Source organism: Lontra canadensis, unplaced genomic scaffold (genome assembly GCF_010015895.1).
Source record: "Lontra canadensis isolate GAN:19392208 unplaced genomic scaffold, GSC_riverotter_1.0 scaffold2, whole genome shotgun sequence".
Taxonomy (NCBI): Eukaryota; Metazoa; Chordata; class Mammalia; order Carnivora; family Mustelidae; genus Lontra; species Lontra canadensis.
Window position 1 is genome coordinate 4,896,193 of NW_022630996.1, and position 63,681 is coordinate 4,959,873.

Below are 63,681 nucleotides of genomic sequence, written 5' to 3' on the forward strand. Positions count from 1 at the left end.
TAGTTTGGAGTGGCTCATTTTCTATGAATGTGAATAGTAATATAGGGGTCATGGTTTTATTGAAAATGCCCATAAAATATTCTCTCTCTCCTTTTATGATGGATGATGAGTAAAGCAGGTAGCATGATGCCTGGCACAGGCTAGGGCATGGCTAAATGACTGCCATCTCTCCAATCTCTGGTATCCTCATCTTACAGGTTCTTCTTTGGTACCTATGTCAGTGGCCTCCAGTGTCCCCTGAAACATCATGACTTTTTCTGAGTTTCTCTACCTCTTACTCCTCCCAGGTGGTGGCTACCACGGTGATGCTGGAGAGGAAGCTGCCTCGGTTCCTGTGGCCTCGCTCTGGGATCTGCGGGTACCAGTATGGGCTGGGAGACCGCTGGTTCCTGCGGTGAGTGACAGTGTATATATGTAAAGTGCCAACAAGTGTGAGGCCGTGGGAATAGGGTGACCAGTTCCACATTTATCACACATCTTTTCATTACTGAGATCCCCAATTGGACCAAAAGGAGATGTCATCACTCTATAAAGTGAGACTGCATTAGCCTGTTTAGGGGAAGTGGGTGGAGCTGATGAGGAGGGTGACAAGACCACTAATAGCTGATGCCAGGTTGTGAGTACATCAGGGCAGTAACGTGTGTGTGGCTGTGTATGTGTCCATGCTCAGATGTGGGCATGGGCTACCCAACTCGTTCTATTTTGTTCCTACCTGACCCCCATTTCTAGTATATTATCGCCTTGAAGCTAACCTTCTCCATATTCGACCTTCAGCTCCTGACCATGGTTCTTCCCACGCTCTCCTTTTTCTCTGTCATGTTCCCTACTAAACACACACACACACACACACACACACACACACACACACGTCCCACTACTTTCCAAATCCTGACTGCTTACCTCTTTGGTCTCTATCCCACTTTACCCTCCATTCTACTGTACTTCCATTCATTTGATCCTGGGACTCTGGTCCTTTCCTTCCCCATCCTCTTGGTCCTGTTTCCTCTGTGCATTCTTTCTACCTCTCTTTCTCTTCACAGTCCTTTTCTCTTCACCTCAACTGAGTCCCTTCCCTTTGCCCTCCTCAGAGTTGAGAACCACCACGATCAAAATCCTTTGCGAGTACTTCGCTACGTGGAAGCTTTCAAGGGCTCAGACAAGGAGGATGGACAAGAGCAGCTTACTGAGAAACAGCCCTCTGTTTCGGCGACTGAAAGTGGGACCCTAGCCAGAGCCTCTCTGGCACCACCCACCCCTTCCCTGTCCCGGACCACATCTCACAGCAGCAGCCACCGGGGCTGGGAGATCCTTCGTCGCAACACCCTGGGACATGTGAATCTTGGGCTGGACCTTGGTGAGGGGGATGGAGAGGACAATATCTATCATTTATGATGAGGATCCCTATTACTGTTGGCCTGACAAACGGGTGGGCCTAGTTGGGGACAGTGCCTAATTTTCATGCCTGTTAATGGTGGGGAGAAGGTGAACAGAATAATTCTTAAAGTCCATATCTCACCCTTCACATCAGCATTTCTGGAGATAGGCAATGGGCATCTGTTGCCCCACATACCTCCTGGGTTCTTAGAAGTTCCATATCTTGAGAAAAAAGGTATCTCTTCAAGCAAAGTTGGATTTGGCCATCAAAAATATGAGGTAGGGATGCTAGACTAACATGTGGATCATCTTTCTTTCTGCCTCACGCAGGGCCTAGAACATAGTAAGCTGTGAAGCCTGCCTGATTCCACAAGCTTACCATAGGAAGAGCCAGGCTTGGCACTGAGGTTGTGGCCCCTCCCTTTTTCTTATATCCTTGTAGGACTTTCTCCTTACCTAGCAACCAAACCCCAACTAGAAAATTGTAAGGCGAAATGTCCTTTATTCTTGTCTTATTTTTAATAATGTTATTGTGGGAAGATACACATAACATAAAATTTACTATTTTAACCACTTTCAGGGATACAATTCAGTGGCACTAAGTCCACTTACACTGTTGTATCACCATTGCAGGATGATTTCATCATCCCAAACTGGAATTCTTATATTCCTTAAACATGAACTCCCCACCATCCCCTCTGCACAGCCCCTGATAATCAATATTCTACTTTGTGTCTATGAATTTGCCTACTCTAGGTACCTCATGGAAGTGGAATCACACATTATTAGTCCTACTGTGCCTGGTTTATTTCACTTAGCGTAATATTTTCAAGATTGATCCCTGTTGTAGCAGGCATCAGAATTTTGTTCCTTTTAAAGGCCAAATAATATTTCATTGTATGGATAGACCACATTTTATTTATTCATTCATCCACTGGTGGACATTCAGGTTGTTTCCATCTTCTGGCTATTGTGAGTAATACTGCTACGCACATTGGTGTATAATTCTCTTCAAGTCCTTGCTTGCAGTTCCTTTGGGTATATTGCTAGATATGGAATTGCTGGATCTTATGGTAATTATAATTTAATTTTTTGAGGAATTGCCACACTGTTTGTTGTTTTTCTTTTTTCTTCTTTCCCTCCTCCTCCTCCCCCCAAACCGTTCTTCTTCTTCTCCTTCTCCTCCTTCTCTGTCCCTTCCCCCTCCTCCTCCTCCCCTTTCCTTCCCCCCTCCTCCTCCTCCTCTTCCCCTCTCCTCCTCCTCCCCTTCCTCTTCCTTTCTTCCTCCTTCTTCTGTCCTCCTCCTCCTCCTCCTCCTCCTTCTTCTTTTTGTAGCCATCCTAGTGGCTATGAACTGGTATCTCATTGTGGTTATGATTTGTATTTCCCCAATGACTAAAGACAATGAACATCTTTTCATAAGCTTTTTGGCCCTTTCTATATTTATTTTTCGAGAAATATCTATTCAAGTCCTTCATCTATGTTTGAATTGTGTTGGTTTTTTGTTGTTTTTGATTGTCTTACCCTTGCTTTTTGAGGCTCCCAGTCCAAAGTGTTTGTATCTTCTTTGTGTGCAGGTGTATGTTTAAGTAAGTGTGGTAAATTATGCCTTTCTGTGCTTGAACAGCTCAATCATTTCTTTTATGGGACCGTACTCAGTCTGTCCCTCAGGTGGCTCATTAGAAGCTAATCACCCTTGTGCATGGAGGTAGCAGGCTCCTGGCTACGTTTCCTGTATCAGCCATCCTCCACCCCCACCTCCCTCTGCCCCTGTGCTGAGTTGTGGGGTGGGAACAACAATGCAGGATGGGCCATCCCTCTCCAGGGAGGAAACTGGGAGATAGTGGTCAGGGGATCCAGTACCAGGCTCATGAGAGCCTCCCACTTGTCTCTAGTCCTTTGCACCTCACCCAAGCCCTATCACCACCTTCACCCAAAAGCCATAATATCTTTTAGGAGGATTGTGGTCTGGAATAGCAAAGAGGTGAGTGGGATTTGTAAAACCACTGAAAGGTTCATCGAGATACTCATACAAAGCACAGATGAGTGTGGGACAGTGAGGGATCACATGAATGTACAGGCACAGAGTCCTACACACCGGGCCACAGGTGGCAGGGTTTCTAAAAGTGCTCAGTTGTTGTGATTCCTCTTAGTTTCCTTACAATGGAAGCTAAACTCCCATCTGAGTTCCAGATTCAGTTTTCTTTCTGTCTCTTCAGACTGCTGTGACTATCACTGTCCTATTTTGTGTATCTTCTCATTTGTGTATCTCACCCCCTCCCTCTCCACTAGCTCTGGAGGTCAGCAAATAACCATGCCTCTATTCTTTCCCATCTTCAAAGAAATGGCAAACACCCTCCCTCAACCTTTCTCCCTCCTTCCAGCTATTGCCCTATCTTTTCTATATCAGATTCAAACTTCTTTGGGCCAAACTTCTTAGAGAAGGCTCCATTGTCTACTGACTTCACACTGAGTTCTCAACCCATTGTGATTTGACCTTGCCTCTTCATGCTACCGAGATCTCTCCTGTTATCTACCTCTGGGTAAGCTCACTGAACAGTCTCAATCTTGCTTGAACTCTTGGTAGCCTTCAGACTATAGTCGACCACTTACCACCTCTCAGCACATTAGTACCACACACTCCTACCACGCTGGCTGCTTCTGTTCTACAAATCCCTTAAATATTTTTGGTTCACAAGTCTCTCTGTTTTTCTCACCACCTGGGCAGTCTCACCTGCTTCTGTAGATTGTATTAACACGCACATGTTCATGACTCCCCACTACCTATCTTGGTTCAGATCTGTCTCCTAAGCTCCAGGCATGAACAGCTTGGATGCCTATCTATTAGACAGCTGAGCCTGGATAATTTACAAACACCTCAAACTCAACATGTCCCAAATTGAACAGCTTTTTTTCCTCACCAAACCTGCTCCTCCACCGGAGTTCCCTACCAAATAATGGGCAAAGTTGCCTAAGCCAGAACCTGGGCGCCATCTTAAACATATTTCTGTCAACTCTCAAAGCCAGTAAATCTTGAATCTTGTAGATTCTGTTCCCTAAAACATCTGCTTTGAAAAGAATTAATTTTGATTAGATCATACATGACATAGCACAGAATTCAACAAGCACACAAGGTATACAAGGGAAAAAAAAAAAACTTTCCACCTTCTGGTGTTCTCTCCAGGGACATTCATTAATAAAAGTTTAATAATCCTTCCAAAAATACTCTGTATATATCCAAGCATATGTATGTATATATTCCCCTTAAAAAAGCTTATAATGGTACAACTTGTTAGAAAAAGTTTTTGTTTTCTTCACTTTATACATTTTGAAGACCCTTCCATACTGATATAAAATCTTCCATTTGTCTCTGCCTCTGAACCCACTGCATTCCAGGAGTAGGTTCCTAACTGCTCTCTTTGCCTGCAGTCTTGGTCTTCAATCCATCATCCATGCTGTGGCCAGAAGGGTCTTTGTAACACACAAGTCCTGCCTCCAAGTGTGGTCTTCTAGAAGCCCTCCTCAAGCTGACCCCAGGCAACCCTCCAGCCTTCTTACACCTCTCTTCTTTCAAGCTCTATTTCACCAAGCTGGATTTCTCTTAGTTCCTGGGTAGTGCTGGGTTCTTCTTCTTCTTGGCCCTCACAATTTCTGGAACTTTCTACCTCCCTGCATCCTTTCTCTCTTCCATCTTGGTGACTTTCCGTCATTTTATTTGTCTCAGTCTTATGCTCTCACATTGGTGATTGTGTGAATGTGTGGGGGTGCTGACCTATAGGCTAGGTCCAAGTCCACCTGCACTACATTCCCAGGCTACCTGCATTTTCTTTTTCATCACACATCCCGCACTTTATCGTACTTACTTGTTTCAATGTCTGTCTTCTTAGACTGTAAGCTCCACAAAGACAGAGATAGTGCCTATCTTATTCATCACTGTGTTCCCAGTGTCTGGCATAATTCCTGGTACAATGTAATGTGCAATAAATATTCATTAACTAGATCTATGAATGATTGACCGGTTTTTATTCTAAGCTCTCTCACTGGCCATACTTGAGTTTTTTTCCACCTGTCAAAGGTGGTACAAAAAAAAAAAAACAAACCTGCCTTTGAATGCAGCAGCAGTCATCAAAGATAAGCACATAGTATGGGTAGAAAGACTTCTGAAAGGATAAAAACCAAAGCAAATGTTAGTTATTATTGGGAATTTTTTTCAGGTTAAATATACTTCTCTGTGTGTGTGTGAGAGAGAGAAAGAGAGAGAGAGAGAAGAGAGAGGGAAGGAGGAGGCGGCGGCTGAGGAAGAGGAGGATGTGTGGAATATCATAAGGAAGAGGGAAAGGAGGGAAGAACCCCAACAGCAAAGCTCTGAAACAGATCTTCCTGAAACTCTGGTATGCGGTACCCTCTGAAAGAAGCATTCAGGGCAATATACAAGATTCTGCACCTGACCACCGCCGCCCCCCCGCCCCGCCCCGCCCCGGAGCCCAGGTGAGGAAGGAGAAGCAGCACGCACAGATGTTGTCGCTGCAGCACACAGTGGTTGCAGCATGTGAACCGTGTGCTAATGGGTTAAAATAGTTGGCAGATGTTTTGTGCTCCCAGGCAGATGCCAGGCTTGTTCACGAGGCTCCATAGGCAGGGACAGGAAACGGGGCAAAAGAAATGCCGATGTTCCTGCCTCAAGAATTTTTTGGGTACCCCAAAGCATACCATTCTCCCTTCCTGTCTCCACCCTCCCCGGTTACTTCAAAATACAGAATGCAGAAAATCATTGCTCCTGGGTACCAGCGGCACAGGAGGCACAGGAGGTTTTGCTTCCACAGGCATCACTGTACTTGAAAAATCTGTCCTCCCCTAGCTCTCGACGAAGTATTTTCCTGGCACGTTTCTGGGTTCTGGCGAGAATGGTAGGGTAGCCCTTGAGGAATGCCCTGCCTGCGGCCTTGGGAAGCAAGAACAGAGGTCAGTGTCCCTCCCTCGCACTGAGCACTGCACTGGAGAAACGCGAGATAAAGTCTGGGGCGCTGAGACGGAGAAAGGGGGGAGGACGGAAGGGAGAGATGAGGGAAGTAAGTGGGGCTCTGGAAGTCCACTCCCCACCCCCACCCCACTTCCCAGCTTATGCGCAAGGCAAGGCAGAGACAGGCAGAGAAATGGAGCAGGAGGAAAGGGAACCTGTGGCATCCACCAGGCCCTTATGCACCCATGATCACTCAATGGACAGCTGAGAAAGTGCCTTGGCGGGGTGTCAATAATCATTTACTTCTCCCGGCCAAACCCATTCTTAAAGGCTAGTGAAGGATAAATGAGAAATGTGCAAGGAAAGAAACACCTTGACAGGTGTCACACCAACAGGAGAAGCTGGCAACCTGACCCCCTGTCTAGGCTGGGGCGGGGGGGGGGGTGCAGCCAAGCAGGAGCCACCTGGGGTAGGACTGGACACACCTGCCTTTGTTTGTGCCACTTCTTTGTTAACCCTGGCACTGAGGAGGCGGCAGTTATGGCCACGGGGCCTGAAGGATCGAGGCTTGTGCAAGGCCAGGCTGCAGCTGGAGGGACCAAGCGTGGGTCCCCGCTCGCCCAGGCAGGGCAGGGCTCCCATCACAGGGGATCTGCGCATGCGCGCATGCGGGGCGAGATGGTTCTCAAAGGGCCGCTCTCCCTCCAGCAGTGCTTTGGCGCATTCTCTTCCTGCTGCTGGACGTGCTTCCCTAACTGCTTCCTGACCAGGCTGTGGAGCCCTTTAGGGATGACAGGTGCAGGTAAAACCCAGTCTCGGCTCCCCCACTCTGCTGTAGTGTTAGCTGATGACTTCTGCCTTGTCCACCTGCCAGGGTTGTGGCAGTAATAGCAGCACACACATGACAGCACGTGGGCCACTAAGATCTTACTGATGTTACCAGTCGTCATGGCAGTATCGCTGCCTTCCTCTAGTCCACTTCTCCAGTGCTCTCACTCCCTCTGCTGTTCCTCAGCCCTAACGGAGCACCTCCTTCCGATTCAGAGACAAGAAAGTAAGGGAGAGAGAGAGAAATCAGTGACTGCGGCTCTTCCAGGTGACCCCTGCCCCAGTCCTTAGAGACTGTCTCCACCCTGGGTCAGAGAGCATCTCTCCTAGATGCATGAGGGCTAGTCTCTCCTCCCAAGAACTCCCAGACTCCAGCACCTGCTCACCCCACAGAAACCAGGTCCAGAGAGGACAGTGGCAAATTGTTCTTCCTTGGCCCAGGCACGAGGAAGTGTCTGCCTCTTTACCTTCTCTCTCCTTCCTCGTGTGAACTTGGTGGACAAGAAGACATCTACCAGGCTCCGTGGTCTCTGTCCCAGCAGCCTCTGGGTCTTAGGTCAGGGGTCATCATCTCCCCTGGGGTCCTGGACAGCTGGGGTGGCGGGGGTTGTTGCTCAGGATGGAAGGTGGGCTCGAGGGAGTGGCTGTAGCCCCAGGTGCTTCGGCTCACACACCACACCCTCCCCTTCATCCCAGCGGCTCCTCTTTCCCCAGCTAATGGGTCCTCCAAGGGTGGAAGTCGTTTTCTCTGTGTGTGGGCTGGGGATTGACAAACAACCCCCTCCTTCCAGGACACACACACAAACACACACACACACACACACACACACACACACGAAGGGTCCAATTCCACCTCCCCTTGTTCCCCTGCCACCTTCTGGACACTGGACTTCTTGCACACTGACCCACCTTTGCCTCTGCGGCCTAGGAAAGAAAATGTACCCACTAAATTCCTTGCAGTTTTTTCTGCACAGATCATTCTTCATAAACACAATTCAACCTATACTCTACACCAGGTGTTCTGATGGGGAGAAAGAAGACATGATGGGCTTTAACTTCTTCCTATGAGGCCTTGCCGATGGGGCAGACAAGCAGGTAAGGGGACAATGTTAATGCAGTCCTATCCTTCACACAGGGCGTGAAGAAGGGAGCTAGAGCACCGAGGAGCCGGGACCAGCCCTGGCAGAGTGAGGAAGGGTGCAGAGGGAAGACAAAAGACAACGTGATTTTGAGTTAAGCGTCAAGGGATGAGCTGGAGTCTGAGCCAGATGACGTGAGGCCTCTTGCTGAAATGGGGCAGGGTTGACATGGTTCCAAGGGCTGGTTTAAAGGATATGGCACAGACCCTATTTCATCCCTACTCAGTTCAGCGGTGAGCAAGGGAGTTCGATGGAACTGTCTCTGGGAGGGACAAGGGGTGAGGTCTATGGGAAGGACGGTACAGAAACCCAGTGTGCAGGGGGGCAACAGCCTAAAGTTGGGGCTGCGCTGGTCCCATGGGGGGAGTGGGAGTTGCCCATGGGAGGAGGGTAAGCTGGTTACTGAAAGGGCTCAGGACACAAAAACAGCAACAGAAGAGAGGGATGGAGGACAGGAACAGAGGCTCTTACTGTGCATTTGATGTGGGCCAGGAGCCTCACGCAGGTTTACCTCCTCACAAGGAGCCTGCTGTCCGCCAGCTGCTGTCAGCCTCTTACAGACAGGCCGCTAGGGCCCAGAGAGGGGCAGCTCCTTGCCTAAGGTCACATGAGTATGACTGTGCTCATTTTGTGGATAGAAGACTGAAGCTCGGAGGGGTGGCCTAATTTGCCCAAGCTCCACTAGTAATTAGCAGAGTCTGACTTTGAACCCAAATGTATTTGGTCTCAAGGCCTGTGCTCCTTCCCCAAAAGATTCATGGCCCCTAAAACAAGAGAGTCTAAAGTTTCTACTGGAGAGTTACTTCCTGGATGTTTCAATTTCAAATACTCCCACCCAAGCAAAGATGTTAAAGCAAATGACTTGCATTCATGCGACACTGTGGGGCACGTAGAGTCTTCCGTGCCCTTTATCTTCTCTAACCAGGAGAGCAATGCTGTATAGTAAATAGGGCACGATTTCTATCCTCATTTTACAGATAAGGAAGCTGATTCTTAGAGAGATTTTAGGACTGAGGTCATGGATTTCACCAACGCAGAGCGGAACAATAATCCAGGCTTCTGGGCCCCTGGAAGGACCTGACCCCACCATGGCTTCCTTGCTCACCTGTGTGGACAGATAGACAAATCCAACCCAGGTGGAAGGGGAGCCACACTCTACACCCGGCCTGCAGCGAGGGCTGACTCCAAGGGTTGAACAAAGAGGCACCCAGGTGTGAAGCCAGCTCGTGACACCTGCAAACCTATGTCAGTAAGCATTTTAATACATGCATCAGCTCCCCTCAACAACCTCGAATCACACGCTAACACTTTCCACATAGACTCCGACAAGCAGCCCCATGCTCTGACGTCTGCTGTACTCTGGTCTGTGTGTCAGGATTTTAGGCCCAGCCCTGACTGCGTCATGGGTCCTGGACTTTCCTGTAGACTGGGGACACATCAAAGTCAGCTCTTGGAGTTGGGAACCTCAGCAAGGCCAGGAGAAGGGGGAGGGATGAGGGAGGGGACCCGGAGGCCTGTGAACTGTCCCCAGGGCACAGCATGTGAATGGCAGCGCTGACTTCCCAGGGCCTGTGAGCAAGCACATGCCTCTCAGGAGTGTCCACCAAGGGCTCCCAAGCACGTACTAGTACCAGCCACACCGCCGTGGGCACAGGGTCCCACACACTGCAGGCACCAGGTCGGGGGGAAGCCCATGCCTTGTGGGCACAGGTGGTGGGGGAGGGGCACCACAGCGAAAATCTTTGTATTTCCTAATTTCCTAGCGTCTCTTGTTGTAATGCCTGACCAATGACCTCAGGTCCTTGGTGCCTAGCTAGGTAGGTCCAGAATTGCCCAACAGCTTTCTGGAGAATGCTCTGTTTGGCTTCACCCCCTTCCTTGTACCTGCTGGTCCCCTAGCCCCTGCCTTTCCACCTAGCTCTCAGCCTCCCACCACACCCTGCTCAGGTATCTGCCCCAGAACCTGCCTTGCCACGTGGGGAGGCCTCCCCTTCTCCTCGCTGCAGTCCGTCCAAACCCAGCGTTGGGACGAGGGGCACCAGCTCATGCCCAGGTCTGCCTCCCAGTGTCCTGCGCCTGAACCCCAGCCCATTTCTGCCTCCTCTGTTTGCTCCTTCCCAGCTGCTCCTTGAGTCCTCTCCCGGAGCTCTCAGAAGAAAGCAGACTGCTTGCTCCCACCTTCCCCTCCCCGTGTGCACGTGCCTATATGTATACATTGAACAATAGCCCCGACTGAGAACAAGCTGGCATTTTGCTTGTTTTTTATGACGAAGGTGCTGGGGTGTCTGCGTGAGTGCTTGAGCTAAATAAATAGAATTTGAAAGAGTTCTTATCATGGCCTGTTGCCCTTTCACTGAGTTTGTTGGGGTGGGGACAGAGGAAGAATAAGAAGTGCAGGTGGGGACAAATCTGGGGGCAGACTGCTGATAAAGGGCAGCCACCGAGGGTTGCTGTGGGGAAGGCTATGGCTTCCAGCTTGAGCTCATGCTTTTGGTTTGGGTTTTAAATAACAATGATCCATCTAATTTTTTGACATGATTATCTGTTTTTTGAGTGTTGAGTTTGAGTTCTTTTTTTTTTTAAATTATTTCTTTTCAGCATAACAGAATTCATTGTTTTTTGCACCACACCCAGTGCTCCATGCAATATGTGCCCTCCTTAATACCCACCACCTGGCTCCCCCAACCACCCACCCCCCGCCCCTTCAAAACCCTCAGATTGTTTTTCAGAGTCCACAGTCTCTCATGGTTCACCTCCCCTTCCAATTTCCCTCAACTCCCTTCTCCTCTCCATCTTCCTATGTCCTTCATGTTATTTGTTATGCTCCACAAATAAGTGAAACCATATGATAATTGACTCCCTCTGCTTGACTTATTTCGCTCAGCATAATCGCTTCCAGTCCCATCCATGTTGCTACAAAAGTTGGGTATTCATCCTTTCTGATGGAGGCATAATACTCCATAGTGTATATGGACCACATCTTCCTTATCCATTCGTCCATTGAAGGGCATTTGATTCTTTCCACAGTTTGGCGACCGTGGCCATTGCTGTTATAAACATTGGGGTACAGAGGGCCCTTCTTTTCACTACATCTGTATCTTTGGGGTTGAGGAGTTCTTTATAGATCTTGGATATCAGCCCTTTGTCTGTAGTGTCATTTGCGAATATCTTCTCCCATTCCGTGGGTTGCCTCTTTGTTTTGTTGACTGTTTCCTTGGCTGTGCAGAAGCTTTTGATCTTGATAAAGTCCCAGAAGTTCATTATTCGCTTTTGTTCCCTTTGCCTTTGGAGACCTGTCTTGAAAGAAGTTGCTGTGGCCGACGTTGAAGAGGTTACTGCCTATGTTCTCCTCTAGGATTCTGATAGATTCCTGCCTCATGTTGAGGTCTTTTGTTCATTTTGAATTTATCTTTGTGTGTGGTGTAAGAGAGTGGTCAAATTTCATCCTTCTATATATAACAGCCCAATTTTCCCAGCACCATTTATTGAAGAGACTGTCTTTTTCCCACTGGATATTTTTTCCTGCTTTGTCGAAGATTATTTGACCATAGAGTTGTGGGTGATACCTGGACTCTCTACTCTGTTCCACTGGTCTATGTGTCTGTTTTTGTGCCAGTACCATGCTGTCTTGGTGATCACAGCTTTGTAGTAAAGCTTGAAATCAGGTAACGTGATGCCCCCAGTTTTGTTTTTCTTTTTCAACATTTCCTTAGCAATTCGGGGTTTATTCTGGTTCCATACAAATTTTAGGATTATTTGTTCCAGCTCTTTGAAAAATGCCGGTGGAATTTTGATCGGGATGGCATTGAAAGTATAGATTGCTCTAGGCAGTATAGACATTTTAACAATGTGTATTCTTCCGATCCATGAACATGCTTTTCCATCTTTTTGTGTCTTCTTCAATTTCTTTTATGAGTGTTCTGTAGTTCCTCGAAGACAGATCCTTTACCTCTTTTGTTAGGTTTATTCCCAGGTATCTTATGGTTCTTGGTGCTATAGTAAGTGGAATCGATTCTCTAATTTCCCTTTCTATATTTTCATTGTTAGTGTATAAGAAAGCAACTGATTTCTGTACATTGACTTTGTACCCTGTCACATTATTGAATTTCTGTATGAGTTCTAGTAATTTAGGGGTGGAGTCTTTTGGGTTTTCCATATAAAATATCATGTAATCTGTGAAGAGAGAGAGTTTGAATTCTTCTTTGACAATTTGAATATCTTTTATTTCTTTTTGTTGTCTGATTGCTGTTGCTAGGACTTCCAGTACTATGTTGAACAATGGTGGTGAGAGTGGGCATCCTTGTCTAGTTCCTGATCTCAAAGGGAAGGCTGCAAGCTTTTCCCCATTGAGAATAATATTCACTGTGGTCCAATTTGGGATAATGGCTAGACCCTTTCTTCTGAGCCCCAAACCAGTGCTCTTTACTCTAGGCCTAGAGGACCCACAGCTCCCTCTGCACACACCCTGAGCCCAGCGTGAGGAACACTGCCCATAGTGCAGCGTAGTGGAGTGGAGACCCAGCCCCCTCCTGCCTTGGTGGATGATTGCAGCCTCATCTCTGGCTGTCAGCCCTCTAGGAATTGTCCTGGTCGGAGAGCTTTCACTTCTCCCCACTTAGAACTTTGGGGGTCACGGGATCCTGCCATTTATAAGGCTAGAGGGTGATCAGAAGCCTTGTGGCCCCAAGTCCTGCCTGCCAACCTTCTCTCTCTCTCCTCTGCTTGGCAGAGCATCTGCCTCAGTGATGCAGAGACAAGGACAGACACATTTCACCTGAAGGGTAGGAGGTTGCTCTGAGCTCCATCCTATCTGCTCCTAGAAGCTGAGGAGGGCTGTCGGGGGGAGTGGAGTGTGGAAGGGAACAGGAAAACTTGAGAACTGAAGAGTCCTTATTTTTGCAGATTGGGAAACTCAAAGGTAAGTGACTTGGCCAGGGTCCCATAGTAATTTCTGGTCCAACAGGGCTGGAATGCAGCCATCCTGGTTACACATCTTGCTCTCTTTCACCTCTTCCAGAAACCAGCCTCATGGCACATTGGACACATTTGGAAAGGTCTTTGGGGGCTGAACACCCTTTAGCCTCTCTCGTGGTTGGCTGGAGAGGAACCTCTAGGTTCCAGGTAAGGTGGGATGAAAGAGGTTGGGGCAGGTACCTGAGCAGAGGGGTCCAGGTTTGGGAGGGAGAGACCTCGGGGTCTGGGGAAGAAGGAGCAGGAGCCTGGGGCAGAGCTTGGAGGGGCTCCCTCTAAATCTTCCACCTTCCAGATGGGGGGTATAGGAGACAAGATGCTCTGAGGAGGTGAAGGAGCAGCTGCCAGCCCAGGGAGACCTCTCAAGGCTGACTCAAAAAGTCTTCCATTTGGTGGGGATGGGAGGAGACGGGAGAATGGCTGACAGTGGAGGGACATGGGCATGGGTCAAGAAGGATGCCCCCCTACATCCCACATCTATGCTCTTCAGGCAGATTCTGCAAAGGGGTCAGGGTCCAGGAAAACCAATACCTGTGAATTTGAAAATCTACAGACTAGTAACACAGACTCATAGGCACACACACACAGCACAGCTGCTCTAAAATCCTGCTATGACACATTAGTCCATTGGACATAAATATTCCATGCATAAACACAAGTCGAATACCGTGTATGTGCCTATCCAAGGAGGTGGGACCAGCCGCAAGGTGCCGTTTGCCGCAGCCTCTGCCCTTCCTCCCAGGCCCCATTTCTACTGTCAGCTCAGTGGCCCAATCGTGTTCCTCTGGGCCTTGACCAGATGTCTTCAAGCAAACAGAGAGAAGCTGGAGCTCCTGCACAGCGTCCCCCATGGTGTGCTCACGTACGCCGGCACAGACTGGAGGGTGCAGGAAATGAGGGCAAAGGGATAGAGCCACAGTTAGCAACAAGGACAGGAAAGGGGGCTGGGGATTAAGGTTACATTTTGGGTGAAAGTATGTGACCATTCTGCACAATGTAGACCTCCTGACCTCTGAAAGCTGAAAAAACTCAGGTGACTCCTCTTTGTTTGGAATCACAGGATGTTTGAGCTGAAAAGGACCTTGGAGGCTTTCCAAGCACAAACTGCCCCCCAGGTAGCCCCCGATCTGGCGCTGGAGATAGCCCAGCGCACCTGGCTCCCTGTCAGGTGGCTCGGCAGTCCACCCTTCACAGCGTCCCTGGGCAGTGCCCAATGCATGCTTGTGTGTGTGTGTGTGTGTGTGTGTGTACGCACATGCGCACCCATGTTCACCTGCTGACCCACCACCCAGTCCCCTGCAGGCTTTATGAGCTGGCATACAGGGCTGGTGAACCCAGTGACTGGAACAAACTCCAAGCTGAGTGAGCAGTGGTTTTGACCTCGCTGCCCTGTGCTGGCTCCATCCTCCCAGCCTCTCACCTGTTTTTCCTTTGTAGGCAGCCCTGCGCACACCGCACACCACACACCACACCAGCAGAGCAAAGGAAACGCCCTCCCGAAGGGCGTGGGGAGCAGGGATGGGGTGACGCAGTCAGCTGGACAAGGAAACAAAGAGCAGAGATCAAAATAAGGGAAAGAAACTGAGGGTTCCAGAGAGATCGCTCAGAGTCATGGACGCAGATACACACATTACAGACCACGACACACACACATACCACACACACGTGCACATGCACACCTCACAGAGCACATCATACGCCATAACCACACACACACCCCATATCATATACACATACTACACACGCACATACCCTGTACCACACACACATGCATTCACACGCATGCACAAACCCCACACATGCTAGCACAGTCTAAGACCAAGGGAGCAGATACAGTTGCAAAGAGAACCAATGAGAGAGGGAAAACAGAGGGAAATATAGACATAGAACAAAGAGGGACAAAACCAGAAAAAAGGAAATGTACACACTTTTTTGCCCTAAATCAGCGGTTCTCAGTGGAGGGTGATTTTGTCTCCCAGGGAACATCTGGCAATGTCTGAAGACATTTTTGGTCATCACAACTGGAGAAAGGGGACGCTACTGTCCCCCAGTGAGTGGCAGCTAACTATCCTGTAATACATGGCATGGACCCACACACAAGGAAGGTTTACTTGTTTCAAAACCACAGTAGGGCCCAGGCTGGAAAACCATGCCTGAAATGCAGAAGTCAGCCGCACACAGGATCTGTGGCCCCCACGGGGCTGTCCTCCTGTCCTGCATGAACTGATGCCCACATCATCTCGCCGGCCACCTCTAGCCCCACCAGCATGACCCTCACCGGGGGCCAGTCAGACCCTGGTTGACCACTGCCCCTCTGCTGACTCCTGAGGACCTAAGCAGCCGTGCCCAGACTCCCCTGAGTTCCAGTCTTCCTCTTGCCCCCTCAGCCCCTGTGCCTGTAGCCTCCTGTGTTTGCATACTCATCACGGATTGCAACAGAGACCTCCCACCTGAGGAGGGGCTGCGCAGCATGGACTGCGATTGAGCTGGGGAGCCATTCAAGGCTCCTCAAGACAGGAGGAGCACTGGGGCATCCTCCTGTCTCCTCAGAGCCAGCCAACCCTGAGAGGAACAGGGAATGTGGCTTTCAGATGTGAGAGGACCCGTGTGGGCAGCATTACCCAACCCGAGGCCCGCCTTCCCCATTGTCCAAGCATGCGATGTTGGGTCCAAGAACGGAGAGGACACTGTGGGCAGAAGCTTGAATCCAACCATTTGCCCTGACCCCTCCCAACCCTCCATGCCCGTTGAATCTGTTCTCAATTTCCCATATGTCATGGTGCCCCATGCAAAGGTAGCATCAGCTGGAGGAAGTGGTGGAAGGAAAAGAAAGTTGGGAATAACTGTCCTCCGGCAGCCTCCCTCCTCCACAGGACAAATACCGCACTGCTTTATTCCCTTTCCCACCTGGGACTGAACTGGGGTCTTTGCCTGGAGCCCAGCAGTAAAGAGAAGGTAGGCGGGTCAGCAGGTAGACACACACTGGTTTAATGGGCACAAAGGTCCTGGTTTGGGTCCCAGCGCCTTCCCCCCACCCCCGAACCCGCTGACCCTTCGGTGGGTGGGGAAGGCAGCTAATGGAACTACAGTGTTTGCTCAGGGCTCTATGGCCTGGCCTCGGGCCCAATGGCAGGGATGGGAGTGTGGCTTTCCCTCTAGGTTCCAGGGAGTCTAGAAGGCACCTGGAAGTACCTGGAAGGGTACTTCTCTACCCTGCCCACAGAGATATCCCACCCTGCACCTCAACCTCCCCCTTCCCCTACTCATACACACTCATGCACACATGCACATTACACACACACACACACACACACACACACACACACACAAACTCCTCACTGTGTCCTCCAGCTCTCTGAATCAGAGACAGGTAGTAAAAAACAGACTTTGCAGCAAGGGAGTGACCCACAAATACCTGTGACTCTAAACGCCCAGACACCCAGGCCCCAGGCCATCGGGCCCCTGCTGTGCCATGGGACTGAGTATCAGCCAAAGCTTTGGTCCCATTACGGCAGGAAGGTTGAAGTAACTGGCCGGGATAGCTTGCTGTTGTCAGAGTTCTGTGCAGTGGGAGCAGGATGGGCATCCTTCTTCCCCATGACTATGCAAGCCCCAGCCCCTCCCTGGACCTCCATCCACCCACTGGGATGTGGGAGTGGGTCCGAATCTGGCCACTGCCACGAATTGGCTATGAGACTTGGGTGATTTGCTTTACCACTTTAGGCTTTGTTGTTGTTCTTCTTTTTAATCTGTAGAATGTGGACAATAATACCTTCCCTGCAAGTGTGATGTGAGTTTACATGGAACATTCCACAGGGCCCACCAGCCAATAAGGGGTGAATAGAGGCTACCTCCCCCAGAGCTTGCCGGAGAGCCTACCTGCAATATTGGGGGCATATTTATACTAAAAAAAAAAAAAATTCTTCATTGTTTATCTGAAATTCAAATGAATTGGACATCCTGTATTTTATTTGGTAACCCAATACATATATGCCGTGATGGGGAAGGGTTCTAGAACTCCAGGGTAGGGGGTCTGTGAAGTCCAGGGGGCCAAGTCCTGCCCACAGCTCCACTTTATGCCTTGGCCCCGGAGCGAAGAATGGATGATGCATCTTTGAACGGCTATCAAAACAAAATGAAACAAAGCATGCGTGTCAGAGACTGTATGCCTCTCTGTGGTTTGCCAAGCTTAATATATTCACATGTACTATCTGGCCCTTTACGGAAAAAGTTTGTCGGCCCACACTGGGTTTTCAGTGTTTATATATCTCTTCTGGGCCCGGCTAGACATTAAACTGAGAGTGAAGGAAACCTAAATCTCCAGGAGAGAAAGGCCCAGAAAAGGCCTGGAGTAGAGGTGGGCTCTCCCCACTCCCCAGGGGGCCCCTCAATCCCCAAGGCCCAGCCAACACTTCCCCTCCTGGCCCACATTCAATCTCTCAGTCTAGTCTGACCTGTCCAGGTCTTTCTATAAAAGGTCATCAGGTGTCCCAAAGTCCAAAGGAGGCCTCTCCAATCTTTGAAGACCTCCCCTTTCTGGACTGGCCTGGGGGCAGGGAGAGAGACCCAGGAGGGGAAGGGGTTTAAGTCCATCTTTCAGCTGGAAGGCCGGTCTGCCGGCCTGTCTCTTTAAATCTCAGGTAATTTGGGAGGAAGGAGGGAGTGTCTGCACAGCTCGGGCTCACTCCCGGGAGGAGCTCCTGAGGAGGAGCCAGCCCCAGGGGAGGGAGTCTCAGTTTTGCCAAGTGTAGGAACCTCAGAGCCCTCTGCAGTCTGGCTCAGGCCTCAGGGAGACTCTGCAGGGACCCCAGGAGGCAGGAGACTGGGAGACGGGACCTCTCCAGGGAGAGGGCAGGCCGGCCCTTGGGGGAGCTGATGTGGCCCCAAGGCTGAGTCCTGTTGGGGTCTGGCCTTGGCCTCAGCCCCCCAAGGAGCCGGCCCTACACTCTATGGGGTTGCCGCTGCCCAAGGAGAAGGGGCTCATTCTCTGCCTGTGGAGAAAATTCTGTAGATGGTTCCAGAGACAGGAGTCGTGGGCTCAGAGCCGAGATGAGCAGAACCTGCAGCAGCAGAAGAGGTAAGCTTCAGTCTGCTTCCTCTGCACCCCCAGACATGCCCCTTACCCCTTCCCAGCTCCTCTTCTTTCCTCCTTCCCCTTTCCCCCTACCCTTCCTTCCCCCCAACCCCACACTCTCTCAGTCTTTGTTTGACACCGCTATTTGAACACACTGTGCTTCCAGGTCAGGCTCCTTGGGATTATTTTGTCTCAAAGGTCTTGGCCTCTGGGGCTAGAGCTCCCTAGGATGCCCGGTAGGAGGGGAGGGGTCTGGCCCTGACACAGGGGCCCACTATCTTTAAGCTCCTATTCAATTATGTAAGCTTCTTGTACTTCCCTAAAGGCCAGCTACCTTGCTGGGCCTTGGAAAGATTATGGCATCATGGACCCACCACCCCTGAGGAGCTGGTGGGTCAGGACAGTGCCCCAATTCTCTACTCCCTGCTCCTAGAGCAGTCTCTCCTACAGAAATATGCAATGCATACATGTACCCATAGAGGAGTGAATGACTAGGGCAGGAAGGAACTGCAGACATTAGTAACCACAGGAGATAAAGTGTGACTGTGGTTGTCACTGCTCTGCATTATCACGGTCATCAGCCAGGCACTGAGGGGTCACGGAGCTGAACAAAGCAGGGACCCAGCCCTGGGGTTCATGACTCTCTACTGGGGGAAGGGTATGGGTCCAGTACCAGAGTGCTCGCCCACTCTCTCATTTGGGCTAAGCAACATGAGAGGCTCTAAAGTTTGAACCCCAAGAATATTGCACCTGTTGCTTCCATCCCCTGAAACATCCCTAAACTCTGATGTCTGCTCCCTCACCCCCTGGGAGGGAGAGGAGAGGAAAAAGCTTGAGGCTGTCTCCACAGGAGATGGCCTTTCCAAAGACTCCCCGGGCCTCCCCACCCGAGAGCTGGCATGCTAGCAGGAAGTGCTCCTGTCCTGGTGTTCCCCAGGGGTCCCTAACAAGGCAGATAATACATCCAATTCATAGAAGAAAGCCCAAGGATTTTGAAGGATTTTGTATCTGAGGGTCTTTCTCCATCTCTGAGAGCGGAGGCCTGCCTGAGCCTGACTGGGAGTGGCTGTGTTTCTTCTGCCTTTGCCCCAGGATTCTGGGCTGGGGGCGTGCTCCTTTCCAAGCTCTGGCTTTCCCGACTCTCACACCAGCCACCCACTTCTCTCCCCCCAGGCCTGGGAGAGTGGGGGCTGAGTGCATGTTTGGCTGATGACATCTTTCAGCACAGAAGGGCACTGTTGTTGGAGAAGAGGCCATCCCTGGTTCCTTCTACTCCTCCCTTCCCACTCAGGACCCTGGGGCTGGGGGAGCTAGATACAGAGCACAGAAAGGCCTGGGGCTTGGTAGGGGCGGCAGAGCTGCCCAGTGTGCCAGCAAGGCAAGACCAAGTGAAGGACCACAGCCTGGCTGCTTCCACTGGTCTTTTCTGCCCCTATCCCTTCCCCAGACCATAGAGTGGGCCTCCTCCAGGAGCCTTGGTCCATGAAGGCCTGATGTTGCCACTTTCCCGATCTCTCTGTCTGGTTCCACAGTTTCTTGGCCTTTTCCTTCCCCCCCAGAGCCTGGAGTATTGACTCCCTGCCTGGTGGGCACTCCCAGGAAGGACACGGAAATGGCCAGAAAAGGAAGTATCCTAGGCTGTGCAGTGAGTGGCCTTAGGGAAGATTTGCAAGCAACTAGATAAATAGAGGCCGTCTAGGTGAGGACAGTACTGACGGGCAAGGAGGCGGGCTGATGGTAAAAGCAGCAAACAAAGTAAGGAGTACCTACCTCACCTTCTATAACCCAAACATATGGGAAGCAGGGCCTGTTCTCCCCTGGGGGACAAGGCAGGCCCAGAGTGAGCAAGTGATGAAGTCAGAATTTGTGCCAACAGCTCAGGGGACCTCTGGTTGGGGTATCTGGGGCTGGGGTTGGACCACAGTCCAGTGAGAAGGGAAGGCTTTATGGTCTCTCCAGGATGGTCAGGAGCCCAGCATCCCTCTCTCTCTCTAGCAGATGTGTCTTGAGTTTTCGTCTCACTACCACCTCTACTTAAATCCACATTGTCGGACCCAAGCTGAAATTACCTTTCTCCCTTTTCTTCTTCCTCTCTCCCTGGACCTTGAATTTCTTATTTCCTGAGATATAATGTATTAACTACTTTTTGATCATAAAGCACTCTGCTAGATTTGCAGAAAATGAACATGACAACGCTGCTCTTGGGCAAAATGCACCAGTATGCATCTACTTGGGTGACAGGTGCACTTGGGGGGTGTCCTAACCAAGAAGGGCTTAAGCAGTTGTCATGGGTGCACAGAGGAGGACGCTGCGGTATCTGATTCTGCCTGGTGTGGGGTATGCTGGCTAGCTCCCAGAGGCTCACACCTGACCCTGTTGCTGGAAACTTCTCCCTCCCTCTGGATAGTGAGAAGGCTGTGATGATCACTGGAAGTTCTTCTCTGTTTGGGTACATACATGTATGTGAAGTGATGTGTCTGGAAAAATAAGCTCTGGGGTTCTCCAGTCTATCGGGACTCCGTGCCTCAGTAAACACACACAGTTGCGTCCTTGCAGGCACACAAGCTCAAACTGCAGCACTGGGAAGGGTGGCCCAACTCCAAGTCTACAAATAACCACTTTCCCCCTGAGCTCTGGCTTCCTCATCTAGTCGCCAAGAACCCAAGCTGGGGGGAAGTGGCCCATGAGTGGCCAGTGTGTGCCTCCTCCCCACACAGGACTGCCCTCTCCCGCATCTGTGGTCACAGTTCTGGGCTGACCCCCTTCCCCTGAGAAAGATTGGTAAGAGCCATAAAACTAGAAGAACCACATAATTGAGTGGTGAGAGCCCGAGGCTAGGTTCTTGGCGGAGCATTCTGCGTTTAACTCTGCGAGATCTCCTCACAGTTGTGCTGCCTCAGTTTCCTTTTCTGAAAAATGAATCATTCAGACTGTGTCACGGGGCTGTCAGGAGCAAGAAGGATAATAAGGGAGATGCTGCTTTGGAAGCTGAAAAGCACATTTAAGAAATGAGATTTACTGTGATAAAAACCATGGTAGTCTAAAGGCAACACCCCATGTTGGCAGGAGTTTGAGGGGCTGGGTACCTCCTCTTCTCAGAGCTGTATCCACCCGGGAACTTGTAACTGAGCTCCCACATTGTGTTTGCCTTCCCCTTCCCAAATGTCACACTTGTCTGAGGGGATGCCCGTGGACACAGCCCCCTGGGCCTCTCAGCCCTCTTCAAAGCCCATCAACCCAGAGAACAGGGACAGAGAAATGGCTGAGCAGGGTCCCGTCCTAGCTCTGCCTCTGACTTGTTTAGACAGGTCACCTCGGGACTCCAGGCCTCTTTCTACATCTGGAACATGAACAGATAGACCAGGTGTCTAGCAACTTCCTAGCTCTAAAATTCTGATTTGAATTCTCCTTCCAGGCACTCTGAATTCTGTCGTATTTCCAGCAACCAAATAGAAAACTTTGCTCATGTGCACATAGACATGTACACATCCGTGTACACATCCATAAGGAGGAGGAGGAGGAGAGGAGAGGACGGAGTGCAGGGAACAGGGAGAAAGGAAAGGAGAGAGACTCGTGGGGTGGCCCAGAGGAAACTTCAGTGGGGAGGATCAGAGATTTGTGTTCTGTCAAAAAAATGGGTAAGGGTTTACAGTACAATTTTCACCAGTCTAACATTAAACTAAACCGTTCAATTTGATAATTAATGGTCAGGCAAAATTAAAACATTCTACTTCCTGAAAACAGCTTCCACACTGCTATAATTTCAGATTTCCTCCGTAATTTCCTTTTGCTACTCAATCAGTAGAGTGCTCAAAAGGCTTTACCTTTTTGTTTCCCTCTTAGTTAAATATTTAATGATTTGTAAGAAAACACACATAAAGAATTTCTCGTTCTTTTTAATGTGAAGAATCCTCAGATGGTTTATGAATAATTCTACCTGTAGCTCAGAGTTTCCCTACCTTGGCAGGGTGGACATGCTGGACAGAATAATTCTTTGTTAGAGGAGACCGACCTGCCTAAGATGCTTCTTAATAGCATCCCCACCAGAGGCCGTGAGCACCCCTCTGCCCCACGCCCGTTGTGACAACCAAAAATGTCTCTAGACTTTGCCAAATTCCTTGGGGTGGGGAAAGGGGCTCACCCCTGCTTGAGAGCCACAGCTCCAAACCACTATTTGTGAGTAAGAGGGCAGTAATGTAAGTAAGTAATGTAAGTAAGTCTGGCAGTAATGTTAAGTATTCTACTAAATGAAATCAAAATTTCCCCTGGAAGGGAATGAGTATAATTCAACCATTCAAACCAGAACATATTTTTATCAGTATCTCCTCTTCCTGGTCTAGGGAGGTATGTGGCAGAGACCTGGTGAAGATGCATAGATTTTGCTCTAGATCTAAACTTCTATGCTGGGTTGCTATGGTAGAAACCACTTGTATCTCAGTCATGGGAGTCTTTGGATGGGTCTGCTCTTGACCTTTTTTATGGGTCCCAGGAGTAGTTAGTTTTTGGACGGGTCAGCCTGGCTGCCAAGAACTTGACAGAGGGCTTTCTCTGCTGTCCCCTTGTGGCCCTCTGATGCCATTGCAAGTAATTGCTCCTATCCCTCAGAACCATTTCTACGCTGCCCCCTTTTTTGCTGGATTCTGGAGTTTGCTGCCCAGAAGAGACCAGATCTCTACACACTTTGCTGGGTTGGGTCATAAGGTGATTCTTCACTTTATCTGGGGTTGCCAGATAAAGTACAGGACATGGAGTTAAATTTGAATTTCATATAAATGATGAATAAGCTGTTGTTATAAGTATGTCCAGATATCACGTGGGACATAGTTATATTAAACAGTTATCGCTTGTATATCTCAAATTAAAATTTAATGGAGCATCCTGAATATTTATTTGGCAAGCTCAGATGGACAATAACTCCTTGTTCCCCAGGTCACAAGGGCAGCAAGGAAAAGAGCACGTAGCAGTGGACGCTCTTGGGGACATTTGTGGGCTTAAGAGTTGTGTAGGGACCAAAAGGGGTGTCTGTAGGCCGGCCACCAACTAGCGTCCCCACTCATATCTTAGGAAGCAGGGAGTGGAATTCCGCACTTGGGTAAGAAGCCCCTTTGGATCCCTTTTTAATTTTGCCATTAGCTTTGGTCCAAATAGAGCGTAAAGGCAGAAGCTGATTGAGGGAGGGCAGCAAAAGGATATAAAGATGAGAAAGAGACTGACTTCTGCCCTTAAGCAACCCTATTGTACAGGAAGAGATAGTATAATCATAACACAGTGAAAGATGCAAAAATAAAGGGCCAGAGGATAGCATAGAAAACTCCCTGGTGTGTGTGTGTGTGTGTGTGTGTGTGTGTGTGTGTGTGTGTGTGTGTTGGGGGATAGAGCTGGCTCTCGAACATTTTTAAAGAAGGGGTTTGGGCAAATCGTCGGAAAGATGGTGGCGGTGGTGAAGGGGATGTAGAAAATTTGCTTTGCAGCTGTGTTTGTATATCAAGCATACTGGTTTTTACTTAGATTATATGTTTACCTAAGGTTGGCTTCGGGGGTGGCCAATGGAGATAATAAGGAGGGCCATTAAGGCCAGACTACCTTCTGGCACTGCTACAAATTCATTTGTTCTGCAGCTAGTGGGAGAGCATCTACCATACGCGAAACACATTCCTAGGCATTAGGGTCACATAACAGACAATGAACACAGCGAGATGGAGGCCCTGGGTTCCAGGTGGAAGGAGTGTGTGGCAGAGGCATCAGGAGAATAGGGTGTTCTGGGGCAGTGAGGACAGAACATCAGGTGTGAGGAGTGAATGGGGGAGGAGAGAGTGGAAAGGCAGGTGCACAGAGGCTAAAAAGGACCTCTGTGTTCCTTCTCTGTGAGCGTTGAAGGCAGATTTTCTAAGCCATGATGGTACTGCCATTTAGAGGGGGCACCATGGCAACATGGGTATAGATGGATCGGGGGTAAAGAGTGCATAGGGAAACTGTAGTTGGAATATTTTGCTCATGAGGGGCAGAATAGAGAATGAAGACATGAATTGATGAGGGTCAACAGGGACAAGGAGGTTGGGATCGAGTGGGGACAGAGCACTAAATGTTGAATTGACACGACCTGGTGACTGTCCATATGGCATGGGGGGTGAGGAGCTGGGGCCCACATTTGGGGAGATGTGAGTCTTGTGCTCATTCCTCCTCTCCTGACCACCTCCCCCACCACCATCCCAGCTCTTGGAGTTAATTTCCTGCCACTAGTCGTCAGTGTGTGAGCTCCCATTCACATAGTGGGCCATTGATGGCTAAATGGTGTTATTTCATTTAGCTCCCATGGAAAGACCGTGACCTTGGGCCAAGAGAGAAATTGAATAAAGGGGGCCCCATTGGTCTTAGTTGGGCTAAATTGTGATTATAATCTAGGTTTTTAGTTCATTGTAGGAATAAAGCTCAAAAGAGGATCTGGTGAGTCAGAGATGATTAGAGAAGATGATTTTTTTTTCCTTACACAAGGGAGAAGCAGACAGGAGTAGGAAGAAGTAGGAAGAGAGTATACTCTGACTTAAGGGTCAGAAAAAAAAGATCTACTGTTGTTTTCTGATGGAGCTCTGAGGATACGGTTGTCAGGAGGAAAGTGCTGGCAACAAGGGGCTTTGACGGGAAGGTCTAGAAAGGAGAGCATCACACCACTGGAGGAAATCTGCTAGCCTCTGCATGTTGACTTCCTTCACAAATATGAGGGAGGAATTCCTTGTACCCTTAGTCCATGAAAACAAGGCTTATCTTGGGGGATAATCACAGGGCACTTAGTGAAGCTAAACAAGGTTGCTCCAGAGGTCAGTAGGTCAGGAGGTGAGTGAGTACTTGAGTAAAACTCCTCCCCTCCATACTTGATATGCAGATAACACATTCACACACATTCTGGTCCCAGCACCTAGGGGATAGGAAACCAGTACTGATGCTCCACAAACAGAAAGGGGGAAAAGTTGCTTTGAGGGTAACTAACTGGTCAAGAAAAAAATCAGACAGGGCTTGGCACCCAATAGCCTCACTTCCCTGGATCAAGGTCAAGGCCACTGAGGTGCATGGTTTGTACGTGAGGGAGCCAAGACATCTCCCTTCACTGCACAACTGGGCATGGTCAATATTGCCATCTTTCTGATTCCTTTCCCTCATAGGATCTGGGAGTCTCCTCTCCTTCTGGCTGCCAAGGAGAACAATGTGCAGGCTCTCAACAAGCTACTCAAGTACGAGGCCTGTGACATGCACCAGAGAGGTAAGAGGCAGAGCCTTCAGCACCTGTACCCACACATGAGGTTCCCGGTATAGCCCAGACCTTCTGCCCATGGCCGCTACGTCCCTATTGTCACCATCCCCCTGCTCCACAGAAGCCACATGACTCTTCTTTCTGTCAATCCCAGGAGCCATGGGGGAGACAGCACTGCACATAGCAGCCCTCTATGACAACCTGGAGGCAGCCATCGTGCTGATGGAGGCCACCCCCGAGCTGGTCTTCGAGCCCATGACATCCAAGCTGTATGAGGGTGAGGGGTCAAGGGGCCCAAGATGGAGGGAAGGGGTGACCTGCTGGATATTTCAAGTCAGTCTCTGTGGTGGGTAATTTGGGGAAACCAAAGAGGGAGTCTGAGACCCCTAGTTTTCATGCTTCTCTCCATCTCCCTTTTTTCTCATCATCCTCACTGTACGACATTAGAGCACCAGCCCCCTGAAATGCAAGGGGGCTAGAGTAGGAGGAGAAGATAGCAGCTGGCTTCCCTGGGGACCCTGCCAGCCCAAGGGCTCCATTCCCCCACACACACCCCTTGGGCTGCCCTGATAAGGAGGACAGGGTGTAGATAAGGGAGGGAACCCCGCAGGATCCTGGGGACAGACCCCATGACTGAGAGCTCTCTCTGGCCAGGTCAGACTGCACTGCACATAGCCATCGTGAATCAGAACGTGAACTTGGTGCGAGCCCTTCTTGCCCACGGGGCCAGCGTCTCTGCAAGAGCGACAGGCACAGCTTTCCGCCGCAGCCCCCGCAACCTCATCTACTTTGGTGGGAGCAGGGCCAGGGCTGGGAGGAAAGGGGCGTGGGGAGGTGGGCAAGAGCCAAGGGATGGGGGCTGAGGAGGGCTCCAACCCTGGGGAAAGCTGGAAGGGGTCAGGCTTAGAGGGCTTAAGGCCAGAACCAGTTCTCCCCATGGCGCTTGCTCCATCCCTGCCTCTGGTTCTGCTGACAGATGTCACCAAGCCCAGAGCTCAGATGTGGGGGGAAGGAGGCAGTCGCTCAGGGACACTGCCCATCCCATCAGGCACTCATGCCATGGAGCCCTCTGTGTCCACAGGGGAGCACCCTTTGTCTTTTGCTGCCTGCGTGGGCAGTGAGGAGATCGTGCGGCTGCTCATTGAGCATGGAGCTGACATCCGGGCCCAGGACTCCCTGGGTAAGAGCTGGGGTGAGGAGGGGAGCTGGGATGCTGGGGGCTGTGAGGGCAGGGACCTGGACAGCCCCCAGGCCTGTCTCGGGGTGAGCAGGGGGACAGCAGGGCCTTCAGTGCAATGGCCATGCGACACCTGTGTCCCCTGCAGGAAACACCGTGTTGCACATCCTCATCCTCCAGCCCAACAAGACCTTTGCCTGCCAAATGTACAACCTGCTGCTGTCCTACGATGGGCGCAGGGACCACCTGCAGTCCCTGGACCTCGTGCCCAATCACCAGGGCCTCACCCCTTTCAAGCTGGCCGGCGTGGAGGGCAACACTGTGGTGAGGGACGCTCCCTGGGCCCTGTGGCCTCCTTCTAAAGACCCTTCCTCTCAAGCCCCCCACAGGGCGCAGTCCCTTACTCCCAACTCCGTGGCTAAATGCTCGGCCCCAGGCTTCCCTGATCCGGAGCTTGGAGAAGGGCACTCTAGAATATCTGCTCTGGCGACCCCAAGTGCTGTTCCCTTGGCCTGTCCTCTTCTTTGCGATCTTGAGAGGGTTGGTGGGAAAGAGGGAGAAGCAGAAACCAAAGGAGGTTCACGCAGCAGAGGCGTGGGGCTCGTGAACTGCCCGTTAGTGGCCAGGAGCCCGCCGCAGCCCTCTGGGAGGTGTGGTTCCCGTGGCCGCTCCTCACGCTGACCCTCTGACTCACTGCCGTGTCCCCCCAGATGTTCCAGCACCTGATGCAGAAGCGGAAGCACATCCAGTGGACGTACGGGCCGCTGACCTCCACTCTCTATGACCTCACGGAGATTGACTCCTCCGGGGATGAGCAGTCCCTGCTGGAACTTATCGTCACCACCAAGAAGCGGGAGGTATGGGTCATTGGGTGGGAGCGAGCCGGCGCGGGGTGGAGTCGGGGTCTCTGAGCTGCTTGCTCTGTTTTTCTTCCCCCAAAGGCTCGCCAGATCCTGGACCAGACACCCGTGAAGGAGCTGGTGAGCCTCAAGTGGAGGAGATACGGGCGGCCGTACTTCTGCGTGCTGGGCGCCATCTACCTGCTCTACATCATCTGCTTCACCATGTGCTGCGTCTACCGCCCCCTCAAGCCCAGGACCAATAACCACACGGGTCCCCGCGACAACACCCTCCTACAGCAGAAGCTGCTTCAGGTGACACCTCAGGAGCAGCAGAGCTTCCGGGCGGGATCTGCTGTCCACCCTTTCTCAGACCCGCATCTCGTTCCTGCTGGACAGCCCCCATTTCTCCCCGCGCCCAGCTCTCAAATACGTAGGCACAGACATGGGACGCCCAGGTGACTCAGTCCGTTAGGCGGCTGCCTTTGGCTCAGGTCATGATCCTGGGGTCCTGGGATCAAGCCCCCAGACAATCTCCTTGCTCAGCAGAGAGCCTGCTTCTCTCTCTCCCTCTGCCTGCCACCCTGCCTACTTGTGTTCTCTCTCTGTCAAATAAATAAATGAACTCTTAAAAAAAAAAAAAAGAATCTGACAGGGCTGGTGACCCTACCCAGGGAAACTGACTTGTGCCCAGGAGTGGGCGGGGTGGATGTACGGAAACCCTGAGTGTCCTGACCATGTTTCCCTCTCAGGAGGCCTATGTGACCCCCGAGGATGACATCCGCCTGGTGGGGGAGCTGGTGACCGTCATTGGAGCTGTGATCATTCTGCTCGCAGAGGTGAGGCGTGGGCAGGATCTAGGAGGGGGCTGCTTGCCCCAGGGATCCAGTCTGAGCCCCAGGCTACAAGTGCCTTTGTGTCTTCCTGGCCCCTCTCCAGATTCCAGACATCTTCAGGGTGGGGGTCACTCGCTTCTTTGGACAGACGATCCTTGGGGGGCCGTTTCACGTCCTCATGTGAGTCTCCCTTCTCTCCCCCTTTCTCTGCCCTTCCTTCATTCCCTGGATCCTGACCCCTGGACATTCCCTGGAGAAAACTGAGAAGCCTTCTCCAGCGATGAGTGTGGCCCTGTGTATTGAACTTGCAAAGGCCAAATCTGAGTGTGTGGGTGTTGCCTCCCTCAGCCACTCTTGCTCTTGTGTCCCAGGATAATCCCAGTCTCCTCTCACACTCCTCTCTGTCCCCTCCCCTCCCAGCATCACCTATGCCTGCATGGTGCTGGTGACCATGGTCATGCGGCTCATGAATGCCAACGGGGAGGTGGTGCCCATGTCCTTCGCGCTGGTGCTGGGCTGGTGCAATGTCATGTACTTCGCCCGAGGATTCCAGATGTTGGGCCCGTTCACCATCATGATCCAGAAGGTCTGTGCCTCCTCCAAGCTTTCTAGAGAGAGGTCCTAGAGCCACGGCTGCTGCAGACATTTTCATAAAGGGCCAGATAACAGATTCGCAGGCTTTGCAAGCCACATAGGGTCTCTCTTGTGTATTCTTTTCTTTTTCTCCTTCTTGTTTTTGCATTCCTTTAAAAATGTAAAAACCCTTCTCAGTTCAAGGGCTGTACCCAAACAAGCCAAGTAGATTGGGTGTGCAGCCGTGGTGTCTAACCTCTGGAGGGTGGAACTGTCGGGCTTCCTGGGGAGACATGTGAGAGGCGGCAAGGAACAACTGTCCAGGGGACCCATGTGGAGGTATTTTCCTTTTCCTCCTCCTTTAGATGATTTTTGGCGACCTGATGCGGTTCTGCTGGCTGATGGCCGTGGTCATCCTGGGCTTTGCCTCAGGTAAATCACCTGTGCGGGATAGGGCCCTTGTGGGGAGAGGTAGGAGGAGCCCAGAGAACCCAGAATGGCTGTGGATAGACCTGGGGGAGGTGAGATGGAAGGCCAAGATACAAGGCCTACAAGATACAATGTCTGAGAATGGAACTCGCCTGGGGGTGAGACAGAACTGGGAGTGTTATGGAGATGTGGCTCCTGGGATCGGGATAAGCCATCCAGAAAATAAGGGAATCTCAGAACGCAAAGCATGGAACCACAGAGGGCCGGGTGGGGATGCCGGAGATGAGGGAAGTGGGACTGAGTTGGGCAGCAAAGAGCTGGTCGTGGTCCAGTCACGTATGTGGTTGCCATGGTAACCCTCCATCCCCTTGGGTGGAGCAGCCTTCTATATCATCTTCCAGACAGAGGACCCCGATGAGCTGGGCCACTTCTACGACTACCCCATGGCACTGTTCAGCACCTTCGAGCTGTTCCTCACGGTCATCGATGGGCCTGCCAACTATGACGTGGATCTGCCCTTCATGTACAGCATCACCTACGCTGCCTTCGCCATCATCGCCACGCTGCTCATGCTCAACCTCCTCATCGCCATGATGGGCGACACTCACTGGCGGGTGGCCCATGAGCGGGATGAGCTCTGGAGGGCGCAGGTGAGCCCCCTGGTGGCTGGGAGGGTTCGTGCAGGTCGTTCCCTCCCAGCCAGGGACTGGGGAGAGCTCACATAGAAGCAGGATATTTTGACCCGACACGTGTCTCCACGGTCACTGTACAGTACACAGAATAACGCAGAGCGTCCAGAAGCACTGGACTGGCACTACTGCGGCAGTACTTGGATAGCTGGAAAGAATTCTTCATAGTTCTCTTGAAAATTAAAACCTCAGGCTTTCTAGAAGAGTCCACAAGAAATCAACCAACAAGAAATAAAGCTAATGGAGACTAAAAGTGCATTTAGTGAATTAGTCTGTAAAATCTGACCCAGAAAAATTGGACTGGTTTTAAAAAAAAAGTGCTATGAAAACTTCCCACAGTAACAGAAGTAATCTTCAGTAGGATCATCGTTATAGAGCCAGAAGACCATTCAAATGAATCAAATCATTTGAAAAGATACTTTAGAAAATAATTTCTCTCAACAGAATTAAAAATGAACATCCCCCAAATTGAATGGCACTTAGCTGTGCTGTGTAGGAAACACAGTTAAAAGGCCCTAAATTGGCTAAATGGGGTTTGCTCAGGAAAATATGTTTTCCATGCAAATGTATTGATATTAGATCTATCAGTAAGATATTAGCATTTTTAAATGGACTTTATGTCTGTAGGATCAAAATATCCTGTGGCCCCGAGGATCCCTTTCTCTTTGCTTTGCCTTCGTTTCTGTTTCCTTGGACCGAGGTCTCTCAACCTCCTGCAGGATCAGCATGGAGGTCAGGTCACAGGGCAGAGAATTGCGGGGCTCATGTTCCATTGACTCCCATGGAAGTGGGTCAGTCCAGCTGACACCACCCACCCCCAGCTCAGGGGTGTCGTCTGTCCCTTCTTGGAGACCATGAGCTCCTCTGTTTCCTAGCTTTTGCTTAACTGTCCTTCCTCCACCCAGCACCCTTTCCTCTCCCCACCCTTCTATCTTTCAGTCTGCACCCAACCTCTGCTGGCCCCTTCTGTCCCCACACACAGGTAGTGGCCACCACGGTGATGCTGGAGCGGAAGCTGCCTCGCTGCCTGTGGCCTCGCTCGGGCATCTGTGGGCGCGAGTATGGGCTGGGGGACCGCTGGTTCCTGCGGTGAGTGACCCATGCAGGGCCGGGCGCCCCTCTGCTCAGACAACCTCCTGCTCCCAGGGTCCCCATGTGGGCTGCCCGCTCCCTGGGCCCCTCGCCTGCTGACCTGTGTTGACCTGAGCGTCCCACACTGGATCCCTGCTGCTAAGGCAGGGGGTGCCGGGGTGGGGTGCACACCAGCTGCACAGGAACGAAAAGGCCAGTATGGCAGGAGGCAGTGAGCATAGGACATAGGCCAGGTCCGGGACCAGCCCTTCCATCCCTGGCTGTCCCTCACAGCCTCCTTCTCCACAGGGTGGAGGATCGACAGGATCTCAACAGGCAGCGAGTGCGGCGCTACGCGCAGGCCTTCCAAACCCAGGGCTCCGATGACTTGGACAAAGGCTCAGAAAAACTGCAGCTGGGCCACCCCTTTGGCCCCCACCTGTCCCTCTCTACCCCCTCCGTGTCTCGGAGTACCTCCCGCAGCAGCACCAACTGGGAGAGGCTCCGGCAAGGCACCCTGAGGAGGGAATTGAGGGGCCTGACCAATAGGGCTCTGGAAGATGGGGATGGCTGGGAGTATCAGATCTGAGCGCGCTCCATCTCATGGCTGCTCTCCTTTTCCTGGGGCATCCGAAGACAACACTGAGACACCCAGAGGTCTGATCTCCCGGGTCCAGGGGGAAAGCAGAATGCAGTCTGAGGAATGCCAGCTGGGAATAACCGCCCCAGGTCCCAATACTCGTTCAGCTCTGGGGCGAATGGAAACCAAGGAGGGAGGTGGCCCTCGCCTCACCCCGCGCACAGGGCTGATGCCAGGGGGCACCAAGCTGAGTGGCTCTTCGGCCTTACGGAAGTACTCTGCACTGTCAGAGCAAAGCACTTTAAGGACAGGATTGCCGTCTCTACCCCAGTGTTACGGTGGGAAGGGGAGAGCCCTTCCCAGGGTGCTCCAGACAGCTGGGAGGGAGGCTTGTGGAAAGCATGAGTGGGGGGGACAGGTACCACTTTGGGGGTGGAGTGAAGCTGGTTGAGTCTTGCCACCTTCTACCTTCCAATAAAGTCATTCCCTGCTCTGTGCCCTTGTGCCTTCAGCTGGATGGTGTCGCCTGTTGGCAGTGGCCCTGTGCTCCTCCTCCAAGGCCTTCCCAGCCCCTCCTTGCAGACTGAGGTCTCACCACACCTCCAACTTGCAAAATTTCTTCTTTCTCTTTAATGCAGGGGAGGGCAGAGGAGGGTAGAGGACTAGGGAGTGAAGCGTCCAGAGGGTGGGGTGTAGTGTGGCAGGCGCCTCTTGCTGAGGCCAAGATGGAGATGGGCTCTGGTGTTCCTTGTCGTTCCTTGGGCCTGTGTCTGGGGCTGGGACATAGGCATTGTCCCCTCACAGCTGCCTGCCCGGCCTCAGACTTCCACCGAGCCCAGCTCCCTCAGGTGCTGCTGCAGGAGCTGGATATTGTGCAACAGCTTCTTCTGGTGGCCAGCCAGCGTGATGCCCAGGGTGGGCAGGTCTCTGGTGGTGGGGAAGGAGTGGGTCAGGATTGCGGCTCCTCTAAGATCCCCTGCAGGACCCCTGGCTTGGAGCCCAGCGGAACCCCCACCCCGCCTCTCCCGGCTTACTCCAGGCTGAGCTGAGCCACATCACTGAAGGTGCAGAGACCAAACTTGGAGAAGTTGTCTTGGTAGCACTCCAGTCCGATGGCCAAAAGCCAGGCCTGGGGTGAGTCCAGAGAAGGAAAGTCCAGGGCCACAGGGTTCAGAAGGGCCTGGGAGGGTCTAAGTGGGGGAAGGGGAGGTCAACATCTCCCTTTTATCTTAGCCCCCTCTCCTCAGTTTTCTTTCTGGTTTGTATATACCCTCCCTGGTTGTCCCGGGCTCCAGCCCCAATCTCCAGACCTGTCCCCAAGGCCCCCATCAGCCTGCAGAGTGTCTGGTTTTCGGATCATCTTGTCAAATGCAGCCACCAGATGGTCAAAATGAGGCCGCTGGGTACGGTCCTTCTGCCAAGTGTCTAGCATAAGCAGGTGTAGTCCAGGAGGACAGCCTGGAGGCGGGGGAAGCCGGAACTCCTGCTCTATTGCATTTAGCACCTGGGGGTTAGTAGAGAAACATGGTGATGGGAAGCTATTGCTGGCAGAAAGGCATATTCTGTTAGGTCAGTGGGTGGGCTGGGATCAAGTGGGGCATGCAGTCAAAGCGGGGAAGGAACTTAAAAATAAGGAAGCCAAGACAACTTAAAATCTCAGTGGGTTAGAGAAGAAAAGCCAAGAATGTACAAACCTGTGAGGCTGGTGGGTTGGAAGGATGGGGGTGGGGAATGAACAATGTCTGGGTCAAGAGCTTACCTCCTGGTCACTCATGTCCCAGTAGGGCCGCTCTCCATAGCTCATCACTTCCCACATCACTATCCCAAAGCTCCAGACGTCACTGGAGGTGGTATGTTTTCCGTGTGCAATAACTTCTGGGGCTGCCCAGCGAAGCATACAACTTGGGCCCTGAGAGGTGGGGTGAGAAGCAACAATAGCAATAATTATAGCAGCGGTCACATTTATCGAGCAGCTCCTGTGTGCTCTGAGGTCTGCTCAGGGTGTGTTCCTGGATGGAGCGCAGGCGGGCTCCATTCTTTCAGACCCCAGGGCACACCGCCGGCGGTACGCACCCCAGGTCCCAGCTCATCCGCCAGCACCCTCTGGAAAAGGCAGAGCCCCTGAGACCGTGCTCTCACCTGAGGACTGTGGCCAAGACGAGCCACTTTGCACACCAGGTGGCTATTCACCAGCACGCTGTGGGCAGAGAGCGCACGGTGCACGAAGGCGAAGCTTGACAGGTACTGCATGGCGGCGGCCACTCCCCGCTGCATGGCCACCAGCTGCAGGCTGCTGAACTGGCCCTCCCGCTGCTGCTGGGGGCAGGGGGCAGAGGTCAGCTGCCAGCAGCGGGGTGGGGAACCTCCATAGGCCAGGGGCCAGACATCAGCAGGAGAGGAAGGAGGGGCTTAGGGAATCAGAAAACAGCCTGGGAAGGATGAAGACTAGGGGAGGTGTCTCTGGTCTCCGGGACTGTTGAGAACTGCAGACTTCCCCTGGACCCAAGGCCGCCCCACCCACCCCTGGGCCACACTGACCCTGAGGAAGCTGTCCAGGGGGCCCAGCTCCATGAGTTCCGTCAGCACCATGAGGGGCCGGCTCTTGGTGACCACGCCCTCCAGCCGCAGGATGTTGGGGTGCTGGAACTGGCCCAACACTGCAGCCTGGCCTAGAAAGGTCATCTGTAGGCTCTCCGCACCTCCAGCCCACAGGGCCTGGATGGCCACGGCCTGCTCCCGCCGTCCCCGGGGCTGCAGGCGGCCCCTGCGTACTTCTCCAAAGGAGCCTGGGAGAACGGGTGTAGGTGGAAGGCTATTGAGGAAGGACCCCGGGCTTGCGGTATCCTGCCCTGTTTAGAGGGGATCCTGCTGGGGAAGGCTTGTGGGGGTTCCAGCCCCTCCCGTCCCCTTTCTCTGCCCCTGCACACCTGCCCCAATGACCTCCTCAATCTTGATATATGCAGGATCCACCTCCCTGGTAAACTCTCGGATGGCCTGGCAGGGGTCCTCGTATGTGGAAGGGTCAATGTAATACTTCACCCCAAGACCTGTAGGCAAATGGGGTGCATGAGGAGGGTGTGGTACGAGGTCCGGCTGCCCACACACCCCAGGCATGCCCTCTTCCTTACAATGGCAGGGCCGAGAGTTTCCCCTGGACCACGGGGGAACCTCATCTTGCCTCCTGTGCTCAGCCCCCAGCCCTCTCTACCCCCACACCTGGACTGCTGTACTGCTGGAGTTGCTCTGTGTAGCCTGTCCCACGCCGCTTCCTGAGGACAAACCAGAGTCCTGAAATGACACTCACCTGCCATGTAGGCCACTCTCCAGCCAGGGATCTGTGGAGTGAGGGCTGCCCGATCCCTCCTTCCAGCCTCGCATGGGCCCACAGGAAGGGGCCCGGTGGTGGGAGGTGGGCTTTGGAGGTGGTTTCTGCAGTGGGCTTTGGGGCTGCCAGGACGTGGGGTTGTACTGTGGGGTGAATGGTGTGGGGACACAGCAGGGAGGGGCTCACCTCTGGAAGACAACAGCCAGCACGGTAATGGCCGCCAACAGGAGGAAGGCCAAGGCCCCCAGGATGGACCCAATTACCAAGGAGAGTCTCTCTGGAAGCTGGGTGGACAGCTCACCTGGGGAAGCAGCCAGCCAGGACCATGCATGGGCAAGGCCTCACAAGCATACACACCTACACAACCCCCGTGCACCCACTCACGCCCACCCACAGACCCAAAGGCCATGTGGTCAGCCATGACACTATGCTCACAGCCTCCTGTCCCACACGGCCGCCAGGCCTCTCCTCGGTGACTCCTCCTGCTTCCCCCTCTCCATCCAGGCTTCCTCTCACCTTGAGGCAGAGTCTGGAAATAGACCTTGCCCCCATAAGGGCCGTGACCTGCGGCAGTCCGTGCCCGCACTTGGAAGCCGTAGATGTGGCCAGGACTCAGCTGGGTCACGGTGGCTGTGTTGGTCTCGCTGGTCAGGGTGAAGGAGTGGGATTCATCTTCTGCCTGGGGGTGACAGCCGGTCACTCCCTGCTACCCAGCCCCAGCTCCTGAGTCCTGGTCACACCCTCAGGCTTCTTGGCACCTCTCGGTCCTAGTCCACCTCCACCATCTCTAACCCTACTGTGGGGCACCACCAGCCCACCAGCCCTGCTGGGCAACCCCCACCTTCCCACCTGGTCATAGTAGCGGAGCTGATAGTCCAGGATGTTCCCGTTGGTCTGGTCTGGCTGTGGCCAGGACACCGTGATGCTGTTGGATGCCCGGCTTACCTGGTGCAATGCAGGGACTGCAGAGGGAACTGGGGGGGCGGGGGGGTTACTGGAAGAGTTTCCAGGAGCCCAGCAGCATGAGTAGGGGCGGGGCTTCTAAGGAGGCAAGGTAAGGCATCAGGCCGAGCTAGCGGAAGGCTCACCTGCATGGCTGGTGCTGACGTTGATGGCGGCAGCTTGGGGAGGGTCGGGGCTGAGCTCTGACACCCCGTTCACAGCCTGCACCTCCAAGATGTAGGGCACATGTGCCCGGAGCCCCCCAACTAACACTCGGCTCTCAGTCAGGCCCCTCTGGCGGGGGTCGAAGTGCACCTCATCCCTGCAGCGGCGACAAGCACCCCCGGTGCCCGAGCCCGGCTCCCGGTGGCCTCCACATTCCTTGCACACGACATTGAAGAGCAGGTCCCCTCGTCCCCCCAGCTCCTGAGGCAGGCGCCAGTGCAGCATGAGCACTGAGCCTTGTACCTCGAACCAAAGCTCCCGGGGAGCTGATGGAGGGCCTGGGGAGGCCGGTGGGGACAGAGAGAAGGGCCAGAAAGGAAAGAGTGGTGGGAGGCAAGGTGAAGGAGGAAGGGTGGGGATGATGATGGAGAAAGAAAGAAGGCAGGGGAGCGGGGGTGGGGGGGGGTGGCCCAGACGGGAGGAGACCCAGAGCAGGGGGTTGGGACCAGAAAGCAGAGGAGGCGGGTGGGAGGAGAGGCAGGGGGTGGGCCGGTGTGGATGGGGTCAGGGCAGGAAGGAGGAGAGCAGAGGGAGAAAATGAACAGGAGAAAAGTCACTGCAAATGGGAACAGCTCCACTGTGTTGCCCTCAGGCTCCCCTTCTCTGCCCACCCCCAGTCCCATTTCCAACCCTGGGGCTGGTGGGGGACTCACCAGTGCAGGGAGTCTCTGGGGGGTCTGAACTGGCCCTGTAGAAGCCCTCAAGGCAAGGGCAAACAGGGGCTGCAGCATTGAGGGCATGGCTGCGGGCGGGGCACGGTAAGCAGGGTACGTTCCCAGCCAAGGCCTTGTAGGACCCCTCCGGGCAGGCTAGGGGGCAGAATGGGGCAGAGACATTAGGCTCACTTTATCCACCACCTCCTGAGCCCCCCACCCCACCCCAGGCAAGCACAAAGACATGCCCCCAGCCTTCCATTCCTGAGGGCTGTTTCTCCTGACCTCCTGAGACATACCCCCACCCCCTCTTCCCTCTTTCCCTCCCTGAGGCAGAGATTACTTCCATGGCCACTGGAGTAGAACTGCATTTCTGCTGATGGAAGAAGTGAGGTGCAGTGAGGGCTATGGGCAGGCCAAGTACCAGATAGAGGTGTCTGGCTTGATTGACCTTCCTGCCCGGAGGCCTTCTGCACCCTCCACCCTATAGCAGAAGGATTCCTCTTAGCTGGTCTCCACTGCCGTCTCCTACCTGCATCTTGGTCACCTGTGATAATCCCTTCCTAACTAGATGGCAAATAGGGACAAAGGACCCATCCCAAGATAACCCAGGAGTTTAACTCCTTTTAATCTCCATCACTTGTCAGGCCTGCAGCCCTAGGATGCTTAGCAGTGGCTAAGGAAGTCTCCAGAAGGTTCCAGAAATTTGAGATGAGCATATGACACCAAATTTGTGCGCTTTAGAAAATAAATCTGGAGAAAAACAAGAGTCCTTTCCTAAAATAGCTTATTCCTGACCTTTTGGGGACAAAATCAAGTTTGGGGTATTCAGGAGAGGTGTCCCAAGGTTGGGGAAGGTGGGGAGATCTTGGGCAAGTGCACAAGCACAGAATCTCACCTTGGCAGGCCTTGTCTCCGCGGCCGGGCTGGTGTCCTGGCTGGCAACGGCAGCCCCCAACCGCTACCATCCACTTGCCCTCCCCATTGCAGTGCAGCCTCGGAGGGCTACCCCCCGCCTGGCCCCCGCCTCCATCCTCCTCTGGCTCCGCGTGAGCCACACAGGTGCCCACGGCTGCCACCAGGGAGGCGCCCCCGGCCCCACTGGCCTGCGTCTCAGGGAAGGAGGCGAAGGCGCGGAGGACGGAGGGGCAGGTGTAGGAGAAGAGCTTGACCGCCACGAGGGCCAGGCAGGCCCCTGTGTCCTGGAAGGCCACGTAGAAGCCACGCTGGGTGAGGGGGCCGAAGCTCCTCTCTTTGACGTTGAGCTGCAGCCCGGCGCGCTGCCCGGCCCCACGCGGGCCTACCGCCCACACCGAGGAGGCCGGGAAGCTCTCGTCCGCGGCGATGGTGTCCACCTTGATCCAGCGTTTGAGGTGCCAGGCGGAAACGCTGTCGGGCCCATCGGGCTCCTCGGCCTGGCGGTAGTAAAGGGTGAAGGTCTCTCGGCAGGTGCCCCCGGCCACGCCCAGGCTGGCGCATGCGCGCACGGAGAAGTGCAGTCGGATGTGTGCCCTCTGCGCTCCGCGTCGCTCCACGAAGTGGGTCTGTAACCAGTTGTCTTGCCCAGTGCCCGGAGGAGCCCCTGCCACGTGGCATGCCTCGAAGGTCCGAGTCAGGCGTCGCTGGTCGTCTAGAACGCTCACTTCATCCCACTGCAGGGAGAGCGGGGAGCCACCGTTAGCTGGCAAACCCGGGTAAGTACACCCCAAAGTCCTGCTCCTCCGGGAGGGAAGGGGTCTTACTCCATTAGTCTCTACCCAGGGCTTCCTTCCCAAATCCTATATGACCAGTGGGGTGGGGGAGGCACACTGGGTGGGGAATGAAAGAGTGACACTCACCCCACCTGGCGGGTAGGTGAGCCAGCCAATCTCAGATGTCTCTCCAGTGGTGTCCAGCAGCACCTCTGCCCAGAGATAAGAAGGGCACTCAGCAGCAAAGCTTCCAGCTAGGACTGCTAACCCTCGCCCCATCCCAGGAGGGAAACAGGAATTTCCCTCCCTGGTCCTTTTAATTCACCAGCAGGGGCACAGCTCTCTGTCAGGAGCCTTTCTCTGGAACCTTCCCTGTTCCTTTCACTTTTTTGATGTCTTCACTCTTCTCTGCCTTTTCTGAATCTTTCCCATTCCTCACCCAGGCTGATTGGTAGGGATTCTCCAGTCTCCCCTCCCTCTTACCTTCCAGAGCCAGAACTGAGGACCCCAGCACCAGGACCCAGAGACTGCACACCATGCCCGCCACTCTGCTCCCTGACCGGGCAGCCCCCTCAGCAGCCATGGGGCATCTTCGGGGCTCCCACCATTGCCCTGGCCACCACCCTGCTCCCAGGCAGGGCCGCTGCTTTTTAAGACGGGTCTGCAGCCAAGCTTGCTTCCTAGGGAGACACACAGGACCAGAAGAGGCAGGTGGCGGGTAACTACATTGCTACACAGATAGTTCTCAAACCACCCCAGCACCAACCAGAGGGTAAGGGCCTGTCAGAAGCAGACTCTCTCCTGACTTGTGCCAAGTCTACCATCTTTGAGGGCCATATGGTAGGTCACTCCCTCCCTACGTCCTACAGGGGATGCATCATTGAGCATTTCTCAAAGCTCCCCTCCCCCGCCGCCCTTTAGAGCATAGGATAGTTCTGGGCCCAACGTACCCTTTTCTTCTGAAAGGCACTCTTTCAATTCTTTCTCTTCCTTTACTCTCCCTCCTCCTCCTAGAGCCACCCTGTATTGGAAGTCAGAAGATACTTCCATTAAACCAGGCACAGTAGAAGCTACTCCTTCCCAGGGAACACACGATCCCTCCTCCCCAACACCTCCTGACCCACATCAGACTTGGACACTCTGGACAATATAGAAAGGCAGTGGAGCAAGAGGGACCACGGAAGAGAGCTGTGGGGTATGATGCAAGGGGAGATGGGCGAACAGGAGTGAGAAGAGCATAGGCACAAAGATTCCATCTGGTAAGTAATCCAGCATAGAGAAAGGGTAGAGCTATGTAGGTCTGGCATGCCTACATTTTGTGACCAACGGTCCTCTCTCCACAAGGGGCACGTTTCCTCTATGGCTTACAGAAAAATAATGTATGTATATGAAAAAATTCTTCTAGTCTGCTCACAATGAAAGGACAGAGTGTGGAAACAACAATGTCAACATGTCCTCTGAGATTAATAATGCACTGGGTTGAAGAAGGTATGAGAACTGGGATCTCTATATTCATGGTGCATGTGAGTTCAAACAGGTATATCTTCTTGGAAGGACAGCTGGTGATGTCTTTCTAGCAGCTTCACCTCTAAGAGTTTGTCCTTCAAACTCTTAGGTCTTGGGTCTGTTTGCATCCTTGGGTCTGTTTGCAGAGATGTTCAAACAAGGATATTTGCTGCAGAATTGTTTGTAAGGGAAAAGACTGGAATGTAACTGTCCATCAGTGGTAAGATATTTAATAAATTATGGCACAATCTGAAAAAAGAGTGAGGGTTACTGCTTATGCACTGATTATGAAAATGATTTCCCAAGTGAAAGTAGTCCATGCAGAACAGTGTCGAGTATGTTCCCCATTGGGTAACTTAAGAAGGCCACCCACAGACATGTACCCCTGCCGGCTCACGAGCACATGACTGTGGGGCACAGCTGCCTCCAGGGTCACAGTGAAGACAAACGGGCTCAGACCTTCCTTTGTTCATTCGTCTAGAGATTAGTGGTGACCCATCTCTCCCCTTATAACTGAGTCTCAGAAGTCTGTGAGTGGCATGGACAAGAGCCGTCCATTCCATTTACTTCTGTTGAGAAGAAAGTAAGAGGCAGGTTGTTCAAAGACATGAAACTGAGAGAGAGAAAGGACAGCAGTTGGAAACTGGAATCTTGTTTCTGTCACGATGGCTGTGGCCACGTGACCCGCAGCACTCCTGAAAACGGCACACTTCTCAATGAAGTTGAAACCAAACTACTATACCATTTGACTTTGATAAATCAGAAAATCGTAGTTGGATGCCTGCTAATCTAATTTTTCCTGGCAACACAGGCTCTGTTGCAAGATGAAGCCTTTAGGGTCATCTCTACATAGTTATCATGAAAAGGTGCTGCTGTTACAGCTGGTGGGCTGAGGTATCATGGGCATCGGGCCACAAGCCGCTGAAATGCACCTTTCATGTCACTGGAACCCTACTTGTGAGACAGAGTTTAACTTACAGTGCATGGAGGCAAGCAAGAAGCATTTCCAAATCACCGGATTATATACCTTAAACTTATCACAGTGTTATACAACAATTGTATCTCAAAGTCAGAAAAAAGGAAGCATTTCTATACAGCAAATGACTCCTAAGAAACAGAGGTTCTCTGCCAGTACTGTCCCGAATTCTGCTAGAATCATTCACAGATGAAATGTTTCAAAGAAGAACAGGGAGATTGTGAAGTAACAAAGCATGGCCCCATCACCAATGGCTGCTTAATAAATATCCTGAAGGAACATGTGTTGTTGGCGCTTCCCCGAAGGGTTCAGTGGCTTAATTTGGAGACATGCTTGACACACCAAGGCAGACCAGACTGACCAGAGCCACAGGGTCTCTAGGAATGCTGTTATCAAGAACTGAAAATGTCAGCAAAATGCCTTTAAACAATGAAAGCTATTCTATCATTTGCCTAGCAGATATTCTCTAAAATAGCCTCTTTCAGTCAGAACATGGATGGATTCTGGAATCTGTACAAAAAGTAAACTGTAAGCACTGTGTCTTCCTAAACTTATAACTAGACAGATAATCACGGAGAAGGAATAATAAACACTTCGGATGCATCTCAATGAATTTTTTTTTTTTTTGAGAGACAGCAAACCAAGAGGGAAGATACGTACTGCAGATCCCATCAGCTGTGCACTATGGAACATTCTAGAAGATGAGGAATGGCAGAGTATTTGCTTTGATGACCCACAATATAAGCCACACGGTCGCTTGTGGCGGCAGTGGGGCGTGTATGCATAGCCTCAGCAGGCATCTTAATGACAACATGAAGCTGGCCTCTCTCCAGAGGATCCAGAAAAGAGCAAAAGCAATTAGGGAATATGTTAAAGCCACTCAGCTTCTGTCCTCAAGAGACACCAGGAAGAAAAGAATTAAATAGAGACATGGCATGTGGACTGCCACTTCTGTAATTGTTAAAAAAGGTTTACCAAGAACCAATATATTCATTTAAAAAATGGTGGAAGCACTTGAAGAGAGCCCAGAAGTGTTCCTTGCTGTTTGAAGGGACCTCTTTTAGATTTGGATCCAGAAGACTAAAAAAAAAAACTGTGGTTGAGTGAGACTAGGAAGTGAGGTCAATTCTTGCTTATCAAACAAAACAGATAAACTCAAGTCTTTTATTTTTTTTTTAAATACATATAAAAAGAACTCGGGTGTACCTCTTAGGCAAGAATAAAAACAAGGAAAGACGAAACTTTAAGATATGGAAGAAACTGCTGTCAGCTAATTCCTACTCCCGCAGATTCTTTTGAAACAAGTTTCAAAGGCAGAAACGTAAGTGACAAGAACACGCAGCTCCAGCCACATGCCTGGAATACTGAACAAGCAGGACTTAGAACTTGATTTTCAAAGGTGCCTTCAATGGTTGAGGACTAGGACATCTGTCTGAGCTTAGTCTGGGAGCGCATCCTGGAAGCAGCCAAGTGCATCCCTTCCGCAACACAGAGGGGGATAGGCCTGCTTTGGATCACTCTGTCTTCTCCAGCTCGCCAAAGGCATTGGTCAGTGGTTAGAAATCCTCTCACCCACCAATGAAAGAGCCCAAGACTTATCTCAAACAGGAAAACATTCGAATTTCAGATGTGCATATGGTTTTAAAAATATAACCCACCAGAAGCAGCTGAAATGTGGATGGAAAATGGGAGCTCAGAAAAGAAGACTGATTTGACAAAATTTCAGATGACAAAAATTGCATTCTATGACTTCACATTTTTTTTTCTCAGCTTCTTTCCTACATATATCACTTTACATCTTTTTGCTACGGTAGAGACACTGCATCCACAAGCCTGCTACATTTCTTTGGTTTATAAAAATATGACAGTCCGTAGGCATCAAAATTGTGTTTTGTCTCCAGAAACTGGCAAAGATTAAAGATGTGTAGACTCTTAGCTTATACATCATAACTTCTGAGTTCTGTTATCTATAAAAATGAAAGATTTAAAAATAAATTAAATGAGTAAATCTGTAGGAATTTAACAAATTAACTGTCTTCAAATTGAAATGTTAAATATGATAACTTTGTGAACAAACTGAGATGGTTTTAAATAGTTTATGTACCTTGATCCACAAAATGAGTTTTTAAAAAACTAAGTATTACAAGCCAAATCAGCTTGGAGGAAGATACGGCAGGAAAATGCACTGGCCATTAAAGCTGGTTACTGTAGGAGGGAGAAATGAAGGATGGCAGAGGAGGGATTATTAATTTTGTCTTACATATATTTCAGTGGGTTTTCTTGTTACAACGAGCATATCTTATTTTTACAATTAAAACAAAATCTCATTAATTATCATCTAAACAACAAAAAAGGGAAAACATTTTTAAAACCTAGACTAGCATAGCATATGTTTACATTTTACCCTCCCCGCCCTCCTCTCTCTAGGTTTCAAAACAATCCAGAAATTTTCACCTATAAGGAGAAAGCAGAGATAAAGAGGCAGTTGGAGTGGGGGATGAATGAGCAAAATAACTTTTATTGCTGCATTTTCTTTAAGCTTCTCTTCAAAGAGGTTCAAGTGGCCCCACTGATCACATCACGCTTCTCTGACTCAGTGTCAAGCAAAGGACTTCGGCTCTAAAGGACAAAGGGGAACCAAGGGGGCTGGGGACACTTGACCAGGGCATCGCTGCTGAGTGAGCCTGGGCAGGAACGTTCAGAGAGGCCGAGCAGGCTGCAGGGCCCAGTGGGGCGAGGGAGGTCCCAAGGGCAAAGGGGCCGATGGTTAATGTGTGGCGTGGCCGCAAAGTTGGCCCTCACACCTGTCAGACACAGGGTCAGCGTGGGAGGGGTCAGCACCATGGGCCCTGTCCTCCGTCCTGTTCTGCAGCTGTTAAACGCCCAGGAAATTCCAGGATAATCCTTGCTCAGCTTAATGCTGCTACCCTTTAATCTCCACCTTGGATGTGGTCGCAGTCTCTTGGAGCTCTGTCCGCCCGCCTCGAAAAGGATCCCATCAGCCCTACAGCGGCATCCAGAGCAGACAGTGAGGAGGTGGCTGTCCTCCGGTGCTTCTCGCCCCTGCTGCCCCGGCTCCAGAAGCCAATTTGTGGATTACCTAGCAGAGGAGAGCCCTGTGTCCCTTGAGACCTCCAGCCTCCAGGAATGTCCCCCAGAGCTCACAGATGCAGACGAATGTGCCTCCCACTCCCAGGCTGTGGAGCTGGGGGAGGCTTTTAAGAGGCAGGCAGTGTCTGGGAGTGGCAGGCAGCCACTCAGAATGAGCCACTCTGGCTGGGCACTGACCGGGCATGTGCGTGGCTTTGGAAAAGGGCATAAGGGAGGGTGTTGGGACAGTCAGTTCGTGTCCGTGAGAGATAAGTAAATGGAAGATTGTAGAATCCCCCAAGAGCCAGGACCACTACCTGTGGGAGCAAGTGTGAGAGTACGTAAGGGAATGTGTGTGAGGTGAGATGCGTAAGGAGCAGCACACAAGCTGGGAGGTGTGTGTGTGTGTGTGTGTGTGTGTGTGTGTGTGAGTGTGTAAGGGTGAGAGTATGCACATCAGAGCAGATCCAGAGTGCTTTTCATACTGGTCACTGATGCCCATGAGCCCTTCTCCTCACCCTGGGTCTGTCCCTACTCTCCCCCAGTCAGCCTGTCAACTGGGCTCTGCTCTGGGAGTTGCTGCTGCAGAAACATCTGGGCTGGGAGAGGGAGCTGATTAGGGAAGTAGAGAAAAGGGAAACACGAAGCTGCCCCAAACCCCAAACCCCGCCATCTCCCTTCCCCCTCATGGGCAGTGCCGTGGGGACATAGGACTTAGGACCCAGCTCAGGAGATGGTGATGAGCTGCAGGAGAACCTGGCCCCGAGGAGGAATGTTCCTTCCCTTCCCGTGCTCAGATCGCTGCTGCCTGTTGCTCCTAGGCAGGCTGGGGACACGGTGCTCACTGCCAGCCATCTTTTTGCACCCTGAATGAACCAACAGACTCCAAAGGGGCCCTCCTCTCTAGGCCACTAGGTAGGTATACAGAAGCCCTCCAGCCTAATCTTCCTGCAAGGATAAAAGGTCCATTGCCCTGAGAGAACCCAGTGGCCCCCCTGAATGGCACTATCAACAAATGATATGTCTCAATTCTGCAATGCCCATTACCTGGACATTTCCCTGCACTGCCAACAATGCCACACTCCTTCCCACCCAACCAGCATCTCCCCTTCTAGAACCTGAGTCAAGTTCTCCTGGCAGGGGGAGGGCCTGGCCCTGGTTAACTTATTGGGAACAGGCCCAGCCACTTCTCTCCATGGGCACTGCCAGGGACATTACAACATCGGCTATGCTGGGCCCCAGCCAGCTCCCCCAGGGATGGGAGGAGAGAGGATGCCAGACGGCCAAGATTGGTGGATGGGGGTGTAGGGCAGGTAGGGCCAAGTACCCAGATGTAAAGAGAGGGGAGTGGAGCTGGGGCCTCAGAAAAGCAGCAGACTTTGGCTGCAACTTGGGGGTTATGGCTGGGGAGCATGAACCAAGCCTCTCCACTCTAAAGCTTATGGGTGGTAATGGGGGTGGGGGAGCTGGGGGCAGGTGTGTGATCAACCTCCCTGCTCCTCCCAGCTCCGCGGGATTGGAGAGATGCCACTGGAGTCAGAAGGATGGGCAAGCCTTTTCAGAACGCTGGGAGTCTGGCCTCGGCAAGGACCCCTATCTCAGGACCCCCAATATCTGGAGACACAGTGGGAGGTCGCAGAAGCAAGGGTAATGGGGGTGTCAATGATGGCCGGCCAGAGGTCGGGGAGCCAGGCTGGCCAGTTTCGCACCCCTCAGGAACCCACCGTCGCCTTGGAGAAGGATACTCAGTACTACCCCGGGAGGCCCCCAAGGATCTGCAAAGGCCCAGTCTGGAGGGCCCCTCTACTTTTGCAAACCTTGATGCCTCTGTCCCCAGGCATACCGCCCCCCCCCCCCCCCCCCCCCCCCCCCCGGGGCCCACCTTCCGCCGGCCGCAGGCTCCGCAGTTCTGTGCCCCCCCCGCCCCAGGCCCCGCGATGGAGCCGAGCAGCCCGTTTCTCCGCTCGGGTGCGGGGACCCGGCTCCCCGCGGCCCGGGTCCTCTCGCCGCTGCGCGTCTCTGGGGCTCCGGGGCGGCCGGGGGGCGGTGGCTGGTGGCGGGGGCTGCTCTGAAGGCGCAGCGCCCGCGGATCGTGCGGGGCCCACGTCGCGCTCGCCGTCGCCGCGCTCGGTCGCGGGTCCCGCCGCCTGCTGCTCCGCTCTGGAGCGGCGGCAGGGGCGAGCTCAGCCCGGCCCGCCCCCTCCGCGTCCCTCCCAGCCCGGCCCGCCCCTCTCCGGCCCCTGCGGCCGCCCTCCCTCTCCCCTCTTCCGGGGAGCCGAGCCCGCCCTCCCGGTCTGGGCGGCGGTGTGCGGCGCCCCGCGCGGGGGAGAGCAGGGTGGAGGCGCGGGGCTCGCCCTGGGCCCGCCTGTGCGCTGGGGCGGGGGCGCCTCCTCCTCCCGGCCGCGCGGGGCTGGAGGACCTGGACACCGAGGGAGGCTCGCGCGGGGGTCCTGGAGGGGGCGGGCTGCCGTGCGGCGGGGCGAGGCGTTCAAACCCCTGGGCCGGGCGCGGGCTCGGGTCCCCGGGAGGGAAAGCGCACGGGAGGGCGGCGGATGCCCGGGGACGGCAGGGCACGGCCGGGGCAGGGCAGGGCGGCGCAGTCGCCAGCCCGAACACCCGCGCCCTCTCCCCACCCCTGCTTTTCTGCTTCAACTCTAGGAACTAAACCCACTGTTTTAGTTCCTACTCAGGTTTAAACTAAGGTGGGCGTGAGCTGTGAAGAAGAGAAAGAAGGAAAAGAAGGGGGTGGAGGGAAAGCCAAACTGAGAAATCTCGGAGGGTACGGGGGTGGGGTGGGGATGGGTAAGCAGCAGGGAGGGGGCATCTGGGTTACGAAAGTGTCTCTGATCTACCCTTAAACTCGTCTGCCCCTTCGTGACCCTGGATCTTGGCCAACTGTGGGGCCTCTGACCCCTCCCTCCCCAAACTGCTGGGAAGCCTGGGTCTGAACGGGGAAGTCCAGGTGTAGGTGCCTGGCTTTGCATTGCCCGGGCAAGTCTTGCCCTTCTGGGTACCTCCTCCCTCCGCCCGCTCCCCGGGGAGAACCTCCCCCACGGGGATCTGAGGCGTTGGGAGGTACTCAGCGGGTGCCTGGAAGGTTTGAGGAAAAAACCTTGAGGGGGCGCCGCGAGGAAAAATGTTTCCGCCCACCCCTAGCCTCTTCTCCAGCCGAGGACGGGATTTGGGGTCTATTGTTCCGGTCCTACAGCCCTAAACTGGGGCCTTCCCACGAAGTGCTGCTACCACCTGCTGGTTCTTTCAAGGAACACAGGCATCTGGTGGAATTCCCTCTGGCCTTTTCCCCCTCCCCACTTCACCGTGCCGCTTCTTACTTTCCCACTTACTTCATTTGTCCAAGACGAGGTAAAGCACTAGCTGCAAATGGGCTGATCAAAACTGGTACTTAAGGAGCATTCAGAAACCATGGAAAATTGTGAAAGAGATCTGTGAGCCAACAAGCCCAATAAACAAAACAATGAAACTCATTAGGAAGCACCTGGGAGAAACAAACAGGCTTTAATGAATTGGCTGAATGAGTGATGGAAACGGGGCGACTGACCTAGTCCCCACTTAGAAGAGGGATTGTTCACTCTGGATATCTGCAGTCAATTAATAAGCCTAATGATGTTGAATGATTCTGCATTTGGGCATCTTTAATAAGTCACTTGCACTGGTGAGTCTAATTCTATCTTGTTTCTTCCCCTTGCTCTGAAATTCAGTGGTAGAGAGCTGCCTTCATTTCATTTCCAAATCAGTTATCTCCAAAGCCTTGTAACACTTTTGTGAAGAAACCTGAATTTTCATGGTATGTGATATTATATAACTCATGATCCTAGTTACAATAACAACATGACTGCCAGAAAGCTTTGGGTAAATTGGAAACTTTTTTAAAAGAAGCATATGATTAAATTACGTTAAAAGTATCAGCAACACAGAAACAGCAGTTAATTTATAAACCCCAGAAATTCCAGTGGTAATTTGCAATGCATCATATATTGACAATATAGTAAAAATATCTCTTCCTTTCTATTGTCTGATATATCTCACCGTTTACACTGCCCATTAGGTGCCTATAATATGAAATTAAGCTTTTGTTGTCCAAGGCTTATGCAATGAGTATTTTTCTTTTGTTAATAACATTTAAGAGGCATCTAGTCTTCAAAGAAAGATCCGTTGTACTCTGGAAGGAAAGAGGTTTAAATATGTGATTACAATAGGCCCTGTATCATCATCTCCTATGTGTTAAACCAAGTTTTAAAGGTAGGTGGGTAGTACAGAATGCATTGTGAAGTTATGTTACCATCCTTAGCTATTAAAAAGAAAAGTAATGAATCCCTTTTCAAAGTTGAACATAAATCTTTGCTATAATTTGTTCACTGCCTGGCACATATTGGGTACTTAGAAGTGTTTTAGGATAAGTGAATAAAAAATAATAGTATTTAAACTTGTTCTGTGGGGCACCTGGGTGGCTCAGTGGGTTAAAGCCTCTGCCTTCGGCTCAGGTCATGATCTCAGGGTCCTGGGATCGAGGCCCGCATCGGGCTCTCTGCTAGGTAGGGAGTCTGCTCCCCCCGCCCGCCTCTCTGCCTACTTGTGATTTCTGTCTGTCAAATAAATAAATTAAAAAAAAAAAAAACTTGTTCTGTGTTGAGGGGCAGGATCTAATAAAGTTTGTGGCTCACAGAATTCTTTACCAGGAGACATAACTATCTATAATGTAAATTTGCAGCCAAAAGAACTCCACAGGACACAACTCCTGTGTCTTTTTTATTTTTTTATTTTTTAAAGGTTTTATTTATTTATTTTGCAGAGAGAGAGATCACAAGTAGGCAGAGAGGCAGGCAGAGAGAGAGAGAGAGAGAAGCAGGCTCTCGGAGAGCCTGATTCTGGACTTGATCCTAGGACCCTGAGATCATGACCTGAGCTGAAGGCAGAGGCTTAACCCACGGAGCCACCCAGGCACTCCAACTCCAAATGTCTTGTCCGGGGTTTTGGATTCTGCCTCTTTTCCTTTTCCGTGTTTGCCCCTTCTCAGGCTTTTCTCTTCAACATCTTTCAATCCCCAAGGATGCTCCATTTCTTCCTTCCTCCTTATTTCCCTTTAGAATGACTAATGCAAGCTGATGTTATTATAAACGAAGAGCTTTATAAGTCATTTCTGTGATTATCATTCGAGTAAAATTCAGTAAAGGAATTTGCTAAGTCCCCAGATCTCTTATCCCAAGACATTACATAAGGCTCCAGATATACAACCTCACAGGGGACCAGGCACTTCCCTGAACTTTCTCGAGGTCCTGTGGCCTCTAAGTGCAGTCTTATTTCCCAAAAGCTGGTGTCTGGTCTCCAAATATTTGCCCAATAAAAATGTCAAGTGTCCATTTATAAAACTTCATCTCCCCCCCAACCCCGTTCAGAAACTTCTAGAATGTTCTAGGGTTTTCCTACAGTACAAGTTTTGCAACTGAATTTTAGACCAATGGTGATTGATATCCTGGGTAAAGTGAGTGATCTTCAAAGTTTCCCCATGCGAGCCTTACACTTTGACATTACTTTAGCTGAGCAAGAGTCAAAAGACATTGAGAAGTATTAGTGCACACAGAGAAAAAGGAAGGCTCTTCTCTCATAACAGAATGTTTTCTCAGAGATTAATTTCAGCTGCATGAGATGGCAGCAGAGTTGTACAGCAGTGGTTTAAACAAATCCAGGGATCCAGGAATGCTATGAAAGCCTCAGGTCAACAAGACTTAGGCTCCCACCATTCCATCTTTCAGGTGATGCCTTGTTCTATGGTTCTCCGCATGTCAGCAGTGCTCCAGCTGTAATGCCTGTTAGCTTCAGTCCCCAAAAAGAAGATGGCCACAAAACCAAGAGCAGAGCTTTGGCTGAGTTAGCACCTTTTAAAGAAACTTTCTGGAAACCCCACACACTGCCCTCTCCTTGTATGTTATTGGCCAGTGCTGTGTTGTATGACCACCCCTGCCTGAAAGGGACAGGGAAATGCATGCTGCACCAAATGAAATTCAAGTTCTGTTTGTGAGAAGGGAGAAGAGAAAGAACACTGGACAGGCAGCCAGCAGGCTCTGCCACGAACGAGCAAAGACGATCGCAGTTATGTACATCTTTTCCTGCAATCTATAAAAACAGAAGCTTTTTATAGGGCATCTTTGCTGGTATTTTCCTCCCAGACTATCATGGTTAATACATATTTTTAATGCTCAAAGGTGATTCCTAGGAAGTTCTGTAGTGAATGGAAATGCTAAGAGCTTCCTATCCCTAAAATAACTATGACATCATCTCAGAAGAAAAATAACAAGTCCTCCAGTCACTCTTACAATCAGAGTTGAAGATGTTCTACATTTTCATGGGAACTGGGGCAGTCCCCATGGGCAGGACAGGGTTGATAAGTGCTCCACACCATACTGCCCCTTCCTTTGTCTACTGCATCTTTGTCCTTCTGATCCAGACAGGAGATGTGATGATCCAAAATATGGAACAGATGATCCCCTCATTTACTCTTCCAGGCAAATGCAGTTTTGTCCTCTCACTCTGGTGCTGGATAGTGTTCTCTAAAAACACCTGTATCCCCCAATATTGGAAAGGTGACCTGTGTTCCTGCAAGATGAGCCTCCAGCCTCCAGCCTCCAGCTCTAGATATGGCTGGAGCATCTTCTGGTTCTTGGGCTGCTAGATGTGCCCTGTCATAGATAATAGATTTCTGTTTCTCCATTTATACGAGATTCTGGAATCCCTCACATCAGACCTTTACGCACGAACAAAGGGAAAAAGTCAATATCAAGAATGAGTAAACACTACCACCAATAAAACTTAAACCTTTTAAGAAATCTGAGGAAAAGTGGAAAAGGAATAATGGTATAAGAGTTTAAAGAACATGTTTTCACCTTATACTCTTGTTGAATTAAAATCAGACAGAAAAACTATTTTAAAATGTTGGATTAAAACGAGAGTGGAAAAAAGAAAAAAAGAAATGCCCAATACCCTGAATAAAATCTTAGTCATGCAGAAAGAAAAAAAAATGACAAAACTCTGGGAAAAACAAACAGTGAAACATATCGATTAGTTTTTAAATAACAGGGAAGGTAAAAGGTTTGGAAAATATGGTAGGAAATTTGAAACTTAAAATAACAATAATTCCAGAATGAGAAAGATCAAATACACAAGACAGAGAAAAAAGACAAAATTAACAAAACTTATCTTAGCATCTGGCACATATTAAGTGCTTAATAAATATTTACTAAATAGTTGAATGAAGTAAAAAAAAATCTTCAGGCTGAAAATTTTGAGATCTTTTAAGCAAAACTGAAAAGCAGAAATCAATGCCAACATACATTCTGGAGAAAGTTTTCCAGTGAATTCCTTATAAGTTTACACATTCATACACAGGATTTATATTTAATAATTGTTAAAATCAAGGTCCCTTCATATTTCTTCCCAGGGGTATCGATTAATGAGAAGATAGTGGAGTAATACCTTCAGAGTTTTCAGAAGAGAAGTGTGAAACGCTATTGATCTGTTTCTCAAAAGCCGTTCCCAGCTCCACTCCTTAGCTCCCGGCCAATGTTGAGGTGAGTGGCTAAAAATTGCCCTTCTGGCCTTTGTTAAGTTAAGGATAGAGACCAGGCCTGACTCTGGGTCTTGAGAAGAAAATAGAATTCTGCTGGCAGCACTTCTGAGAAAGCTTTTGGATTTCTATAAAGAGACAGAGATTTGACTGATGTGGCTCTTTGTCCTTTGTCTCACTTTGAAATCCTCCCTTGGACATTGTATAGGGATGTCAATGCCATAAAAAACTTAGTGGCTGAAAACAACACAAATATATTATCTTATGGTTCTGAAGTTGGGTCAGAAGTCCAAAATAGGTCTAAAGTAGGCTTTAAAAAAGTCAAGGTGAGGGGTACCTGGGTGGCACAGTCTGTTAGATGTCTGCCTTTGGCTCAGGTCATGATCTCAGGGTCCTGGGATCGAGTCCTGCATCAGGCTTCCTGCTCAGTGAGGAGTCTGCTTCCCCTCTCCCCGCTCCTCTCTGCTCTCTACCCCCCACCCCCACTCATATTCTCTCTCTCTTTCTCAAATAAATAAATAAAATATTTTTTTAAAAAAATCAAGGTGTAGCAGGGCTGTGTTCCTTGTCTAGGCTCTAGGGAGAAACTGTTCCCTTGTCTTTTCTAGTACAACTTCTAGGGGCCACTGTATTCCTTAACTGATGTTCTCTAAACCCAAAGCCGGTACTGTTGGGTTGAATTCTTTTGCTGACTTTCTTCTGTCTCCCTCTTCCACTCGTGGTAATAGTGGGTCCACCCAGATAACCCAGGATAACCTCTCTACCTCAAAGTCAGGTGATTGGCAATTTTAAATCTATCTGCAAACTTAATTCCCCGTCACTATGTAAACTAACATAACGTCCTGATTCCAGGAATTAGGATGTGGATATTTTGGGGGAACCCCCCCATAATTCTGCCTACCACAGACATGATGGCTTGAAGCATCAGCATCCACATTGGTGACTGAGCCAAATCCAGCAAATATGTACACTTTTTATTACATGAGAAAAATAAACATCTTTAATTATGGGTTTTGTTACCTGTAGCTTCATACATCTATATTGGGTATAGATTCAAACATTATATCCCCAGCGGAGGGCTTACTCTCTTTAAACATCAAGCTGAGGTCATTCTCAGATCTGCAAATTCTTGGAACATTTACCATTCAAGACTGTTTTCCAGCAAGATGCACAACAAGTGTACTCTGAATAATTAAGAGATGAATAAGCAATTTCATTCTTCATTAGGGAGGTTGTGATTGAGAAAAAGTGGTTATAATCAGTGAAACTATCTAAACTTGTAGAATAAATAAAATACAAAACAAAATATAAGCCTGAAAACACTAATGACAACAGGAAAATTCAGTAATTGAGGGTAATTATGGCAACAGAAGTAAAATACTCAATGTAAACATACTAAAAAAAAGTCTTTCTTTTTTAAAGGAGATTTTAACTCCAAATTAGCAGCCTGCAAAATATGAAAGGGAAATAGCAAAGATGCGGCTATCATTGGTGTCAATTTCCTTAATGTCCATCAAAGGAAGTCAATAGTTATTGCTGGCATAATTAGGCAAAAAGAACTTTAATGTTTTAAGATAGTCATGCAAGATTATCTTTAAAATAATGTGTTAACCTTCCTAATCATAGATAAAAGCTAAAAGGAGATGGATATGTTTCATTCATCCAAGGAAACAAAGATAAAAGATCACAAGGAAGCATTAAAATATAGAAGGGATAATTAAAGTGACAGATGTCAAACATAATACAATATCCTAATAAGCATAATATTCCAGAACAATTTCTATGGTAAGTCAGTGGAATAAGTACACTGTGAAATTTCTTCATGCAGCAAGTATCAGGAAGTCTCTTCTACATTTTACAATACACTGAAATGAACTGTTGTCCTTTTCATGTCTAAAAATATTTATATAAATGAGACAGTATTTGGAGAAACTTGACCCTTTTTTCTCAAACGAAAATGGAACTATCAGTGACAGTACAAAATAATAGTTAAAATTAAATATATAATTTTGAAATGTTTAAACCATGGAATTGAAATACATAACACACACACACACACACACACACACACACACACAAAGTGGAAGGAGAAAATTGCTATCCTTTCCCTGTTTCCCACCTCTCCACACCATCAAGGAGAGATGGGAAGATGATGTTGACTTGTCTACAAAGTTGATTAGGCTCTTATAAGCAATAACTTTCAAGCTTCATCTGAGTCATTGTGTAACTAAAGTAGCAATCACAAAAAAGAGCTAAAACTTAGAAATGAGCTCCCCTTTTATTTATTATAAACCCAAAAGGAAGCAGCGTGAAGGTGGGAGATGATTTTTTCTGAATCGTGGTATAGTCACATTCAAATTCAAACAAAATATAGGCTTAAAGACTTTAATCACTTTAAACTGAAACATGAAATTGTTTATTTCCATATTGGAAGATAGAGTATGTTCCTTAACTGAATTACATTCATTCCTTCCATTCGAAGTAGATTAATGATATAGAGACATTTGACATGTAAACTGTTAAATAAAACTAGTGTAAATTACAGAGATTTCCCATATTAACTCTCATTAAATCTCTACTAATACCAATTTCCCTTTTCCTCCCTCCCATAATCTTTTTACTGCCCAGAAGCAGCTTTGCTGACACTGTTCTCCATAATAGTGTAACTACTAATTTTATGACAGTCAAGGTGGGCTTCACTAATTGCTAGATAATTAGGTTTTTCATATTTGCAATTTTGTTCTGTGCTATCTATGAGAATTAATGTTTGGCCTTGTGAGTTGTGTTTTTCTGAATCACCTGTTGGATATAGAAGGGAATACCGGTTGGATATAGAAGGAAAAAACTGGGATATTAATGACTCACATTGGTTATAAGATGAAGAAAGAAAATGGATTTAGTGCTGCCCTGTATGAGTCTCTTAAAGACCCCACAGTAGAGTAAATAATTCAGGATTACTCCCAAAGGAGATTTTATTTTTTATTTTTTAAGAATTTTATTTATTTATTTGTCAGAGAGACAGAAAGACAGAAAGAGAGAGAGAGAGAGAGGGCATGTGCACAAGTGTTGGTGGGGGAGAGGGAGAAGCAGGCTCCCCGCTGAACAAGGAGCCTGATGTGGCACTCAATCCAGGACCTTGTGATCATGACCTGAGCTCAAGGCAGATGCTTAACCAACTGAGCCATCCAGGTGTCCCCCAAAGGAGATTTTATAGACCAGATTAATTTAGTGTAGTGTGTGAAAAAAGAATAGAAAAATGACATATGAATGCTTACGTTTCTTGAGAAGAAAAGCATTCTTTTGCTCAAACTAATCTTTCTACCTAGAGGGGCTTTCTCTCTTTTGTCATCTAGTTACTTCCTGTTTCTTCTTGAAATCTTAGCTCACTGCCCAGAAATAAATCCTCACATCTACAGTCAACTGATTACCAGCAAGCATGTCAAGACCCTTGAAGGAGGAAAGGACAATCTTTTCAACAAGTGGTATGGAAAAAACTAGACATCTACATGCAAAAGACGGATGTTGGACCCTTATCTTACAGTAGATACAAAAACTAACTCAAACTGGATCGAAGACCTAAACTTAAGAGCTAAAAGTCTACAAATCTTGAAAGAAAACAACGGAGAAAATCTTCATGATGTCGGATTTGGCAATGATTTCATAGACACGACACCAAAAGCACAAGAATCAAAACAAAAAACAGAAATTGGACTTCCTCAAAATTAAGAACTTTGTTCTCCAAAGAAGACATACAGACAGTCAATAAGCACAGGAAAAGATGCTCGGCCTCCCTCGTCAGTTAGGGAAATGCCAATTAAAGCCACAATGGACACCACTTCACATTTACTAGGATGGCTAGAATATTAAAAATGGACAATAATGGGGTGCCAGTGGGTTAAGCCTCTGTCTTCATCTCAGGTCATGATCCCAGGGTCCTGGGGTTGAGCCCCGCATCAGACTCTCCGCTCAGCAGGGAGTCTGAACCGTCCCCCACCCCACCCCACCCCACCCCCACTCCCCCACACCCCCTACTCCCCCACACCCCCTACTCCCCCACCCCGCCTCTCTGCCTAATTGTGATCTCTGTCTGTCAAATAAATAAATTAAATCTTTAAAAAAAAAGGACAATAACAATATTGGTGGGGATGTGGAAAAATTGGAACCCTCGTGTATCACTGATAGGAGTGTAAAACAGTGCAGCAGCTGTGGAAAACATTTTGTCAGTTTTCTAAAAAAGTTACACGGAACTACCAACAGCAACTTCCTGCCTAGGTAAATTTCCAAAAGAGTCGAAAGCAGGCACTGGACTAGCTGTTTGTACACTCATGTTCACAGCAGCATTACTCACAACAACCAAAAGGTAGGAACAATCCAAGCATCTGCTGATGAGTGGATAAACCCAAATTGATATACACACAGAACGGAATATTACTCAACCAGAAAAAGGAGACATATTTTGATATATGCTATAAGGATGGACCTTGAAAATATTAATGAGTAGTGAAATAAGTCAGATCCAGATGGACACCTACTATATAATTCTAGTTTTATAAGGTATCTAGAATAGACAAATTCAAAGAGACAGAAAAATAGAATAGAGGCTGTCAGAGGCTGGGAGGGAGGAGAGAGGAAGAAGGGGTTATTGTTTAACAGATAGAGTTTTTGTTGGGGAGGATGAAAAACTGTTTAGATATAGACAGTGGTGGTAATCATACAGAATTGTGAATGTACTTAATGCCACTGAATTGTGCTTAAAATGATAAATATTAAGTTAAATATGTTTTACTATAGTTAAAAAAACACCTCAGCTCACAGATTGCTGTTTCAGGAAAACCTTCTGAAATCCTATTATACTTACAGGGGCTGTGCTTTTCTTTCATCATATTTACCCTTGTTTGTAAATATTTATTTATTTGTGTCATTTTTGAGAATGTCTTTCTCTTCCCCAGGACTGTGGGCTCCGTAATGATTTTCATGTCAGCCTTGGTTACTTATCTCCCATCATTGTGTAGCCCATTGAAATAATTTGGTATAAGAATTTGTATTAGATTAATTTTTCTAGTATTAAAGGAGGACACTAAAATAAAATTGAGTATCACATACATTTCAATTATTTAAATCTTTCGTAGCCACGACATTTGTAAAATTGACGAAGTTTAATAAGTCTATAAAAATAAAATTTAGCAAACGTGGTGTGGCAAGGCCACACACAAACACATATAGAGAAACAAGTCTAATTATTCTATTGTTACATCACATAATTATCCCTGATCAAATTATAGATTGTAGAAAGGATAATTATTCCTAATGGCCTCCAAAAGCCATGATTTTCTTTCATTTGAATTTGGGAGGAATTGAGCGAGGTAGCTAACAAGCAAAAGTCATCTGATTTTCGGTAATTCATTCTGAAGAGGAATAATCACGGCAGATGAAGTTTCCTATGAGAATCTATGTGTCTTGCAACGGGTTTCAAATAACCTAGCAGAGCAGGAAGTATTACAGATTCTCCTATCCGCTGACCAGAATGGCTTTTCACACAACTGCTAATAGTTCAAGAGATGAACAACAGAAAACAGCGAGGTTTGCTCTTCTTTTTCTTTTCTTGTTTTACTAGAAAATTTAAGATTTTAGGAGAGCTTTTTTGGTGAATGCCTTAGATTCTGAACACCCAGAAGAAGATTGACAAAATTTTATTCTGTCAGCATATCTACAAAGCAACTCTCCTTCCAGACACTTTTTCTTTTTTTCCTTTTCTTCCTTCCTTCCTTCCTTCCTCCTTCCTTCCTTCCTTCCTTCCTTCCTTTCTCAGTAGTAGTGAGAGTGGAGAGGATGGTAGATTTTAGTAGGATGGCTACTTAAAATGGGGAATTTCTGTAGTTCACATTAATGTAGTTTACATTAATTATACTGAAGTTATTTTACTCTGTGTCTATCCCTAACTTGATCTGCTTTGTTACTAATAAGTGTATTGTTCAGTTATGTCACTTAGCTTATTTTTCCCAAGGAAAACATTTTCATGTCTTTGTAAATAAATGATTAAGGCTTTAAGACTGTTTTTGTTGAGACTGATAAGTCTGTGTATGATTATGATGTGTGCCTTTCTCTGTGATCTAGGGTTTTTCCATCTGTTAAATGCCATTGAATAATTAAAAAAAAAAAAAGGCTGCTAAGAAACTGGTTGGCAGAGAGACAACATTCAAGCAATAGAAGTTAATATCATAAGATAGAGAATGTTTTTGGTTTTTCCCTCTTAGCAGCTGCCTCAAATATCCTCCTTGGGGAAAGTTGTTTGGTTTTGTTTGGAGGAAATGTGTTGGTTAGCTCTGGGGGGTTGGCGAGGGCGGTATGCCCGCTCAGGTAGGGTAGAAAGCTGCCACCTGCCCCGTCAATCCAGTCTTGTTACTTGTCAAGTTAACTGCCTTGCCCCCAATTTTTTTTCTTGGTCTGAGTATTATATGCATATGTAAATTTGGATATAGGAGTAGGAGCAGAGCTGAACTGCTTTATATAATAAAGGGAGGAGTGTTTAGGGGTTTGTGTTTAATAATTCCTCAAAGAATAATTGGATGGAAATTTCAGAACAGTAATGAGAAGAGAGCGGTCAAGGGAATTGAACTTCCTTTCTTCTCAATAAATGTAGTGGTCAAAGGAGACACAGCAGTCAGCTCCACTACTCGGTGTCTGTGGGCATCCTCAGTGACTGGTGACTGGGAAAAGATGCAGAGGCATCTGTGGCCCATTGCTGGCTGCCTGAGGCTGGGTCCTTCTTCTACCCCAAAAAGAGAAGGTGTATCGCGGTCATAATTATTACTCTCCCTGGGGCAGGACCCTATTCTCTTTTCCAAGAGTCTTGTGGGAAAATCCATGAACAATGATTTCTGTCTTACTTGAGATACTAAGAGATAACTTTCTTTCTAACCTGATAACTGATGCAAAAGCTTAAGCAAACAAGGTTCCTGAAGGAAGTATTGGTAGTATCTTTTTTTTTTTTAAGATTTTATTTATTATTTGACAGAGAGAGAAATAGCAAGAGAGGGAACACAAGCAAAGGGAGTGGGAGAGGAAGAAGCAGGCTTCCTGGCAAGCAGGGAGCCCAATCGATGCGGCACTGGATCCCAGGACCCTGGGATCATGACCTAAGCAGAAGGCAGACGCTTAACGACTGAGCAGGTCAGGCACCCTGCATTGGTAGTATCTTGAAGGAAAGGATGCAATGACCCTGAGTTACTTTTTTTAGATCAAGACTATTGTCTATTAACGAAGCCCTCTGTTCCTTTTTCCAAAGAATGTAAAAATCACCATATAAGTTTGCCTGGAGAGCCATTTTGATTTTCAGATGGAATTTGAGATAGAAGGAAGGGGATCTGGAAATAGAAAAAACACAACAGAACTGGAAGATGTGAGATGTGAGGGAAGATGGAAGGAGAGAGAGACAGAGGCAGAGATTCCAGTGGAAGCCATGTAACTAGTCTTGCTCAGTGTCTGCACGTATAGATAACCTGTAGTCACCTCCAGGTCAAGAAGATTAGTAGACAGGTATGCTTATCTATCTCTTCTTTTTACCAACTTGATATAGATGAGTAGAAGGATCTAGGAAGCTACATTTTTTAAAAGGCAGGTGGGAAAAAACAGCCACTCCTCAAACTTTGAATTACTCCTTGGAAAGGTGATTCCTGTCAGTCAGAAACAACTGCTGAGGACTTTACAAAGGCAAGACAGAAACTTCTACTGTGCAACTAGGAAGTTTGGAGTTTGTTTGAGACTACAGCTAATGTGTCCCTAACGTCCCCTGCTGGTACACGTGGAGAAAACAGATTGATCTGTGGATGCTAGTGTCATAGGATTAGAGAAAGCAGTTATCTGAGTTATATTAAGAGGCCAGGAGATGGAACAAAAGTTTGAATTGGACTCAGGTGAAACCTACAATGGTAGCCACTGCCAAGGGGCTCCTCCTAGAATGTGTATGTTTCAGGGAAGGGAGGTAAAAAAACACGAAAGAACACAAAACACGTCTGCCATGGTCCTGGCTTCTGTAGCTAGTCACGGAGTTTAAATTTATAGTCATCGTGACCTTCTTCCACTTCCCATTCCACTTTTCCCTCTATCTCTACTGGCACCTTAGCAGGACAGAGTTCTTTCTCGGGATGAATCACACCTTCATCCCCAGAGACAGAGACACTGAATCTGTGGGGTCCCAGCTTCACTGGGTTGCTGCAGTTTTGTTACTTAGAAATATCAGACAGAGGAACACATCCCGGGGAATTCTCTGGGTTCCGGGCATAGTCCTGCTTGTGACTATAACGCAGCACCTACAAAATTTCCCTTGGGTCATGGGGGTCATTCACATAAGCTGAGATAATGACCACTCGATGAAAATATGTCAAAATATTTACCCGTTATTGCTTACCTTTTCCCCTCATATTATCCACCTGTATTGGGTGTTTCCTTGTTGGGGGTCTATATTTTTCTAGTTTATACAAGCAATGCTTTTTAACGTCCATGAACTTTTTCTCATTCTTTGAAGTTTGTTTGTTTTGACTTTATTCTCTTCCTAATCAATGAGCACAGTATGTCCTCAGTTTTTTCTAAAAAGAAAAAAGACACTTGGAATTAAATTAATGTCCTTGTCTTTTCCCTGAATTATCTCTGTTCCCCGAAGTCCATATTCTGTTTGATTATCTTGGTCTTTCCTTTTTATATGAAGGCCATTGCACATTTTCCTGGTCAGGAAGCTCCCTGGGGTGGCTCTCGGAGGAAATGTGACTCAGGGATCCAGGACACCAGCACCCAAGGCTTTCCCAGGATGACACAAAAGGTAAGAGAGAGGAGGATCCTGTGTTGGAGATCTGGAGTTTGGGACCAAATCTGGAAGCATCATATGCTTCTGTTCACATTCCTCTCTTCAGAACCAGTCATCTCCCCCCTCTCAACCCAGGGGACCGGGAAATGTCATTTTCCCAGAGTCCCAAGAGGATAACAAAATGGTTTATTAAATCGATAGCATTCTCTTGACCAAGCTGTTTTCTTTTTGAAACCAAATGTCTGCTGATACTCAATTTTCCAACCATGTTTATGAAAAAAAAATGTTATTACCTATAACTGACTCACTTTTTCTTCGAAGTAGTGGCGTTTTCCCTGCATGAGAAGACTGACCCTATGCTCTCTGCTTGTGGGTGTGGTGGGTGGACTGGCAGCCTTCACTCTCAGATAAGCAAGCTGGCAACCTTTTCTCTGGAAGCCACTGCCCTTTCAGTTAACAGTTCCTTTCCTTCGAAAGACGTGTTTTGCAGCTTCATGTCATAGACATGTTCTCTACAAATACATATGGTCAGAAAGGAGACTCTGACCCAGCAGCCATTGAAAGTATAATTCTTCAACCAACTCTATCAGGTTCTTTCTCGTATTCTGTGTCCTTGTGGATTGAAGGAACTCTGAAAAGTGACCCTCACTTGCTGCTTTCTCTGCTACCTGTGCTAAGGGGTATCTCTCACCACTCTGATTTCTGTGTCGCTTTGGCCATACCTACTTTTGATCTCTCAGAAGCACATGAAGTCTTGTTTTTCCATTTTCCTTTCAGTATTCAGCAGTCATATTAATTTCTTTTCTTTTATGCATTTTTACCAAAACTTATACTTCAATAGTTTGTTGCTTTCTTTCTTTCTTTCTTTCTTTTTTTTTTTTTAGAATAAGGAGAGGTCAATGATTTTTTCAATCTATTGTCTTAAACTAAAAGCTGTATGTTTTTCACTTGGCAATAAATGGTTTTCTGTGTCCATATAATTATTTCCTGTATCATTAAATAATCTCCTAAGACAAGTTTTGAAATATGGAAATTAGTCCATTTGGTGTACCATGATGTATCTTCTGACTTCCTCTGGATGAACATTTAGCTTATCTTGGTATTGTTTTTGACAATTATAAACAACCGTGCAATGGACATTCTTGCACCTAGGATATTAAATATCTGATAATTTTCTTAGATCACCTTCCTTGAAGTGGATTGCTGATGACTCAAGGATATTTGCTTTTTTAGGACTTTATTTATGTATAAGTGAATTGCCCTCCAGAAATACCATACTGTTGTATAAACCCATTAGCTGTATGCATTATCATTAAAAAGTCTTTATCAACTTGTGTATACTAGTAACGGTTATTAATTGGGCACATTGGTTTCCTCAACTGTCAACTATGGTCTAGGTATTGGGAATCGCAAAATGAATATATGGTAAATTTTGTTTTAAAAAATGATAAATCATTAAAAAGAAAAGAAGAGAAGTAAAGAAAAAGAAAAGAAAAAAAAACAGCTGGCTGTCTTTGAAAGTTGTTGTTAGGATTAAATAAGGTAATATATGTGAAAATACATAGAAGTGGTGTATATGCTGTGTATATTATTGTTCTCTGTTCTTCTAAACCAAGCTTCCTGAATGCAAGAGTAATCAAAATCCCAAAGCCTAGCCAGGACACAGGAAAGCAAGCAAATCATGTGCACAGCATCTGAGCTTGGGGGCGGGTGGTAGGACTGACCCATCACTGAAGAAGATCAAAGACACCAACAAAGGATTGACCTCAGGCAATTTACTTCCCCTTGGCCAAGCATTCAGATTTCCTTTTGATTACAGATTTATCTGAGCATCTGTGTGTGAGCCATTTATCCACCAGACTGCATTGTCTCCTCCCTGTACTCCATTCCCGTGGCTAAGTGATTTTCTGCTCGCCCCCACTCCCACTGAGTCTTTATAGGAATATGACCCAGAGACCAGGAGAGGACACATTTCTGGTTCACTCAAGAGCTCTGGGGGTCTTGATAACAGTGGGCAGGAAGGAAGGGACAGAGTTTTGAAAAGAATAAAGAGGAGAGAACCAGCATAATAAACTGTGGGTATTTAAAGGGATAATCTTGGATATGGAAAGATAAATGTAAAATTATTAGAAAGTTAGGTCCAGAACTTATACACCAAAGAGAATTTGGGTTGAACAGGTGAAACAATTGACCAGATATGCTTCTGCTTTGAGCTTTTCTATAAATTTAGGGTCTTTGGGATCAAATATTGGCTACATGAAACATTTATTTTATTTTTTTAAAAGATTTTATTTATTTATTTGACACAGAGAGAGAGATCGAAAGTAGGCAGAGAGGTAGGCAGAGAGAGAGGGGGAAGAAGGCTCCCTGTTGAGCAGAGAGCCTGATGTGGGGCTCCATCCCAGGACCCTAAGATCATGACCTGAGCCAAAGGCAGAGGCTTAACCCACTGAGCCACCCAGACACCCCAAAACATTTTATGTTAAAAACCTTATTTCATCTTCCTCTTATCTTCCCTCTCCCTGTGCTTTCCCTGCCCTGGAGTACACCCTAGTCAATTAAATGAAACCATTGTCTTACATGGACCATCGAAAGTATATTCGATTCGGAATGAATGTCACTAGACCCACTCACATGGTCTGTGTGTCCTGCTTTGCCTCCTACTTGTGTGCCCCCAAATCAGCTCAACATCTTCCATGATGTCACCTTGTGAAGTAAATGAGCCAGGCAAGTGTCCAAAACAAGTGTGTCCTTTTGGAGTTTATATCAATCAGGTTATGCATTCTTCTGCAGGTAGGAGATATTAAATCAACATGGTTTAAACAAACAAAGAGTTGTTGTTTTCATTTACATAAAAGAAGCCCAGAGTGAGGCAGCAGAGAGCTAGTAAAAAGGCTGCACAGTGGTTTGGGCAAGAAAGAAGTTTATTCTCTTTTGCATAAAAGCCTGAGTATCAGTCATTCAGGTAGGTTGTAGAAGCCACACACTGTCTAGGACCTGGAACAACTATCTACTTTGTTCTCCCCAGAGCACTAATAGTCCAAAGTTGAGTGAGGGCATTCCACTCAGGCACCAAGGAGCAGAATAAAGGAAGGAGAACAAAATGAA

The 63,681-nt window shown here is 49.2% G+C and overlaps 3 protein-coding genes across 11 annotated transcripts in view; 2 read left to right on the forward strand and 1 right to left on the reverse strand.

Annotated features, from left to right (window-relative positions):
- Positions 1-1,999, forward strand: part of TRPV5 (transient receptor potential cation channel subfamily V member 5) — a 27,356-nt gene extending 25,357 nt beyond the window's left edge. For 3 of the 4 annotated variants that reach the window (XM_032867206.1, XM_032867197.1, XM_032867190.1), the window contains 2 exons: positions 288-394; positions 1,089-1,999. In XM_032867206.1, the coding sequence (XP_032723097.1) occupies positions 288-394; positions 1,089-1,392 (411 nt within the window). In that variant the 3' untranslated portion in view covers positions 1,393-1,999. The remainder of the gene's footprint in view (positions 1-287; positions 395-1,088) is intronic. The other variant, XM_032867214.1, reaches the window with a different exon arrangement.
- A 15,969-nt stretch (positions 2,000-17,968) lies between these two features.
- Positions 17,969-32,285, forward strand: LOC116873406 (transient receptor potential cation channel subfamily V member 6). Of its 2 annotated transcripts, XM_032867225.1 has the most exons (15): positions 17,969-18,349; positions 25,504-25,601; positions 25,747-25,869; positions 26,247-26,384; positions 26,674-26,772; positions 26,918-27,093; positions 27,480-27,626; positions 27,711-27,923; positions 28,361-28,447; positions 28,548-28,624; positions 28,865-29,030; positions 29,383-29,449; positions 29,828-30,096; positions 31,118-31,224; positions 31,516-32,285. In XM_032867225.1, the coding sequence occupies exons 1-15, from the start codon at positions 18,222-18,224 to the stop codon at positions 31,793-31,795; spliced, it is 2,175 nt and encodes a 724-aa protein (XP_032723116.1). In that variant the 5' UTR covers positions 17,969-18,221; the 3' UTR covers positions 31,796-32,285. The 2 variants fall into 2 exon arrangements, with proteins under 2 accessions (XP_032723116.1, XP_032723125.1); XM_032867234.1 differs by lacking the exons at positions 17,969-18,349; positions 25,504-25,601 and having other exon boundaries at positions 25,757-25,869; positions 26,252-26,384.
- A 104-nt stretch (positions 32,286-32,389) lies between these two features.
- Positions 32,390-46,406, reverse strand: EPHB6 (EPH receptor B6). Of its 5 annotated transcripts, XM_032867162.1 has the most exons (19): positions 46,077-46,406; positions 42,080-42,184; positions 39,573-39,643; positions 39,106-39,302; positions 38,770-38,834; positions 37,830-38,583; positions 36,932-37,087; positions 36,200-36,556; positions 35,961-36,085; positions 35,628-35,790; positions 35,298-35,412; positions 35,003-35,055; positions 34,714-34,833; positions 34,325-34,572; positions 33,926-34,099; positions 33,546-33,695; positions 33,097-33,290; positions 32,821-32,976; positions 32,390-32,713 (listed from the first exon to the last, which is right to left on the reverse strand). In XM_032867162.1, exons 4-19 carry the CDS (start codon positions 39,203-39,205, stop codon positions 32,605-32,607), a joined length of 3,039 nt encoding a protein of 1,012 aa, XP_032723053.1. In that variant the 5' UTR covers positions 39,206-39,302; positions 39,573-39,643; positions 42,080-42,184; positions 46,077-46,406; the 3' UTR covers positions 32,390-32,604. The 5 variants fall into 5 exon arrangements, with proteins under 5 accessions (XP_032723053.1, XP_032723036.1, XP_032723061.1 ...); XM_032867145.1 differs by lacking the exon at positions 42,080-42,184; XM_032867170.1 differs by lacking the exons at positions 42,080-42,184; positions 46,077-46,406 and adding an exon at positions 44,046-44,176.
- Positions 46,407-63,681: the final 17,275 nt, after the last annotated feature.

Bases quoted from the DNA above. Each gene is read 5' to 3' on its own strand.
- LOC116873406 (XM_032867225.1), top strand. From the start codon at position 18,222: ATGGGGTTGCCGCTGCCCAAGGAGAAGGGGCTCATTCTCTGCCTGTGG. The intron at 28,448-28,547 runs GTGAGGCGTGGG...GCCCCTCTCCAG, and splicing joins TGATCATTCTGCTCGCAGAG to ATTCCAGACATCTTCAGGGT. The intron at 31,225-31,515 runs GTGAGTGACCCA...CCTTCTCCACAG, and splicing joins GGGGACCGCTGGTTCCTGCG to GGTGGAGGATCGACAGGATC.
- EPHB6 (XM_032867145.1), bottom strand. From the start codon at position 39,205: ATGGCTGCTGAGGGGGCTGCCCGGTCAGGGAGCAGAGTGGCGGGCATG. The intron at 37,088-37,829 runs GTGAGATTCTGT...TCTGCCCCCTAG, and splicing joins CGGAGACAAGGCCTGCCAAG to CCTGCCCGGAGGGGTCCTAC. The intron at 35,791-35,960 runs GTGGGAAGGTGG...TGTCACCCCCAG, and splicing joins AGCTCCGCTACTATGACCAG to GCAGAAGATGAATCCCACTC.